The sequence below is a fragment of the Gossypium hirsutum genome, chromosome A03 (genome assembly GCF_007990345.1).
Source record: "Gossypium hirsutum isolate 1008001.06 chromosome A03, Gossypium_hirsutum_v2.1, whole genome shotgun sequence".
Lineage (NCBI taxonomy): Eukaryota > Viridiplantae > Streptophyta > Magnoliopsida > Malvales > Malvaceae > Gossypium > Gossypium hirsutum.
The window spans coordinates 107,904,096-107,976,184 of NC_053426.1; the positions used below are offsets into that span (position 1 = coordinate 107,904,096).

A 72,089-nucleotide genomic window follows, 5' to 3' on the forward strand; every position below is an offset into this window, starting at 1 on the left:
GGACTAAACAATAAATAACCCATTATCTCAAGGACCAAAAAAAAATTATCCCATGCCACTTTTTCAAAGTCAACTTTAGGGTGCTAAACTTGCACCACTTTGTATTGTTTGCCATTAATGTTGTCTCCCATTAATGTTAACAAGGTTCACATCAACCAGCACAAATTGCATATTAAGGGATACGATAACATGCATCTTGCACGATAATGCAGTGACATCCATGAGCATGTGAGATCAACTGTGATGCTGAACAGCATCTTTGTTTATTGGACATTTTAAAGAGCTCTGAGTAGTAGCTCTCTCCAAAGTTGTTGGGTATTATTTTAAGTTGGATTTCTTTGTTTAAGAAATGATATATGTTGGTATTTCATATTATTTTCACAATACGTTTTGTTGCTAACAATTTGGTGAGCAATGATTTATTTGCTTTGCACTTTGTAGCTTTCTATGTTTAGCACAGGTGAAGTATGGTAAAGTGCTGGATTTATAAATAGCTCAAAAATAGTTTAAAATTTCCAAATTCATTATGTACTTTCACATGGTGCAGGATTTATCCATACAATCTATTTTCCTTTTTCACAGTTAATCCCTTTAAGGACAGGAATTATGGCTACAATCTTCATTTTCCTCTGTCAGTCAAGGGATCTTTAAAACCTCGGGAGCTTCTATTCTATAAGTGATGAAAAGGGGAAGAAAGTGGGGCTTCTATAAAGAACTATGGACTCCAATGGTCAAACAAAAGAAGCAACCACACCAAGTTAGTGTTCATATGCTCATCTAGAATGCATTAATTCTTTTTAAACATTCTTTAATTTGTAATACTGAGGTGGAAATGAATGGGGAGTAGGCCATGTAATATAAAGATTTAGACTCACATCACCTGCTTTTTTCCAATGCCCAAATCAACAATCAAGACTATGATATTGTGAAGCATTTGCTTAACATAAAAGCAAGCAACACAAGAATGGAGGGAGTTCAAGGCTGGTCTTTAGTCAACCTTTTTCCAAGGAAAACATATCATAGGAGCATCCCATAATTGGCATGATGTAAGACTACCGCCTCAGGAGCATTCCCTAAATGAATTCGAAAAAGTTGATAATAGGGCCCGAATAAAGGAAGGGTTGGCTGGCTTTCACAAGTGCTGGCAACACGGAAAATTAATAGTTGTTAAGATTCATTATGGTTTTTCAGCCTCAGAACCAATTATAAGCAAAAAATAATTACCTGTTTTAGTAACTGCAATATTGTTGAAGTTGTTTACTGTCTCACCCTTAAATCGGGTCTCTAACTTGATAGAAATTAACTGTTGTAAAAGGTTCAATTCTACTATTAATTCATGTATTATATCTAGGTTTTTGATTCATTTGTGCACAATATATTTGATTAATTTTAGTGTCTATACTTATTTTTCTAAATAATGTGGGATATGGATTCTTATATAAACTCATAATCTCTTTGCCTTTTATACCCAAGTGATGTGAGATTCATTCCCTTGCTAACAAATTACTTTGTTCCTTCTCACAAAAATGAAACTTTTTACAACATAAACATTAACAAAATTTATTGTGTAGTAAATTGGTGTTGATATTTAAAAAATTATATATTCTAGATGCAATGCAAGATTCAACTTGCATCTAGTTTTTGTGTAACTTGTCATATATGTATAAATATTTTATATTGAAAAACTTTCAACTTTTTTAATGCATATCTCTAAGAATTTTAATTAGTAGTAATTTTATTCTTAGAAGACTTTCAATGGGATCAAGCTTCCTTAATTAAAGAGATTTGGTTCCTTAGAAGATTATTATTTGGTTCCTTAGAAGATTATTACTAGAAATTTCTATTCTTTTATTCCATATTAAAGACCTGATCTAATTAATTTCAAGGAGATTGAGAACACTAACATGTTCATTCTAAAGAATTTATTTTAGTGCGTAATTGTTTTGTACAAAATATTCTCATTGTCTAGTTTATAACTAATCTTTCAAGCGAAAAGATTTAGTTGTGAGAGTGATCTAGTTAATATATAGGGGTGGGATTGCAAGTTAATGAGTGAGTTGAACTTAAATCACATCATGTACTATAAATTGACAGTGGATTACTTTCTTGATAAGACTGCACAAATATAAGAAGTTTCTAAATTGTGTAACTAATTTCTATTGCCATCTCAATTTTTTCCTGATTTAGTTAGTAAATCCAATTGCAACTAAACATACAACTAGAAGACAAAATGACGAACTCTCACAATATTAATCAATTGTACATTCCTCAAACTACTATCGTAGTAAAATGAATTGTGACATTCATTGATTCAATCGAATGAATATATATATAATTAATCATACAATTATTAATAAAATTGAATCAATCTATTTACAAATGAAATGACTTGGTGGTGTACAAGTAATTTTACGAGAATTGATCAACGTACATGCTTCTAATTACTGCCATATCGAATGAATTATGAAAATAATCGTACTATCATTGATTCAATTGAATCCATCTAGAATGACATTGTGGTGTTTCCAAGCACAGTTCTTGATCAGTACATTGTATCAACACTCTTATCCTCATTCTTGTCTTCCATATCCCAATTTGGAGTGGAACTACGCATTGCCTTGTAAGTGCATTAACACATTTCTCCATTTATTTTTAAGGAGTTGAAGAATATCTGCAAATCATATTATCAGCTGCTACATGAAACCTTTCCCACAAATGCAGCAGAAATCGCACAAATCATATTATCTCCTTTTATTCTCAACTCTCAAACCCACCCACCTATGAAAAAACAGCACAAACTGCAGCAGAAATCTACCTTGAATTATACGCTGATCTTAATAGCAAAATATGTAAAGGGTTATTTTTACAGCTTTTGCCATACAATTTCTAAGCATTGACTAGTTCTAGTGATAAAGGTTGCAACAGAGAAGGCACGAAAAAATAGTTGCCAAAATGCTGTCCTATTCATAAATCTGCCACATTTACACTTGCCTACATAGATACATGTTAATTCTCTCCTATGGCTTATTAAATTTGTGCTTGCAAATAGGCATATCTTATTCATGCTACACTGGACAATTGTAGTATAAGCTAGACATGTTCCAAAACATATTCGTGCCAGATATAAAGAATCTCAGTAAAAAGAGAGTAAAAATCAACATAAAATTGAATTTAATTTTGATCCTTAATTAAGGATCGTATATTCAATCTACAACAACCATTTTTACAATTTTTACAATTTTAACAGTGATTTACTAATTACTGCTCCACTTTTCATCAACAAAACAATCTCATGAAACATGTGTTAAGCCACCCAGAAAGTGTCAACATCATCCAGTCTCTGTGAGATTGCCTGCTGCAGACATTTGAAAGCTTTCTGATAATTCAAGAACCCCATGAACCAGATATCGAAACCATCCACTGTCACAATTTCCATGTACTTTTGACATGGTTTCTTCATGTTCTCACTCTGGTTCACCCGCTTTATTTTCTCAACTGGAACCACAACCTTGTAATGGACTCTCACATATTCTCCATTTGGACAAGGGATTTTGATTGATCTCTCACTGCAAAAGGCAACCTTTTCAGATGAGATGAAAAGTAAGCCTGCAATAGGGCCTGCTGTTGTTGATAAATAACATTGGCAAGCCTTTAACAGCTTCTCTCCTTCTCTGAAACTAAACAACTGCTTGAAAACATTCTCCAACCCTCCTACTTGAAGAATCCTTGCCCCTAACCTCAGCTTTCCCTTCACTGTTTCACTAATCTTTGGCCCCAATCTCACTGCAGTTTCAATAATAAAAAAAGAAGAAGTAAACTTTAGCTTTCATTTCACTTTAATCTTAAAAGACATTAATTAATAGCTGATAGCATAATAGTGTTTCATACCATGCTCTCGGACACCGTGGGCGAAGGTAACAGCTTTCTTCCCTATCAAGTTCATCCTTTCGAGTACAAAGTTCCCTTTGCCTGCAGTTACAAACAGTTTCCCATTAGAAAACGAAACATCTTTAATTACCATGAAATTCCCATATCCATCATTAGTAAATATTGAAAGGGAGACCTACTTTTTGTAGCCCCTTGTGATGAAATGTGGTATTGGCCTGCAGCATCAGGTAAGTAGTGCCTTGATGTTCTTCTTTCAACTCCATATGTTGCTGCTATAATTGGTACTCCAGTAACTTGTTTAAGCATCTGATTCTTCATTTTCTTTCTTTCTTTTGATGAATGAAATGGAATTCAATGCCAAAGATCTGTTGAATGTTTCTTCAGGTTGTGATGAATATTGATTTTTGGGAAATGGGATGTATTTAAAGGGGGTATGGATGTGGAAGTTGAATCTAACTTTTTTGGTGCATGAGTCACCAATAGCTCATCACTTCCAAAAGTTAGAATTTAAAAGATAAAGAAAAAGAAAGATTATAAGAAGATTTGGGGCAAATTTAGTGAAAAATGTCTTTTTTTAATTAGCAATTGAGGCAATTTTTTTTATGGAATAGGTCGATTTCGGGTGTCAGAAGTTGATGTTGCAAAAAGTGTTTTTCATATAAAGTGTTTTTCGAAAATCACTTTATACCGAAAGGTTTTTTTTTTATATTTGAAATAATTATTTTTATAATATTAAAATTTACCATACTCACTATATAAGTGAAAATATAATGATATTTATAATAATTATTTGAAATATTTTACATATAAAAATAATAATATTTGAAATAATTATTTGATTTTATAATATTAAAATCTATTATACCCACAATGTAGGTGGAAAAAATAAATATTTTCACATTTGAAAATTCTATTTACAAAAAATAATGATATTTGAAATAATTAATTAATTTTTTATATTATAATTTACCATACCCACAATGTGAGTGAAAAAATAATTATATTTGTGATAATTTTATTTATAATATTAGAATTTACCATACTAGCAATATACATAAAAAAAATAAATATGTGACATATAAAAAATTATATATAAAGAGAAATATATATTAAAAAAATTGGTTGATATTTTTAAAAAATAAAATATATTTAAAAATTTTATTTTTATTATATAATTACATATTTATTATTTTTTCTATATAAATAAAGAAATTACTAAAGAAAAATAAAATAGAAAAACTTAAAAACATGTTTGTTAATAAAAAAATTGAATTTAACAAACTTATTAATAAAAAAATTTAATTAAAAAAACCTTAACATCATTCATAAAAAAAAATCCCAAATAAACATGGCAAGGAATCAAATTTCAAACAATTGAGTGAAAATGCAAGCATTTAACCATTTAATTAAAGTAGCTAAATTGTCAAAAGAAAACGGGTTTGGTATAAAACGTTGTAATACCTCAAAAATTATTATGCTATAAAAGTGATAGTAAATTGACATCATGCAAAATGGGTTTGTTCAATAAAGTAAAATAAAAAATATAATTGATAAAAGAGAAGGTTGATGGATGCAAAAGGAAGTTAAATTAAAAAGTATGTTGTGATATATTAATTTAAGACAATGATTAAATCGTAAAAATGTGAAAAGTTTTGAGACCGAAATATAATTATTTTGAAGGGTTAAAATGTAAATGTAGGAAAAGTTGAATGACCAAAAGTACAAATAACTCAAAAGTTTTTATGAGACAAAATTGACAAATAGGGACCGAATTAAATAAGTGGAGAAATATAAGGGATTAAATCACAATTTTATCAAAACTAAATGACGATTCAAGGATAGAATTGTAGAGAATTGTGAATGGCAAAACGGTCGTTTACCAATCAAGATAATTAACATGTAAATAGTTAAGGATATAATTGGTTGGATTATTTTAATATTAAATTATTTTAGATTATTTTATTAATTAAATAATTACATATTTTAAGTAGAAAGTGGTAGAAATTTCTTTCCTCCGTCACCATCTTCATGCCACCACTGTTCATGAAAGGAGAAAATTTTCATTTTCTTTCAATTTGGTCCTTTTTCATCATAACCATCAAACTCAATTTGGAAACCATCAAATTTTCATAGAAATTCTTAGTGAAATCAAGAATAGAACATTATTGCAAGGTGATTCTCAAGTGAAGAAGCTGTGTATTCATCTTTGAGGAGAGAGAAAATCAAGTTAAAGTTTGAAATCAAGAGAACAAGGTTGAATATCAAATTTTTATTATGTTTTCAAGTTTAATCTTGCTGGAAAAGTATAGAAATGATGTTGAAGTAAATATTTCTCATGGAAAGTTTTATGTATTTTACATTTTATTGAAGAAAGAAATTGAGAAAGTGAATCAAGTGAGAAGGGAAAGGAAAAAAAGCAAGTGATTTAAGGTTGGTGATAGGCAAGTACCCTTGAATTCTCTTGTTACCTAAGGACTAAAATGTAATTTTTATGAAATTTGTGGTAAACAATGTTAATGTGAAATTATAGTACATATTGAATTTTCATGATGTTAAGCACTAAATTGTGTGAAATTTATAATTGAAATAAGAGAAGTGAAGTATATAAAAATTTGATATGTGAAATAGATATTATGATGAGCTATTTGAGTAAAGTGTCATGTGATAGTGAATTTGAATCAAAGGTGAAATTAGAAGAATATTATAATAATTATTGAATTTTCATATGTTGAGAACTAAATTATAAGATATTTAGAAATGCCTATAAATATTAAAAATGTTGAAATGAATTATTTAAGTGAAGTGGAATTGATTTAAAGTGACTAAGTAGTGAATATTGAATTTCGTGGTAAAAAAGACTAAATTAAAACGTATGTGAAAGTTTTACGTATTATTATTTGGTAAGTGAAAATGATGTAGAGAGTAGGGAATATATGATATATAATGGACCAAGTTTAATGTGTTTTGAACATTAAATATAAGGTATTACATAGTTTTTGAGCTTGGATTATTGTTTGGAATGATCGTGGACAATTTTGATATGGTTTAAAGGTGTTTGAAAACAAAATTTTTGAGTTTCCTATCTCTAAGTCTCAAGACATACGAAATGTATCTCTGAGACACAAAAATTTTGAAGCTAAAAAAATACAGTATCAAGGTCATGTCTCGAGACATATACTCATTTGTCTCGAAATAGGATAACATCGAAACTAAAGTTCTACAGTAACATGACATTATCTCGAGAATTATAGGCCTAGAACTCAAAATTTTTAGTTGAGCTAAAAGAGACCCAGAACAAGTTAAGTTTAACATGGAATTAAAATTTATTGTTAGTCTAATTTCTAAAAAAGGTAATGTAACATTGATATAGGTCCAAATTATAAAGATTTGATATAGAATAGAATGTTTCTAAAAAAGGTAATGTAACATTACTTGAGTTTCTCGGGTAAGAGGTGTTACAAGCGCTTTCAGAAAAACACTTTTTACAGAGTACGCTTTTTGCCACATAACCTAAAAATGGTTTGTTTCCTTAAATAATTTTTAAAACGGCTTAAATCGCTAAATATTTTTTAAAAAGATATTTTTCCCTAATTTTGCCAAGATTTAGTTCCATTAAAGAAAAAGAATGTTGTGTTAAGGCTCAAAGTCCTACTTAATGAAAGCCTCCTACATAGTGAATAGTCCAAACTCTAATATGAATGACCAATGCAAATACGTCCAATACTATATTCAACTTTTTTAAAGTCGTTTCTTTCCATATTTTTGAGGGATCATCTTCATCTCTGCAACTTTCTGAGTTGGCATTGTAGCTTTCTGATGTCTGCCACTCCTTAAGAAAGAAAAACAAGGAAAGTTTCACATCAACCAACACAAATTGCATACTAAAACGTAGGATAACATGCAACTTGCAGGATAATGCAAATCTGAGGTTGAAACAGTTGGTACATGTAATTACTTTTAAAAAGTGACATCTAATAAATTTGATTTTTTAACCCCTTCATCTATCCACAAAGTGCGGTCTGTTTGCATGTATGTAAATACACATGATAACACAGAGAGTGACTTCGCTTTGGAATTGTTAAGATAATGGACATTTTAAAGAACTCTAACTCTCTCCAAAGTTGTTGGGTGTTATTTTAAGTTGGATTTCTTTGTTTAAGTAATGATAAATGTTGGTATTTCATACTATTTTCACAATACTTTTGATGATAACAGATTGGTAAGTGATGATTTATTTGCTGTGCACTTTGTAGTTCTATCTGCTTAGTACTGGTTAAGATCTATAAAAACTTTGTAGGCTCTGAAGATAAGTAAAAAGATTGTTTAAGTGCTGGATTTTTAAATAGCTCAAAAATGGTTTAAAATTCCCAAATTCATTATGTACTTTCACATGCTCCAGAATTTATCCATACAATCTCTTTTCCTTTTCACAGTTAATCCCTTTAAGGCACAGGAATAATAGCTTAAACTCAAGTGCTTCTAACTGTGATGAAGTGGGATTTCCATTAAGAAACCCTCATTTGAAAAGGGGTATGAACTATGGGCTCAAATGGTCAAAGAAAAGAAGCAACCACACCAAGCCAGATGTTATATGCTTATGGGGAATGGATTCTTTTAAACATTCTTTTAATTTGTAATCCTGAGGTAGGAATGAAAGGGCAGTAGGCCATGCAAAATTTAGACTCCCATCGCCTTCTTTGTCCAATGCCCAAATCAGCAATCAAGTCTATGACAATATGAAACTTTTGCTTACCATAAAAGCAACACAAGAATGAAGGGAATTCAAGCTAGGTTTTTGTCAACTTTTTTCAAGGAAAAGATAGCATAGAAGCATTCCCTGAATGGCATGATGTAAAACAACCACATCATGGCCACATCAGGAGCATTCCTCACATGGCATGATCGCATTAGGAGTCTAGATTCTCAATCGTTAAACAAAATCAATAAAGTTGTTAATAGGACGGTAAAGGGGTTGCCTGGCTTTCAAAGGTGCTTGCAACACGAAAATTGAAAAGTTGGTAAGATGACATTTATAAAACTTCATTATGGTATTTCAGTTTGAGAACAATGCGCCTATTGTGTGTATGTGAATTAAGGGCAAAACTTGATCCAGCCCTTGAAACATGGAGACAGGTAGTGGAGTAGAACAATTTTAGTAAATGCTTGTTTTGTCCATCCCTAATGGAAATTGTGTGCCTCTGACGACAAGCACTACATTTACTTGATGCAAATTAACCATTGTTAAAATCACAAACAGATGTTTATCGTTAGGTCGCATTTAGGTGATGCCTGCAATTTGTGACATAAATCCAATTTAATCCAATCCAATCATACTAATAACATGAGGTAAAAAAATTGATGGGTTAGATTGCAACATAAAATAGGATTTAATTTTGATACTTAATCAAGGATCATATATTCAATCTAGAACAACCTTTTTTACATTTGTTACAGTGGTTTACTGTTACTCCTCCACATTTTATCAACAAAAAATCTCATGAAACATTTGTTCAAGCCATCTAGAAAGTGTCTACATCATCCAGTCCCTGTGAGATTGTCTGCTGTAGACATTTGAAAGCTTTATGATAATTCAAGAACCCCATGAACCAGATATCGAAACCATCCACTGTCACAATTTCCATGTACTTCTGCGATGGTTTCTTCATGTTTTCACTCTGGCTCACTCCCTTTATTTTCTCAACTGGAACCACAACCTTGTAATGGACTTCTCAGATATTCCCCATTTGCACAAGGGACTTTGATTGATCTCTCACTGCAAAAGGCAACCTTCTCAGACGAAATGAAAAGTAGGCCTGCAATAGGGCCTGCTGATGTTGATAAATAACATTGGCAAGCCTTTAACAGCTTCTCTCCTTCGCTGGAACTAAACAATTGCTTGAAAATCTTCTCCAACCCTCCTACTTGAAGAATCCTTGCCCCTAAACTCAACTTTCCCTTCGCTGTTTCACTAATCTTTGGCCCCAATCTAACTGCAGTTTCAAAAAAAGTAAACTTTAGCTTTCATTGCACTTTAATCTTAAGAGACATTAATATATCTGATAGAGTGTTTCATACCATGCTCTCGGACGCCATGGGCGAATGTATCAGCTTTCTTCCCTAGTAAGTTCATCCTTTTAAGTACAAAGTTTCCTTTCCCTGCAATTACAAACAGTTTCCCATTAGAAAAAGAAACATCTTTTATTACCATGAAATTCCCATATCCACCATTACTAAAGATTGAAAGGGAGACCTACTTTTTGTAGACCCTTGTGATGAAATGTGGTATTGGCCAGCAGCATCAGGTAAGTATTGCCTTGATGTTCTTCTCTCAACTCCATATGTTGTTGCTTTGATTGGAACTCCAATAACTTGTTCAAGTAGCTGATTCTTCATTTTTTTTTTTGTTGAAAGAAATGGAATACAATGCCAACAAGCTGTTGAATGTTTCTTCAGGTACTGATGAATCTTGTTTTTTGGCAAATGGTATGTATTTAAAGGGCATATTGATGTGGAAGTTGAATCCAACTTTTTGGCTGCATGAGTCACCAATAGCTCATTACTTTCAAAAGTTAGAATTTAAAAGAAAAAAGATTATAAGAAGATTTGGTCTCTTTTAAGAAAAAGGATGTCGTGTAAAGGTTCAAAATCCTTCTTGATGAAGTCCTCGAATATGTTCAGTAGTCCAAACTCTAATATGAATATCCGATACAAATGTGCCCGATACCTTTTAGGATAATTTCTCTATATACATATCCCAAATCTGTAGATAAAACAAACACATATCAAACACAGGTAGATAAAAAACACCCGTAGGAAAGATCATAACTATAAAAGGAGGCAACCATAGTCTATACGAAGCGGCAGTGCAGTTCAAAAATATAAAACAATACCCTGTATAGTTGAGACAACCTTTTAAAATAACTTTATTCTCTTTCACTGACTCTAAAATGATGTGGCATTGAAACTTTCTGATGTCTGCCACTCCTTTACTACTAAGATATAAAGAAAGAGAAGCAAGGAAAGATTCACATCAGCCATCACAAATTGTATACTAAAAGATAGGATAACAATAATGTCATCCATGACCAGGTGAGCTCAACTGGGATGCTCAACAGCATCTTTCTTTTTTTAATAATGGACACTTTAAAGATCTCAAAGTAGTAGCTCTCTCCAAAGTTGGTGGGTATTATCTTAAGTTGGATTTCTTTGTTTAAGAAATCATAAATGTTGGTATTTCATATTATTTTCACAAAACTTTTGATGATAACCGATTGGTAAGTAATGATTTATTTGCTTTGCACTTTGTAGTTCTCTGTACTTAGCACTGGTAATCATTTATAAGTAAAAAGATTGTAAGTGATGGATATGTAAATAGCTCAAAATTTTCCAAATTTATTATGTACTTCTCATGCTCCCGGATTTATCCATACAATCGCTTTTGCCCTCTCTTTTCCTTTTTCACAGTTAATCCATTCAAGGCCAAGAATTATAGCTAAATCTTCAGGTTCTTTCCCTTTTATTTTCCTCTGTCAGTGAAGGGATCTTTAAAATCTAATGAGCTTCTATATGTAATGAAAAGGGTGATAAAGTGAGGTTTCCATAAAGCAACCATGTTTTGAAAAGGGTATGAACTATGGGCTCCAATGGTAAAACAAAAGAAGCAACCAAACCAAGCCAGATTTTATATGCTTATGTGGAATGCATTCTTTTAAACATTCTTTAATTTGTAATCGTGAGGTGGAAATGAATGGGGAGTAGGCCATGTGATATAAAGATTTAGACTCACATTACATGCTTTTTTTCATTGCCCAAATCAGCAATCAAAAGCAACACAAGAATGAAGGCAATTCGAGGCTGGTTTTTGTCAACATTTTTCAAGGAAAACATAGCATAGGATGATTTTGGACTTTAATGTTGTTTGCTGAAGTAAAACTGCCACATCAGGAGCATTCCCACATGGCATGATGGTATTAGGACTCTAGATTCTGAGTCTTTAAATGAAATCAGTAAAGTTGTTAATGTAACACCCCTTACTCATATCCGATGTCGGGATAAGGCACGAGACATTTGTAATACCCTAAAAATTTTTACAGTAAGATATTATCCTTGATATAGTAAAATAAGGAAATAAAGTGACATAAAAGGGAAATTTTGAGTTATGTCAATATTAAGAAGTATATTATGATATATTAATTCAAGAAAGGACTAAATTGTAAAAGTGAGAAAAGTTTTGTTGCACAAGAGTAAATACTCAAAATTTAAGGGGTTAAAGTGTAAATATGAAAAAGTTGAAGGACCAATAGTGTAAATATTTTAAGAGTGGAATGATCTAGAAACTAAGGAAAATGGATGAATTAGGACCAAATTGAATAGGTGAAGAATAATGAGGGACTAAATTGCAATTTTACCAAAATTAAATGATGACTCAAGGATGGAATTTTAAAAGATAATAAAGGGCAAAATGGTCAATTGGAAGAGGGAAATCTAGAAAGTAATGATGATGTTGATGATATTTTATGATTATTTAATTAGATATATATTATTTTAATGAGATATTTTATTATTATTTTTTTATTAATTATTTAGTATAAAAGGAAGGAAAGATGAAGAATTTTCATCATCTTTCCATGCATGCAGCCAACGTTAGAAGAGAAGGAAAAGAAAGAAATTTTCTTTTCTTTACAATTTGGTCCTTCCACCAAAAATTCACCATTTCCACCTAGAAACCAAAAGAATTTCCATTGCTACTAAGAGAGAGAAATGTTAAGGAGGCCATGGGGAGTTAGAATATAAATTTGGATTCAAGAAATAGAAGCTGGAGGAGAGAGAAAATCAAGTTAAAGATTAGTATCAATAGAACAAGGTAAGTATATCAAGATTTCAATATGTTTTTAAGTTTGTTATTATTGACAAAGCATGGAAATAATGTTATAGTAGAGTTTTCTTACATAAGGTCCTATGTTTTTGATATGTTAGTGAAGAGAAAATAAGAGAAAGTGATGAGAAATGGTGTAGAAAAAGAAAATAAGGGTGTTATAACATGGTAATTAATAGCTTGCACAAAAACAGTTTGGACAGCAGCAGTAGAATAACTTTGAAAAATCACCATAAATTTTAGAAATCAAATTAGAATATGAAAAAAATATGGAATTAAATCTTATTGAGTATAGTTTCTCATAGAAGAAATAGTGTAAGAAATGGATTTGTAAATTTTTAGATATAATGAATTTTGTGAGACAAGGTCAGAATGAATTCGGGTTCCCCTGTTCTGACTTTGAAAAATCATAAAAAATTGAATAAAAATAATTAGGGGCTTAAATTTATATTCCTAAAATCCTGAATGAGTCTATTTTTAATATAAGCAAACAAGAACATCATTTGAATCCTATATGACTAGATAATTAATTTTTGGTGAAGAGGGGTCAGAACTGTCAGACAGCAGAACAGGGGTAACTTTAAAGAATAAACTGTACTTATTGGCTAAACCAAAAATTCTGAAATTTTTATGGTAAGAATATATATGAGTCTAGATTCAGGAAAAATTATTGAATATTATTTTGGAGTTCTATAGATCCAGATATAAATAATTTAGTGACTATGATGCAGATAGACAGCTTGAATATTTATAAAAGTAAATAATAAAAATTATGGATAATGTTACTTACAAGTGTGTTATCTACATTAAGGATGTGGAATGGAGAGGAGGAGGAGGAAAAATATGTATGAATATTCATCTAGCATGGCTAATTTGCATATTTTAGGCTCGGGGACTAAATTGAATAAAAATAAAACTTTATGGGAAATTTTGTAAAAATGTCAGAAATGACCAAATTGCATGAAATGGATTATTTTATTATTTAAATTACAAAATTGAATGAAATTATTAATTTAGTTCAAAATCAGGGGAAAACATGTTTTAGGGATTAAATTGAAAAGTGTTGAAATTATGAAAAATTTTGATATTTTATAGAATTCATGGACTGTTATCAATATATATGAGAATAATAGCTGGAAATAAGGATTAAATTGCAAGAATTTTATTTTCCTGACCCTAAGGACGAAATCGTCATTAATTCAAAATTTAGCGGCAAAATAGAAATTTTGCCTAGAGCATTAATTAAATGCATTAGAATATGAAATGAATGAAAATGATGATCAAATTTATTTATAAAGATCCGGACGACTCAAATATGAGACTTAATCGTGGAAAAGAAAAGATATCGGATTAATGAAATTATAAACACAAACAAGTAATGAGGTAAGTTGATGTAACTTGAATTGTATTTTAAATACTTGAAATATGTGGTTATGTGATGAAAATATGATTTGAATGTTCAATTCATGATATTTGATGAAATATTGATAATACTCGATATAAATTGAAAATAAATCCCGGTTGAATGAAAGGAAAATTCGATGGATCTCTAAAAAGGAATTGACGGTAAAAAGGATCTAACCCGGATGGGTGATCCTATCCTGATATAGCACTCCCGAAAAATACGTGTAAATGGATTTAGCCCGGACGAGTAATCCGAATTAGGGTCTGAATTTAGCTTGGACTGGTAATTCAGATCCAAGCTCATTAGAGTAATTATCGTTGCAGGGGATTTAGCCTGGACTGGTAATCCCGACAATACTCTAAGAGTTTATATTATAGGGGATTTAGCCTGGACTGGTAATCCCACTGTAAGTATGAGGTTCGCGGGAGTGTGCTCTCTGATATGAAATGTGTAAGACCATGGTTGAAAGATACCATGGCAACCTGATATGAAATGTGTAAGACCATGGTTGAAAGATGCCATGGCAACATGACAGAAAATGAGTAAGATCATAGTTGAAAGACACTATGGCATCATGTCAAAGATAAATAAGATTGTGGATGGGAGACGCTATGACATTTGTTGAACAATTGATATTCAGGTAATATGTATCAGATGACGAATGGTTATATGAAATAATTATGAAGATAGATAAACGAAATAAGTATAAGTACATGGAATATAATTTATGTTAAGTTTGATATAAGCTATTACCGGAATAAACATACATAAAATATATGGAAATGATGGAGCATGAAATATTGATATAATGAAATGAATGATATATGCTTATGAAGAAACGGTAAGAGAATGATATGTTTCATGACATGTACATATATGATTATCTTTGATATATTGATACAAGGAAATTATGTAAGTAAAGACAATTATTAAACTCAAGTGTGACATGTCGAGAAAATAAGTATATCAATGTTGAATTTATATGAAATATGTGCAAGTATACTAACAATGATGTGGCTTGACGCTTAGACAAAGGTCAAACAATTGATTGAATGGTAACATGTTTAATTATAAGAAGCATTGAAATGGTAAGTACTTAGATGAAAATAAAATTTAAGATTTTGCGAAATTTTTATGATCCCGATTTAATTTCGGTTGGTTTTTAATGTATGTTTGGGGCTTCGAGGGCCCAATAAAGAGACGTTATGATTATTTTTAAAATATGAATAATAAATGACTCAGAATTATCTAAAAATGTTCAGTAAACTCCGGTAATGCCTCGTACCTATTCTGGCAATGGATACGGGTAGGGGTGTTACAGCATTACCGAACCTAAACATACACATACATGTAAATATCAGGCCATAAAATTTCTTTTAATTCAAACTTTCCAAACACATGCATGTCGTCCCTTAATTGGGTCTACAAAGCCCAAAACATACATAGGGATTAATTTGGGACTAAACTGAGAGCTCTGAGAAGATTCGGGAAAACTTAGGAAATTTTTCCAAGAACCAGGGTCACACGCCCGTGTGTCTTTGACACGCCCGTGTCCTCAGGACGTGTAACTTTCTGTTTATGACGTCAGCATGCAAATCGAACCACACTGCCGGGCCACACACCCGTGTCTCCAAGCCGTCTCCCTCGCACGATTGAGACACACGACCGTGTCTCAGCCCGTGTGGCTAACACTTAGGCTATTTTCCAAGCCATATTTCTCACCCATTTAATCATTTATCTTCACCAACATTTTAATACATTTATGAATTAATTTAAGGTATTCAACCAAGCCTTATAATTAGCACCGTTTGTTCATTTCGTAGCCATATCAATCATGATAAAATCATAATAATTTGTATCTCAAACTTACTAAATACAAGCCATACCAATGGCTAGTTACAGTTATATTATTCATAAGCCAACATTGACTTATCAGTTAATATATACATGCCATTATAATCATAATTCATTTACCATACTTACTAAAATAGGCCGATGGATAGTGTGAGTGATCTTCGCCGAGCTTCCCAACTATTGAGCTTCCGAAAAATCACTCATTTAAATTTCAATATAAACATAAAAAAAATGCAATCATATTGTTCACGAGCCCTAACACATAACCTCATCACCCTTGTCAATCATACATTTCATATAAATAACAAGAAACATGTATGGGCTCAATTCTCATTAAATTTCTCATATACACATATACACAATTTCACGTTATGTAATCATATAACATATATCAGCCATATCTCTGTAATTTAAATATATTTTTACAACAACTTATCTTGATTTCATACTATTTCATATTTAAGTTTTAATAACCAAAGTATTTGAAATATCATCTTTATACAAATAATACACATGAGATACATAAATTCTATAATTATGAATAAGCACATTTATCAAACATATTCCATATTCATATATCAATGTCTCATGTCTCCATATATTAATAACCGTCATTTTCATGAATTTCAAGTTTAATTTCATAATTATTTGTCTCGTGTTCAGTGTATTCCATGTCCGAACTTTATTCATTAAATCATTTGAAATATCAATACACATGGACAGTACACTCAAGATAAACAATTATATAATCACAAATGAATTCATTCATCAACCAAGTTCTATACTCATGTCATATTAACTCGTACTTCCTTATATCACATAGTTCCATGTAACACTTACCAAACTTTGTCAAATTAGTGAACGTCTTACAGAATTGAGTACTTCGTTTTCTAGATGCCATAGTTCAACTATGGTCTTACACATCTTCACATAATGATACCATAGCCCAGTTATAGTCTCACACATATTCACATATCGATGCCATAGCCCAACTATGGTCTTACACGTAATCACATATCACATATTGATACCATAGCCCAACTATGGTTTTACACGTAATCACATATCTCACTGATGTCATATCCCAGATATGGTCTTATACAGTAGCATATATCACATCGATGCCATATCCTAGAATGGTCTTATACAGAAGCACATAATCACATCTCTCCGATGCCATAGTCCAGCTATGATCTTATACGGAAATCACATATCACATGTTGCCATGGTCCAACCATGGTCTTTTCCGTCAATTCATCTTAGCCACTGAATAAAAGTACTCAACCCTGCATTCCACTCAATTTGAACATTTAGTTCAGTTTTCATACATTTTCAATATTTACAATTTAATAATGAACATATGAAATAAAACATTATATCATTACTAATTCAACGTTTATTGTTTATAATCGGGCATGTGATCAATTTATACACAAGCCATTCATATATTTTTCCTCCTCCTCCTCTCCATCCACATCCTTGGTATAAGTAACACACTTGTAAGTAACATTATCCATAATTTTCACTAATTACTTATGTGAATATTCAACCTGTCCACCAGTGTCATAGACACTAAATTATTTATATTTGGAGCTACGGAACTCCAAATTAAGATCCGCTAATTTTCCCTGAAACTAGACTCATATATCTTCTTACCATAAAATTTTCAGAATTTATAGATTAGCCAATAAATACAGTTTATTCTTCAAAATTACCCTTATTTTGCTGTTTGACAGCTTCGACCTTTCTTTACTAAAAATTAATTATCTCCTCATACGGAATTCGGATGATATTCTCATTTGTTTTTTTTTAAATAGACTCATTAATAATTTTAATCATATAAATTATAACCCATAATTATTTTTGTACAATTTTTAATGATTTTCCCAAATCAAAACAGGGGAACTCAAATTATTTTGACATTGTCTAACAAAATTTATTATATCTCATGATTTACAACTTAATTGCTTACATTGTTTCTTCTATAAGAAACTAGACTCAATAAGCTTCAATTTAATATTTTATTCATCCTCTAATTCGATTTCTATAATTTTTGGTGATTTTTCAAAGTTAGACTACTGCTGCTGTCCAAAACAGTTTTAGTGCAAAATATTGATTTCCATTTTGTCTCAAATTTCACAGTTCATACAATTCAGTCCTTGCTCAATTAACCCCTCAATTGAGCTAATTTTTCTCAATTAATATTTTATTAGATCATTTTGAACTACTTCATCACCCCTTGAAAATTAGAACTTTAGTACTAGACCCTATTTCCAAACTCTTTCACAAATTAGGTCCTAAAATTAATTTCCATCAATTTTACTTGATAAAATTATCATATATCAAAATTAAAGCTTCAATTCTATGTTTATTCATCATATTCTTCCAGCACTCATCCATAAAAACTTTAAAAATTAGCCATGGAATCGAAAACTAATGAAATAGTAAGTTTGGCCCAATTGTAAAAGTCCAAAAACATAGAAATTTCAAGGAGAAAGCAAGAATTAAACTTACATGAATTTAGAGTATGAAAACCAGCTTGAACACTCTTCCATGGCTGTTTTTTAGCTGATGAAAATGAAGAGAATTGAAGAGAATTCTAAATATTCCCATTTGGTCCCATTTTTGTTTAGTTAATTTTGGCAATTTTCCAATTTTTCCCTTATTTCACCCATTTCCTCATTTTTCTCGGCTATTGCCCCCAAAATATCTCTTTTAGGTTTATTTGCACTTTAGCTCTTTCCTCATTTGACAATTGAATTATTTAATCATTTTAGCAACTTTTACACCTTTTTCAATTTAGTTCTTTTTATTTAATTAACCACCCAAACGTTAAAATTTTTTGACAAAATTTTAATACTACATTATTGATACTCTGTAAATATTTATAAAAATATTTACGGCTTGATTTATAAAATCGAGATCTTGATATCTATTTTCTTCAATTTCTTAACTTAATAAATCTTTATAAAACACAAATTACTAATTTAAAAATCTCTCAAAAATCACATTTGACTCATAATTATTAAATAAATAAATTTACGAGCTTATTTATCGAATTTAGTGGTCTCGAACTACTATTCCCGACATCATTGAAAGTCGGCTATTACAGTTAATAGGGCAGCAAAGGGGTTGCCTGGCTTTCAAAGGTGCTTGCAACACAAAAAATGAAAAGTTGGTAAGATGACAATAGTATAATCTCCGGAACTTTAAAACTTCATTATCGTATTTCAGTCTGAGAACAAATTTTATGCAAAAGTCATTAGCAGAAATTGCTTAAATATGTTTAGTAAATGCTTGTTCCGTACATACCCTTTCATTACCATCCCTAACGGAAGTTGTTTGCCTCTGCTCACAAGCACTACTTTTACCTGATGCAAGTTAACCATTGTTAAAATGACATAGATGTTTATCCTTGGGTTGCATTTAGGTGATGCCTGCAGTTTCTCCAATATCTAATACTATAATACAATTAGTTGTATGAGAAATTTTCATGGAAACAAAGTAATAAAAAAAAAACAAATAGAAGAGGCGTTTGCGAGTCTAATATCTCAAACCCACCCACCTGTGAAAAACAGTACAAATCCCAACAGAAATCTACCTTGAATTAATCATGAAACATCATATACTTGACCCTATGCCAAGCAAGCCATAACAGAAAAAGCACCTTGAAATAGACATATTTGTTCTTGTGCTAATGGTTGCAATAGAGAAGGGAAGCAAAAATAGTTGCCAGAATGCTGTCCTACTCAAAAATCTGCCAGATTTGACTTGCCTATTCCACATTTGCCTACATAAATGCAAGTAAGTCCTCTCCCTGTGGCTTATTTAGAGATTAAACACATTACACACAATTTGTGGTTTCAAATAAGTTCATCTTATTCAGGCTACAATGGACAATTCTAGTATAAGTCAGACATGTTTGAGAACATATTCGCGCCAGATATAAAGAATCCCAGTAAAAAGAAAGTAAAAATCAACATAAAATAGATTTTGATTTTGATCCTTAATTAAGGATCGCATATTCAATCTACAAAAACCTTTTTTTACATTTGTAACAGTGATTTACTGATTACTCTTCCACATTTCATCGACAAAACAATCTCTTAAGCCACCTAGAAAGTGTCTACATCATCCAGTCTCTGTGAGATTGCCTGCTGCAGACATTTGAAAGCTTTCTGATAATTCAAGAACCCCATCAACCAGATATCGAAACCATCCACTGTCACAATTTCCATGTACTTTTGACATGGTTTCTTCATATTCTCACTCCGGTTCACGCCCTTTATTTTCTCAACTGGAACCACAGCCTTGTAATGGACTCTCACATATTCTCCATTTGGACAAGGGATTTTGATTGATCTCTCACTGCAAAAGGCAACCTTTTCAGATGAGATGAAAAGTAGGCCTGCAATAGGGCCTGCTGTTGTTGATAAATAACATTGGCAAGCCTTTAACAGCTTCTCTCCTTCTCTGAAACTAAACAACTGCTTGAAAACATTCTCCAACCCTCCTACTTGAAGAATCCTTGCCCCTAACCTCAGCTTTCCCTTCACTGTTTCACTAATCTTTGGCCCCAATCTCACTGCAGTTTCAATAATAAAAAAAGAAGAAGTAAACTTTAGCTTTCATTTCACTTTAATCTTAAAAGACATTAATTAATAGCTGATAGCATAATAGTGTTTCATACCATGCTCTCGGACACCGTGGGCGAAGGTACCAGCTTTCTTCCCTATCAAGTTCATTCTTTCGAGTACAAAGTTCCCTTTGCCTGCAGTTACTAACAGTTTCCCATTAGAAAACGAAACATCTTTAATTACCATGAAATTCCCATATCCACCATTAGTAAATATTGAAAGGGAGACCTACTTTTTGTAGCCCCTTGTGATGAAATGTGGTATTGGCCTGCAGCATCAGGTAAGTATTGCCTTGATGTTCTTCTTTCAACTCCATATGCTGCTGCTTTGATTGGTACTCCAGTAACTTGTTTAAGCATCTGATTGTTCATTTTCTTTCTTTCTTTTGATGAATGAAATGGAATTCAGTGCCAACGATCTGTTGAATGTTTCTTCAGGTTGTGATGAATATTGTTTTTGGGAAATGGTCTGTATTTAAAGGGGATGTAGATGTGGAAGTTGAATCTAGCTTTTTGCTGCATGAGTCACCAATAGCTCATCACTTCCAAAAGTTAGAATTTAAAAGAAAAAAGATTATAAGAAGATTTGGTTTCTTTTAAGAATAGGATTTTGTGTAAGGTTCAAAATCCTTCTTGATGAAGTTCTCCAAGTCCAACATGGTCAATAGTCCAATCCCTAATATGAATGTCGAATACAAGCATATTCAGCATACATTCGAATACGGGTAAATAGAAAACACCTAGAGGAAAGACATAACTATAAAGGGAGTCAAACTATTTAGAAACTGTCAAAAGCCACCTGAAAGCAAACTAATTTAATTTGAGTATATATAACCATCTTACACCACTTCGTTTGAGTATATAACCAATAAAATTATTTAAAATGATAAAATTAGTAATATAATGTATTTTATTGCTCTTACTTATGACTTAAAATCTTAGATTAAGTGGCTCAAACTTTAAAGAGAAGTTTAAAACAAACCAATATTTGAAAGATCATTTTGATGCCAACTTACCATATATACCAAAAATGAAAACTCATTGGTAAAAGTGAAATCAGCTATCAAACACCAAAGAAATTAAAATACACAAATATGTATCACCATTACAACCCTGATAAAAAAAAAATAACACCAGCACAAAATACGTCAATAATTCAAACACCGGAATCATAGAGTTCATCTCGGACGGTAATTGTAACAGAAACATACCACTCACAACCAAAAGAGCTGAAACATTCTGATTTCCTGTGAACTTTTTTCTTATTTGTCAGTCCCATTCAACATGTGTTGGGAAAAAAGCAAAATAGGCAAATAGTTTCGTCAGCAACAGATTATCAGCAAATTCCACTATAAAACCACTTTTCTTAGCCACGTTGAGGGTCGCTGCCCACTTCTTCAACATGTCCCACTTGCTATACTCAAGTGTCAACTCTTCCATCTCCTTTACCGCGGCACAAACCAGAAGTAGACTAACCTTATGAATATCAGCAGTAGGTTCCCCACGAGCCTTTTCAATCCGGGTTGCAACAGGTTCAAGGTAATCCGGAGGTCTCCCCCAGCCAGTGTCCTTCAATGCTAGTTGTAACCCATCGTAATCTGAAATACCCACTTCTTTGTTGTTTTCATCATAAAGTTGACTTATCAAGTTGCATAAATTAGACCGCAACACCTCGAAACTCACAAAACCTCCGTTGGCTTGATCAACAGGACTAACAAGACCATTGGTTTCAGTACTAAAATTAGACAGTAACGTCTCCCTAGTCGGTAAATTTCTGTGGTCTTGATCAACAGGAATAACATGACTATTAATTTCAGTACTTTCTCTTAACCATGGAAATGCTGAAAAAAACTGAAACAACAAATGTAGAAAACATGTTATAATTTCCTATTAATCATTAAATATATTACAAACAGATGATGGATGGATAGATGTGTGTGTATGTGTGTGTGTGTGCATGTGTGTGGTACCTTTGTTTTCAGAGTCTCCACGCTGAACTCCTGAAATTAAAGAGAAGGATAAACAAATCATCAAGATGGAGAGATTTAAACATGGGCAAGTTGAAGAAACACTCGACACATTGAGATCTGATGCACTGCAGAAAACGGAGAGGCACGAGAGATATGGTCTGATCATATTAGGGTTTCTAGTCTAATCGTAATGAAAATCTAAGTCCCATGTTTGATACGTATTCAAAAACAGGTATGATGTACAATCCTTCAAAAGTATTCCTAATACATAGAAAGCCTTGTGCAAAAAGTGAACATAGCTGATACAGACGATTGAATCTGAGCAATGTTCTAAGAACCAGACTGGTTCTCAGCTCAACCACTTCAACAATAATTAAATAGAAATAAAAAAATCCATAGCCGGTTGAATCATCACTTCTCTTTATTCCAATTTCAGGTTTTTTACATGTACATAGCTCTTTACTCTATTTCCGATTATACACCACCGATCGGACCATCAGTTCCCACTTCAACTGGCAAGTCCAATTTGGTTTTGACAATGCTAAATCTGAGTAAGATTGATGAAAAAGACTTTTTGTCCAGTGCAAGAGGAAGACACTACGAAAATGTACACATACCATACTTCCGGAGAAGATTGCGTTAAGGTTGTCTGTATTGGTTAAGTCCTGAAAAAAACCAAAGATCGAAAGTTAGGATTGAAAATTTAGAAGATAATTAAACTAGAAATTAGATTAGCGCGGAATGAAATCAAACTTTAATAAAATTTGTTAAGAGGATTTTAATATTAACGTTAACATACCTTTAGCCGTTGTTCATCTAGACCTTCAATTTTCATTCCTACAGCAAACAATTCATTCTTCGCTTCTTCCTCTGTTAAAACTTTGTCCTTGTAGCTTTTCTTGATTAGCTGGAGGTTTTGCTTTTCGGTTTGGATATCAGATCGGACTGGCCATTGCTTTTTGATTTGCTTGAGACTGCCGAGAACTTCTGGTAATAGATGAGAAGCATTATTGGCCATCATCGTTCGAACTACCAATATAACAGATTCCATGTCTGCCATCTTGTCCTTCATTTTACCAAGACAACGAGTTAAAAAACAACGCATGAAAAAAAATGCAAAAGCTCAATTAGGAGACTGACGTTCTTCATCTTTCTGTCAATTCGATCCTTCAGAACTTTCACGATTGTCTCCACAGGTTTCTCATCGATAAGCTCTTTCAGCTTATATTTTATTTTCGGTTTTGGATGTTTCTTGGAAGTCGATGCTACATCGGTATCAGAGGTTCCCTGATGCCGGCGCCGTTTTTCTTCCGGAGAGTTATCGGAAGCCAATTCCTTGTTTTTCTTCCTTCCACTCGACATTGAAGGTCCACTCTGGGTTCCGTTTGGAAAATGGAAACCACAATTGTTGCTTGGGGACCAATATACTGAAAATTTAACAAAAATCATATGAAATTTCTGAGTCTATTTAAAAAAAAAGATCTTTTTTTTCTGAAATAGAAAGAACTACCAAAACGAAACGAATAATTAAAGAAAATATGCAAATTCAAAGAAATTTCAGTAGTACTCAACTTGTAAATTAGAGGAGAAGGGCGGCCTTCCGAAAGTTACAGCGAAAGAAATGAAGGAATCTATTGTGGTGACTGAGGATTTGATTAAATAAAATGAAGCCATTGGAGAAAACTCGAGCTGTAAACTGAAGTGAGTAATTCCTTAAGCGAGTCAATAGAGACGACTCGCGCTGAGAAAACTGGTGTGGCGATAAACCTCAGCTTGCACAAAATTTTAGGCCCATTTTTGGGTCAGACTGGACGCAGGTCTAAAAGACAGGCCTAACTTTTTCCCTTTTACCGACTCTAAAATGATTGTGCATTGAAACTTTCTGATGTCTGCCACTCCTTTACTACTAAGATATAAAGAAAGAAAGGCAAGGAGAGATTCACATCAACCAACACAAACTGTATACTTAAAGATAGGATAACATGCAACTTGCACTTGCACTATAATGCGGATTGGAAGTTGAGTGTAATCGGTTCATGTAATTACTTTTATAAAGTGACATCTAATAAATCTGTGTTTCGAATCTCATGATTTTTAATCCCTTCCTCTTATCTGCAAAATGCTGTCCTTTGTATATTTATATCTGTGATAATGCAGTGAGAGTGACTTTCACAGTCATGATGCTGAGGAATTATTCAAAGAATGTCATCCATGACCATGTGAGATCAACTGTCATGCTCAACAGCATTTTTCTTTTTTTAACAAAGGACATTTTAAAGAGCTCTAAGTTGTAGGACTCTCCAAAGTTATTGGGTATTCTTTAAAGTTGTATTTCTTTGTTTAAAGAAATTATAAATGTTGGTATTTCATATTATTTTCACATTACTTTTGATGATAATAATGATTTATAAACTTCGTAGGCTCTGAAAATAAGTACAATGACAAGTGATGGATTTGTAAACAGCTGAAAATTTTCCAAATTTATTATGTACTTCACATGCTCCAGGATTTATCCATACTATCTTGTTTGCCCTCCCTTCTCTTTTTCACTGTTAATCCCTTTAAAGCCAAGATTTATAGCTAAAATCTTCATGTTCTTTCCCTTTTATATTCCTCTGTCAATGAAAGGATGTTTAAAATCTCGGGAATTTCTAAATGTGATGAAAGGGGTGATAAAGTGGGGTTTCGATAAAGAAACCCAGTTTTGAAAGGGTGTGAACTATGGGCTCCCGATGGTCAAACAAAAGAAGCAACCAAACCAAGCCAAATTGTATATGCTTATGTGGAATGCATTATTTTTAAACATTCTTTAATTTTGCAATCCTGACAGTTGATATATTTGGCAGCTCTGCTTTTTTCAATGCCCAAACCCAATATCACAAACCAGAAATAAAAAAGCAACACAAGAATGAAGGGAATGAAGGGCTGGTTTTGTCTACTTCTCAACCAAAAATTCCCTGCATAGCATGATGTAAAACTGCCATATCATGGCCACATCAGGAACATTCCCCACATGACATGGTGACATTAGGAGTCTAGATTCTCGGTCTTTACATGAATTCAATAAAGTTGTTAATAGGACGGCAAAAAGAAAAGTTGGTAAAATAACATTAGTGAAATCTCTATAATTTTAGAAGTTCATTATGGTATTTCAGCCTGAGACCATATTTTACGCAAAAATCATTAGCAGAAGTTGTTTAATTAAGTTTAGGAAGAATATACCTATTGTGTGAAAATGAATTATGGATAGCAAAACCCGATCTGTCCTTTGAAATGTGCGCCTGTGACAACAAGCACCACATATACCTGATGGAAACCAACCATTATTGAGAACAAATAGCAGTTTATTTTACCTTGAATTAGTCTTCAAATCATATAATAGACCACCTGCCAAGCAACTCGTAACAGAAAAAGCCCATTGACCAGACATGTTCTTAAATCATTAGATACAGGAGTATATATATTATAAGCTGCTCTTAATAGCAAAATATGTAAAAGGTTATTTTACAGCTTTTGCCATACAATTTCTAAGCATTGACTAGTTCTAATGCTAAAAAGGGGAAGGGAAGAAAAAGAAAGTTTTCAAAATGCTGTCCTACCCATAAATCTGTCACATTTAACATTAGCCTATTCCATAGTTGCCTACATAGATACATGTAAAATTCTCTTGCTATGGCTTATTTAGAGATTAAACAAATAACAGACACATCTTGTGCTTGCAAATATGCATATCTTATTCAGGCTAAAATTGAAAACCCTGTAACCCAATATCTGCACAAGTAGTCTTCTGTCCTTATATTTGGCACCTAAACTGTAAATTACCTATGACTATGAGCAGTTGAATGTGGCATTGGGTATGTTGCAGGACCCATGTTCATCGGTGCACCAGGAACTGTGACTCCATAACCCATATGTGCTGAGGCAGGAAGATTCACTGGCCTTCCAACTGCAGAGACAAGGGGACCTCCTATTGGTTGCCCTATAGTTGGAGCACCATACATGCCAATGCCAGGCGGTGACGCGGGATGTTGAGAGGTCTGTTTGGCTGATTTTGCAGAGGAACCTCCAGCTGCAGCACCATTTGATTGACCAGTTATTGGTCCTTGGGATGCTATGTCTCCATTGCCAACACTGGTAATATCATGGATGCTAGATCGCCTCCTGTCTTTGTTCATGGAGTTCAATCGAATGAAATATTTTTGAGCATGACTTGCCACTTGTGTTGGCGTTCTTGTGACCACGAAGTTCCTAGATATGCTTCGCCAGTCACCTTTCCCGTATTTTTCCAAACCAAGAAGAAATAACCTGTTTTTCAAGATAAGAATATAGAGTGACTAAACATACCTTTGAAAACATAATATGACAGGCCTAAAACAAACTATAGATTCCGGGTTACGGACATTTCCTCAGGACTAGGAGAAGGTATTATAGACCAAATAAAGCTAAAGAATACGCTCTCTGACTATCAAATTAAGCGATGCTAATTCATCAAGAGAAAGGATACAAAACATTAAAGAAAAGAAAGAAAAAAAAAAAAAGAAAAGTTAACAACGCCCTTAGCTCTTTTAGTCATGTGCCTTTTCCAATATTTCAATTACTTAAGTACGGTAAATTCTTGTGCAATGATGGTTCTTTATATAATTCAATATACTGTATATGTCAATGATCACCATGCACAAACTTTGACACACCAAGATATATTTTTAGTGCATACAAAATTCATCAACACTAAGTTAAAAGGAAGTTTAAGATAAAGCTTAAGCCTTAAGCATAGACAGAGAATCTACTTCACATCCGAATAGTCAAATGAAATCATCTACAGGTGTAACGTATCGCAAATGTTAAATTACACAAACTACTTCATAGACGCCACTAATAGAATTATCAACCCCCAGACTCTATATCAGCAAGTTACAGTTAAATTTGGAAATGGGAATTAATCAGATGACTAGCAAGGAAAGTCTTTATCAAGGAATAGAAAATTCAACCAAACAACTCGTTTTTATAGCTCAAATTCAACAATTATTTCTAGTCTCTATGATTTTCTTTTAGGGTTCCAAGCCATGACAATATGTTCTATTGCTTTCGCACATTTGCCTCCAGTTTGGGGCAGTTAACCTTTGATGGTTGACCTTCACCATTTTGTCACTGGTTTTATAACATGACCAAATACACCCCAACAAGAGTGCATCGGCAAGCCACTACAAAATATAAACCTTCTGATAAAATTTGCATAAAAACATGACTATGATGTTTCGTTCCATTTCCTTCTTAATTTAGATAGAATGCACCTTATTTACATTATAGATGGTGACCATTCATGCACAAGTTCAATGATAAAAGTGGGCAACTAGTTCAAGTATTAGGGTAGTTTGGAAAACCTGCATGGATGGTCACTACATTTACACATTCTTCACTTAGCTCACAAAACCTTCTAAATTATATATGATATGGACACCTTAATAAATTTTGTTCAAATAAATGAGGAAATGACAGCATAATTACTATTTAAGCAACCATGCCATTTTAAAAAATCGATGAAGATTTTTTCCTTCTCATTTTTTCTTTTTCTTTTCTTTAATGATGTTCATCATTCGTAGATTTCCCACTCTAATAAAACCAAAAACAACAAAGAGAAGAAAAGAAAAGAAATGGAAAACAAAAGTTGACGGAATTTTTATAAGTGGCTCTTCAAGCAGCTATAATATTTTGTCATTTATTTGGACGAATCACTTATGGTGAAGAACTCAGTTGAGATTAATAGAATTTCACTTAGCAAAATGGTAAAAGGGTAAAACTTTAGGGAGCATCTGTGAACTTTGCTCAGGTTGAACTGCTATAAATAGAACCAGGCATAGGTTAGTATTATTTTCACAAACTTTTTTCTTATACAGTGGTGTCACCCTCGTTAGTCAACTAAGAAGGCTAAAGTTAATCCACAGATAAAGGCCATGAGATCATCCAGGTGGCATTTAAAGATAGTATAGTTGTTCTCTTTTAGGGTATGATTTTTCAGGAAAAAAGAAAATGAACAACCAGCAACCACCGACAAGATCTCTCTTCCAATGGTAACACTGAAATTCCCTTTTCCCTTCAGTTATTTCACATCATTTCAGGATATATCATTCTATTGGCCTTCCACAGACATCAGGATCTTCACAGTAAAGCACAGCATTATAACCTTGAATAAGAAAGCTATGTAGAAGATCCGAGCTTCCTACCAACTAATTAACAATAATCATCAGAGGCACTTTTTATGGGTGAAAAGTAACTTTGGCAACCCTTTTGTCAAATAAAAATCAAAGATTCTAAACATGAACAGGATAGAAGATTCCAAGATAATCAAACCTTAACAAATGAAAGCAATTATTAAATATCAAGAGCGAAAAGAACACTATGTATTAAAGTTAGACGGTGCAAAATAAAACTTAATCAAGATACTTTTAAAGGTGCATAGTCAATCCAAATGAAAACAGAAAGTAAAAAGAAATTTAAACAACAACTAACTCACCTGTGTTCATCCTCTGTCCAAGCAATCCCCTTACGACGTTCCTGATCCGACCTTGAGTTCTTACTCCCGTGATTTGAATCATTGTTACAATGACTTAAATGGCCGCTTCCCTTCTTACCAGTTCCTTCATCACCGGCATGGCCAGTTGAACCCTCAAAAGAATTATACGGTGGGAGAGGCACACAACCTGATACAATCCGGTTAACATCATCCTCTAGAAGCTCATAGTGTTCTTTAATCTCTTTCAAATTTTTCCCAGGTACATCAGCTGCAATTTTCTCCCACCGATCCAAAGAGTCCTCTGGATAAGTTGCAAGGGCATTCTCAAATGCCTTATCTTGCTCCCTGCTCCACTCGGAGCTGTTGACTGCTTCCTCCAGAGTCATAAGCTTGTCTGAATCCACTATCCAGAATAACAGTAAGATAGAAATGAATTCCGCTAAACTTCCAAATTAAGATAGTTTGTAATCCATACCATGAATTTTCAAGAATACTTCCGAGGTAATTTCAAAAGTGTGCTTTCTCTAACAATAGATCTAATGGAATACTTAAATTACGGAGAAGCAGAGATGCCGTGCAAAAAAGAGAAAGTAGACCCAGAAAAGGCCAAGCAAGCAAAACCAGAGATGAAGTCCGATAAAATTCAGAAAGCTCCAGTGGAATATATGAAGAATTCAATAATGATTAGCTCCACGGTTCAAAAAATTGGACTCTAGTGAATTGCTGACCTATTGATGAATGAAAAGGCATAAAAATTTAGTTAGACATCAGAAATATCCTAAAGCTAATAAAATAGCATTTTGAATCATTAACGAATAGAAATTAACAAACAGTGAATTCAACAGTAAGATGTTTTTGATTATGAAATTTATGAAAGGGACAATGCAAAAAACGAATAAAGAAAACTCCAGAAAGTAATTCAAGTTGCAATGCCTAATTTGAACAAAAATTCTACTTGATAACAACAGTTTTAACAGCACAGCCCCACATAAAAGTTATCTTGCTACAACCTCACTCTTTTCAATTACAGCAAATGTTGTTTTTAATGTTAACTAGGGTTCTTATGTTAAATTTACAGCAAATCTAAATGATATTCTTTTTTGTTCACAATAGAACAAAAAAGAAATGAATAAAAAGCTCAAAACTACAATTTGCATTGAGGAGGGTACTTTAAGTTTCAGTGTTTTAGAAGTTTCATTGACAACGGTTTTTAAAGTTTGTGTTAACAATTTGGGATTTAGGGCAATTGATTCATAGGTCCATAAGAAATACATTCTGTGATTCAAAACTTAAACATTTGCAATCCTTTAAAAAAAGAGAGAGAGAGAAAAAAAATCAGTATTTTATGTGAATTAAGAAAAATAAAACTTAAAAACAATAAACAAAAGGAATTTGGATGGTTGCCATGATTAGCAAACAACCATCTTAATAAAAAAAAAGTTAAAACCCAGAAATCAAGGCTTCTTCATATAAAAATATCTGATTTCTAATATTTTAATTCTCCATTTTTCAATTACTGAATCTTCAGTTCCTTGGGCGAGAATTAAAAAAGAAAAATCACCTCAGATTACTAGCTGTCTCGCTAAGTCATTATTCAAAAACAAAATAGAATAACTGCAGAAAACGCCATAGAATGAAAGAGCATTTACTACTATGGAACTGGCAGTGACACTATCACCATTTCTGACAATTTAACCGACGCTCAGATAAAAACTTTTATTATCTTTTTTTCCTAATTATGCAAACAGCATCGAATCAAACAACGAAAAAAATATCAAAATCTTGCGTTTTTGTTTTTTTCTTTTAAAGGAAAATCTCTGTGATATAGTTTAAGTTTACTTATTATGAAGAGTGAAATTAGAGCCTAATAATAACAAATTGGTATTAATTGAAAAAAAGAAAGAAACAGATAAGGAAAAGGAAAAAACTGAAAAAGGCAAAAAGAAAAAAAAAAGAATGATGTCGATGGGTTCCTGAAAAATTCACAAGTTGCAGGATGGGTCATTTTGATACTCACTTCAACAGCTAATTTCTTTCAAATAAGACAGTTGGGTTTGAAAAGCGCCGAAACCCTCTTTCAAGTTGCTCACTCGAGAATCTGCGTTTTCCCATGAATTGCTGACAAGATAATAATGTGTGTATATATATACATACATACACAGAAAGAAAGAAAAGAAGAGGGAAAATTTTTCAAAGAGGAAAGAAAATTTTTTTTCCTTAATTATCGATGAAGAATATATAATTGGTTAAAATTTGCTACAATATCCTATACTCTTCATATATTTATAATTTAGTCCCCTTGTTTTATGTGTTGAATTTAAAAAAAAATTAACAACGTTAATAATTAAACCTGAATTTTGAAATATAAAAAGTAGAGAAACTAAAATTCTAAAAATAAAAGTACAAAAATTAATTTCTAATTTTATTAAGAGTACAAGGACTTATAGCATATTAACCTATTTTCTTTTATCTGTTTTTTTTCTTAACTGTTTTGTTATTTTTTAAAAATTGAGTGACTAAAATGAAATTTAGATAATTATTTTATTAACTAATTCAATATTAAGCGACTGTTGTGATTTACCTATTTATAATTCATTTTCTATTTGTTGTTCTGTTTATGAAATATAGCTATTTAGGCAATGATTGAACTGTACTATTTATGAAAATTAAAAAAAAATTACATTAACTTTTATATGTTTTAATTTTGTAAAACATTATATACTTGTATAACTTTTAATATTAACAATTGATACTGTATAAGTGTTTATATATTTTATATTTATAATATTTATATTAATTTTTATGATATCATATTTTATCATACTTTGATTTTTTTTTAAAATATTGGTCAAAATTAAATTTAGAGTGCGTTTGTTTTGTAAAAAATTATTTACAATAAAATATATGAAAGTATATTTTGTATTTGTTTCACTGAAAAAACTTAATTAATTAAAAATAATTTATATTATATCTGCCTTTTTTATAAAATATAATCCATTCACAACTCATAAATAAGAGGATAATGTGTTTCAATGCATTCAAATTAATGTTCTCCTACATTGACAACAATGCCATATCAATTGAGCTAAAACAAAATCGGCAAAAATAATTTTTTTTAAATTGTCTTTGACTTTTAAAAAGTATAAGACTATTTAAAAAGGAATAAAAAAACTCTCTTACAAGAAACATAAATTTTAAATAAAAATTAACTTGAATCCAATTAAATATTATTATAATAATATTTATAATTTTAATTTTCAAAAATATTTAACATTAAAATATTCATATCAATTGTTATAATTTTTATATTATTAAACATACATATTTATAATAAATTATTTAAATAATTAATTTTATTTGTTGTTTTGATAAAATTATTTAATTTTACAATATTATTTAATAATTAATTTCAACATAAATAATATTATTAATAATTTGTTGAAAATATATTGTTAATATTTTGATAATAAATGTATAGATTATAAATTTATAAATATTTTATAATATAAAATATGAATAATTTTAAGTTATTATTAAACAGTAATTATCGCTTTCAGCTCTAATGTACCGTTATCAATTTTAATACTTAATAATTAAATTTTAATTTAACATTAGTTATTATTAAATATATAAATAATATAATTATTATAAAATAAATTGCGTTCGTTAAATCACAATACTATAATATTTTGTAAAGAAATTTTTATTTATTTTTTTTACTTTTCTCTTTGCTTTTTAAATGAATAAAAGTGGGACTCATCAGCTGCTTCTTTTACTTCAACTTTCAACAGTGAAGTAGCGGCCAGTAGAGATTTGTTGCTAATACATAAAGTCCCATAACTCCTTCAGCCAAATGTCTCGTGACTAAAATTATATTTGATAATATCAAACAACAGGATTAAAATTTTCAATAAGAAGTGCCGATTTTGACATAAATGCTGATTTTAAAAATTAATTTTGATTTTGGGCCGATTTCTGGAATATTTTAGGGAATAGTTTGATTTTAGAGAAATTATGACACATTTTCTACTTATTTACCAATTTTCTCCATTTAGTATTCAAATTCAATTCTCTCAAGTTATTAGTTCTTGATTTTTTATTAAATTTCTCTAAAATTCTTCTTGTTTTAATAATTTATTTGGTATTTTATCCATTTTAATTTCTTTTTATAATGATAAATACTCTTATTTGTTTCGGTGACAATCATATTTTCTACATCCAATTGCAAATATTAAGAAAATATTTTTTATTTTTTTAATTTTAATTAAATTCATTATTAAGTTGTTAACATTACTAATTTTTAATTTTTTTTATATCTAGGCCGAATATCGAATTGTGGAGACGTACATACACAATCTATCATCGAGGGCACCGTGTCTAATTGAACCATACTTGCAAAAGGCAAAATTCTTGCACGTGTCTCGTATGCTAGTGGGTGTAGATTGAATCTCACACTTATCAACGCATTAGTGGAAAGATAGAGACCCACACATTCGAGGATGTACAATCACACTCGAGGATTTAGCTGTACAACTCGATTTACCAATGGATGGGGCAGTTGTCATGGGATCAATCATCATTCGCGGTCGAAGCAGCATTTGCAGGTAACTATTAGGCAAGGCGTTGAACAAATTTTTCTGTAGCTAGATAGAGATGAAATGGTTAGAAGATAATTTCGATTATCTCGACGACACCTCAAGTGCCTTTGAAAGAGAACAACACGCCTTAGCATTCACCCTAAGGTTAATCAGTGGTGTTCTAATGCCCGATAAATCTCGAAATCTGATACATCTAAGGTGGCTACTACAACTCATTGACTTGAAAGAAGCGGGCCGACTCAATTGGAGATCAGCCGTGTTGGCCACACTATACTGAGAGATGTGTCAGGCGACACAACCACAATAAATTAAAATCGATGGTTGTATACTCCTTCTGCAATATTAGGCATGGTACCAACTACCATTTTTATGTCATCGAGTTGACTCCCCTCCCACTTGTAATAAGGTAAAATTCATTTGATAATATTATTATCATAATATTTTTTAAAATAATTTATTATTTGAATAGGTGGAACAATCACGTGTCATGTAAGGACTATCGGATGAGCTCAAAGATATCTAGCTACTGTTAAATCAACAATCGGAAGATGAGGTTAGTTTTTAAAATTTTCAATTATATATCTAAGGATTTGGATTTTAATATCATGTAGATAATAAAATTTATTATTTTGTACTATAGTTTGAATGGATGTCGTACACCAATCTGAGAATTCGAGCATACATCTCGACCAAATTTTTGGCCAATCCCAATATTTGACACGTAAAGATGTCATTGATAGTTTACGCGACGGTGAAGATGCACAAATCCAATCGAGTGATGCGGCAGTTCAAGTTTATGCAAATTATTTTGTCATCACCCTAAGACATCATACCACTGCACAAGGTTGATTTGCAGAGGAAACTTAATGAAGATTGGCCCAAATTCCACAGGTAATTTATCAACATTTGGGAGCATAGGTACAATTTCTTACCTAGTCGCGAACCATTTCTCGTTCCGGAATTGGCGACCTCTCCGGATTACATGTCATGGTTCAGACATCATGGCAAGTCATATCTTTTGTCCAAAAAGGCAAGGACTAGGCAACATCGTACTATGAGGCCAAAACAACCCCAAAAAAAATCCTAAGTTGGGAGTGCATGCCTCGATGGAGTCATCATCAACTCCAACCCAACACGAGGCACCAAAAGCTGCACCACCTCCTGATCAGTATGATTCATATTATTTCGGTACTTTCACTAACCCCGTTATTTTTACACAAGCATCACACTATGCGCCATTGTACCCTGTTTCAACATCTTATGCAAGTATGTTTTTTGGACCAACTCCGTCTCCAACACCATATTTCATGCTAATATCGACAACACTAACTTATCCGCCACTTGCGTCCCCAGTACCATATTACACGCTAATGTCTATAACAACATCAACTTATCCACCACTTCCGACAATTCCAACATATTATCTGCAACCAAGTTATGCGACACCACGGAGGAATGAGATAAAGATGAAGTAGCTTGAGGTGAAGACGAAGACGAAAAAGATGAGGAGCCGAAACCCTAACTTGTATGAAGAAATCTGTTTCACAATCAACACCTATTGGGTTGTGGCACACATTTAACCCGACAACATTGATGATTTTGGAAATTAAAATATTTTTCATGTAAATAATCATTTACATTGTTAACTTTTAATTTGCACTGTATACAATTTTTTCAAAAAAATAATGTATTTTAATATCAATAATATATACTTTTTTTGACCTACGAAGAAATGGAAAAGTTATTTATATCTTTATGAATTTTACATAAATAATAATCAATATTTACAATTTACAAAAAAATAAATGAGAAGCAATGAAAAAATGAACAAATTGTCTATGAAAAGAATGAATAAATGTGTTAATGAGGTCCTGTCCTCAATGTTTCCCCCAAGTGTGAAACATGTTGGCCTCGTATGCCCTGAGTTCCTACAATAACTACATAGCCTCGGTTGGTCTGTCTTCTTCCAAATATCCATATTGCCACATATTCGAGTAGAATTCGATCGGCCTTTTAGCTTGCGATGCCACAAAATGTTTAGTACCATTTCAAATGAAGCTCCCAATACAAGCGACCACATTCTTTCATCTGGGATCGATAGGAATTCAGATTTCCATACGTTATACATGCGTTCTAGTTTGTACATTTCGTCAACATAGTTCATGCAATCCAGTCATGCCAAGGCACATGCAGCAATTGCATGTGTGCATGGAAAACAAAGTGCTTGAAATCTCTCACAACCGCAGGTCCATTGTCTTAAGTATACATGGTATGCTCCCCCGATAATACCTTGGTCGGGTCTATTGAACTCTATAACCCAAAATGCTAGGTTTGGGCACGAGTGACACACTACAAACATAGAGTTTGCTCTTTTGCATTTTCTCTAATTTCTTTTATCACATCCTCGCACCAAATGTGACTGCTCTAAATCTGTCCGACATATTTTTCCGCTTGCTTTGGAAATAAGGCTGTCAATCGAAAATATGTCTCTTTGACCACTGAGTTTATCGACAAATGGCGCGTCCCTTTCAGATGAAATTTATGCATTCCATTAGGTTAGTTCTCATGTGCATGTATCATAGACCTCCATTATACAATTGAGTCCACAGCTCGAAGGGTATGTTTTCAAGGTAATCTACACCGCGTTCATTGTTAACTGCAACGTCTCCAACATTTCATGAAAACGATGTTGGACAAGTTAGTACCCTGTCAAAGAAAAAACAGTATGTTCATGAATGCTATAACACCCCTAGCTTGTCCCGATCGTCAGGACTGAGCTACAAAATGCTACAGTATAAAACGAAACAATTACAAACCTATAACAAATAATTTGAGTCGAAAATCACTAACTTATATTATATAAATCATTCAGAGCAAATTTAAAACCTTTCCTGAGCTTAATACGAACTTACGTAAGCTTTAAAGTTACCTAAGATTAAACAATGACCAAATTGCAAAGTCTGAAAAGTACATGGCAAACGTTGTGACGAGATTTTCTCTACGTTATGATGTCGTCAAATAGTATGTCACGTCACGACGTCGAACTATTTGACGTCGAGATGTCACATACTATTGGTCGACGTTGCGACAAGGGAAGATCAACGTCGAGACGAAGAACTTGTTTTTGGTAAAATTTGGCCATTTTGTACTTGCCCCAAACCAATCATCCAAATAGGTCATAAGAATGCATTTGGCATCATTTAAACATGTTCAAAACATACCAATTCCATATCAAAACATAATATATAATCATCTAATCAATCTACAAAACCTATATGCCACATTTGGCACCAATTCATGACAAGGATACATGAATAAATGCAAGCCATTCCACCTATTTATACCATTTCATATCACTTATCCATTCCATACAATAAGTTGGTTCATATATACTTAACTCATTATAATTGCCCATCCATATATCCATAGCTATGAACATGAGTAAATTAACATTACCATAAGTGTTCATAATCAACTATGTCTTGAAACATGCTTAACATTACAAACAACTTGACACTCCTAAGTACATGCCACATATAATTGAGTTCAAGCGATCAAAAGTTTATCGAATCAGAAGATGGATAGTGTGAGCTCTTCGAGGATCTAATTGACACGTTCCACAAGTCAAAGTCAACAGGGAAAGATAAACAATGGGGTAAGCATTACGAAATGCTTAGTAAGCTCATATGTATATAAACGGTTAACTTACCTCATATAACAAGTACATAGGTTAAATTAATGTGTATAAACAAATTTACCTAATACATCAAAACATAATCACAACAAGGTGAGTTTGATTCAAATTCAACCATGTAACATATCAAGTATAAGCATAACATTTCATATAATCTAAATTTGATTTGATCTCAACTCAATCAATTGTGTATACTTGATTTGTCACTAAACCCTCCACTTTGCTATCTTTGATCATTTAGCACATTACATAGTGTTCAATTTCCACATTTCATATCTCGTAAGATACTCGATGAAAAATTGTAAAAAAAAAAAAACTTGAATACACTGGTATTAATCACATCTAATGCTCGTCCGAGCTACTCATATACATTTGTGTTAGGTTGCCCATTCGGGCTAAACCTTTTTAATGACACAAATAACTTACGTATATACACGCAAGGTTATCCATCCGACATAAACCTATAAAACATTGATTTTTTTTCATATTCTACTTTCATTTTATTTTAAAATTAAAATAAATTGATTTGCCATTAGTAACGAGATAATATCTCACAAAAGAAGAAATAATTAATACCAAAAATATATATTTATGCATTTGTAATAATATAATTACACTTGATACATTATACTATTTATTTGTACATGTGCTTTTTCAAATAATCAAAGGAAACAAAATCATACAGTAAAATATTTTTCTAAATTAAAAAAAAATTGCTTGATTAACAATGATATACGAAATCAGTGATAATTCAAGTTTATTATGAATATTAATAAATTTATCAAATAATTTTTACCTGAAAAGTCATTGTAAAAATTAAACATAAAAACGAAATTTAAATTATAAATATCATAATATTACCTCATTGTGTATTAAAATGATTTCATCTGTCCAGAGTGCACTTATCATTCAAATATGACTCAATAATTTATATACGAAAATTTATTACTTTATTTGATGAGTTGAATTTGTCTATTAATATATTTTTATATACCAAAAAAGAAATTGCTAAAACATTTTATATAGAATAACTTATGGGTAACTTTTGGGACATGAAAGAGCAACCTATTTTATTTTCGTAGGTTTAATGTGTATGTATTTTGAAATTATTTTAGCAATTATTACTATTTATTTTAACTTTTAATATTTTATTTTGATTCCATCTTGTCCAATCACTAAATATTTTTTGGGGATTTTTTAAGTGGAGCAAATTCAGTATAACTAAAATATAAATATAAATATAAATTTAGATAATCACAAGTATTAAATTATTACAAACAAATTATTAGAGTAATCATAAAGTAAAATCAAATAATTATAACACAAACAAACTAAGAACCGCTACTATCTAGATTAAAGTTAACATATTGAACTAAAACCCATATATGACAACCGAATATGATAGAACTCGAAAACTTACACATGATAAATATCATATCTGAATACTCAAAATTCAAAACCTCCTATTTTCGAATTAAACAAAGAAAAATAAAACCTTTATATTTATAATAAAAGCGGTAAGTAAAAGAAAAGAGTAATTAACTAATTATAGTAGATCTAACGAAACTTAGATGGATCACAAGCATCTTGTGACCTATACACTCTTCAAAGGTTAGCTTTTTGACCTATACACATGTTCTGGGTTCAAATAAATGTCATGAGTGCTCTGTTTATATAAAGTTGATGATTTTGTTTCTAAGATTTTATTTTATCATGATTTCAAAATATATTATTTTAATCACTATACTTTTCAAATATGATGTCAGGAATGAAAGAAGGGGATAGGCAACGCCCTTCGTCACCTAAAATGAAAAATTATACTTTTAAGTAATAAAAGTTTATAAAATTATAGTTTATCTTTAAAAAGAATTAAATTTTAATTTAATCTTTCACTCTTCAACAATCCCTTTACTGTGGCATTTATCCAAAAACAAAATACCTAATTTATGTAATGTTTCATATCAACGATTTTGTCTGCCAAATATTCATTCCTAATAGATATTTCAAGCCAATTTATGCATTATTATGATTTTATTGGACATATAATCAATGTCAGAAATATATAGAAATTTTTATTTATTTTACGGTGTCGTTTTTGCTTTTGCTCAGTCCCACATCGAGTTGCAAGAGGGATTACCAGATTAGGGCATGTCTTTGTCTTCTCTTTCAACTTTGACTGTGGATCAGATCACACCATGAAAACAGAATTTAAACAGGACAGACTCTTAGAGTATGTTTGAATTTATACATGAGCAAAATTCAATTCTATTTAAATAATAATAATTAAAAATTTAAAGTAAATAATTTAAATTAATTAAGTTATTTAAGAAAATTAATTAAAATTCTAAATTCTAAATTGAATAGTTTGAGCTTATTCAAGGTTTTTTAGTCAACTATTAATTGAGTTTTAACTCGATTAGCATTAGTATTATTACAAATGCAGGAGAATATAGGTTTGAGTGTGCTACAGCGTATTATCCTCCTATTTATGGGTTAAGGATGGATTATGAATAATTCTAAATATTGTATCAAAAGAGCAGATATGATCAAAACATAATTACTTACAATTCAACCTATTTCTTGTGCATAATTTTTTTATCAAATCAACTATCAAAACATCATATGTGGTTTTTTCGAGCTATTTTCTTTAATTTTTTCTCCTTCTTTTAAAAAATTTAACTTGCTCTCATTAATTTTTAGGGTAAATTCTAAAAATAGTCTTTGTACTTATCAATTTGTATGGATTTAGATCCTATACTTGCTCAACATTGATCTCTTTACTTTTGAATTACTCATTTGTAATCGCGTGAATAATTTTTTTTATTAACTCTATTTAAAAATTAGATACAATCACAAATTTAACTCTTAATCTTTACAGATTTTATCAATTTGGCCCGTACATTTTTTTTTACTTTAATTGGCTTTAAACCTTTTATTTTTTATTAAATATAAATTTCATTTACAATTCAATAAAAATGTTAGAAATTACACTAAATCTTACATTGAAGTCCCCATGATAGTCGCTTGTATTTTATAGTTGATATAATATTATTTTGTTCCAAATAATTTTAAAATTATAAAAAAATTTCAAAAGTTCAATATATATATATTTTTCCAAAAATTATAAAAAAAACTTCAATTTATTTTTAATTTTTAAATGTAAAAAATAGTATATAAAAATTGGTTTCTTCACTATTCAAAGTACTTATTTTGAGTCATTTAGATAACTTTTTCCATTCAACTCGTTTGAAAAATCTTCTACTGGAAAAAGAATATGAGCAAAGAAAAAACAACTTTGACTAAAACCAGTCGACTGAAAACGAAAAAGAAAGCATCCCCTAAACCCAAAGCCACTATTATTATTATTAGGGTAAATTACACCAAAAGTCACCAAACTTTGGGGTAAATGACAAAGCAGTCACCTAGATTTCATTTCAGTCACTTAACTTTCAAAAAGTAACAAAACGATCCTTTTTGCCATTTTTCGTCACAGACGTCACAGTAAATTGACGTGGCAGGTGACGGAGTCCTTGCTGTCAACCTTAAGTTTAGCTGGCCAGTTACAAACACTTTAATAATAGTACCAGCACCATTTTAGGGTTTGAAAAAAAGAAAAAGAAGAAGAAGAAGAAGAAGAAAAATAGATATGCCTGAAGTGATTCCGGTGTGCTATTGTGGAAACCCAGCCAAATTAAGCATGTCTTGGTCCAATGACAACCCAGGTAGGAGGTTTTTTGGGTGTAACAAATGCGGCAGTCGATTTTGAAAACCATGTCGATTTTTTAGTTGGTTTGATCCACCATTGACACCCCGTTCAAGAATGGTATTGTTGGATCTTCTGAAAAAACTGAGGACATTGGAGGATACAAGGAAGAGGGAGAGAAGAACCTGGTTTTTGGTGCTTGTAATTGTTACTGTTTTGCTGTTTTCAAAACTTTAAAAATCATTTTATGTTAATTGAAAACCAGCTTATGTTTTGTAATTTTGTTGCTGGTAAATTGTTGCTTATGTTGGTATAGATGGCTACTGTTATACATGGCTAACCATCTCATGTTGTTTACAAACACTTGAATGAAATGGAAAATTTCTGTTGATTACAAATTGTGTTGGAATATTTTTGTTGCTTAACATGTGTTAAAAATGGCTGCTGGTATACATAGCTAACCAACTCATGTTGTTGTTTACAAATTGCTTAACACTTGGTATACATGGCTGCTGGTTAGAAAAGATAACAATTGATATACAAATTGCTTAACACTTGGTATACATGGCTGCTAGTTAGAAAAAATAACAGTTGGTATATAAATTGCTTAACAGTTGGATAACAAATAGCATGATAAATTGCTCATATATTAAGGCCAATATGCCAAACTGTTTACAAAATGAATGAGGGGCAAAATATTGCCAAATTTTCCTACAATTCATTATAATTGAACAGATGTGAATTGTAGGGAAATTTACAAAAAAATTCAGTGACTATGCCTAAGTTTATCAACGGTAGCAATCATAGGCAAATTTCTCAAAAAATTATCTGCCTAAGTTAATAATCAGTAGCAGGCAAATTTACATAGTTTTAAAAGGTTAACAAAATGCAGTTTGTTCACATCATCATCAATGGTCTGTCATGGATGACTCTTAAGTAGAAGGCATGCATCTAACAGTGGTTGTGGTTGATTTTCTCTTTAATGGGAGCTTTTGTCTTGGGGCAGCTTCTTGATGAGTTGGGGCAATAGGTATCTGAGTTGGGGCAGTAGGTAATTGAGTTGGGGCACCTTGTTGAGTTGGGGTACCCTCTTGTTGACTTGGGGTAGCCTGTTGCTGGGTTCGGACACCAACTTGATGTCTTTTAACCTACAAGAATAAAAGAAATGTGAAAAACAAACAAATTCATAAGTAGAAGTATACTATAAGTTAAGGCAAATTACTTACTGGAATGTTTTGACCAACTTCCCCTTTGCAACTCCTCTTATTGTGGCCTATTATTTTGCATTTACTGCACCTCATCTCCACCCCTCTCTTACTCAACCTTTCTGTTGTTTGTTGTTCATCAGGTTCTTTCCTTCTCACTTTAGTAGGTCTGCCAGGTGGCTTTCTTAGTAGAGGAGGTAGTTTTGGTTGTATGTTTGACAAAGAGACCCATTGTTTAGGACCCCTTACTGGACTTACAAAGTTGGAGTAAATTTGAATCTGGGTTTGCTTGGTGTGCCAGGTTTGTACATAGGTCTCTGGGAACTTATATTTTACATGAATGACAGCTAATGCATGCATGCAAGGGATGCCAGTGAGATCCCAATTCTTACAGGAGCAGGAATTCTGAACTAAGTCCACCACATGCTTTTTGCCTGGACCACATTCAACCTGATACTTGTCCCCACCAGCATGAGATGGAACACACCTAAAAAACAGTGAGCATGCTTGGTTAAAACATACAATGACACACACACCCCCTAAAAAAGCAGTCACTACATGCATATTATAAAAAAAAACTCATTGCATGCATATTAAAAAATAGGCAACACACCAACAATCATTGCATGCATATTAAAAAATAGTCAACAGCTTTCCAACAATTATTGCATGCATATTAAAAAATAGTCAACAACTTTCCAATAATCATTGCATACATATTAAAAAAAGTCAATAACTTTCCAACAATCACTGCATGTGATCAGCAACATTAAGTCAGAATATAGGCATTAGAAAGAATATTTACCTTAATGAATCTTTTATATTTACATCCAGCTTTTTCTTGATCTTTGGACACAAAGTTCCTTTCCATTTGTCAGCTTCTTCTTTCTTCTTGACAATAAGTAACATAATCTTGGTCCTTACTGTTTTCATCATGGTCAGAATAAGTTTACCTCTTGCTTCCAATATCATCTGTCCATAAACCACATAAATGATTAGTGAATTGCTAATGATCAGTAAGAAACATAAAACATAGGGATTTACCTTGTTAAATGATTCAGATAGATTATTCACCAACATGTCAGAATGGCTCCTAATTGAGAAGTGAGACCTTGACCAGTGAGTAGGGTTTTTCTTCTTCAACCAGTCATATGCATGGTGATTGGTTTTTCTCAGTTCATCCATGGCATCATCGAACTCTCTTGTAGTGCTTGCTCTGGCAGCTTTCCAAAGAAAATCTTTCAACTCTTTTGTTCGGAAACCAACATTCTTGAAATTAGAATGTAGGTGTCTAACACAGTGTCTTGTTTCTACATTAAGAAACAACATACATATTGCTTCCAAAAGTCCCTGCAATTAGAAAAAAAATAATTTAATTCTTTAACAAACCTTAAATAGAAACAACATAAAAATATATATATAAGTAGAGTTTTACCTTTTGTTTGTCAGACATGAAAAATATGTGGTACGAGCTCACAATTTCTAAGTCCATTGCAAGCAACTCCAAGAACCAAAGCCATGATGCTTGGTTTTCACTTTCGACAGCAGCATATGCAAGTAGATAGATGCCATTATTTGCATCTATCCCAACAGCTGCAAGCAAGTAGCCACCATAGTAACCCTTCAAGAAACATCCATCTAAACCTACTATCCTCCAATAACCAGCCTTATAGCTATCTTTGCATGCTTGCAAATAGACATACATCCTTTAAAACAATTTGTTATCCAAATAACAAATTGTTGTTGTTCCCTCATTTTGGGTCCTATTCTCCAATAAGTACTCATAAATCTTCTCATATTGAGCCTGATGAGCTCCTTCAATTAATTTCAATGCCCTAAGTTTAGCCCTCCTACATTTAGTTAATGAGACTAAGCAACAAAAATCTCTTTTGACATCTTGCTGTAATGATTTCAAAGAATAATCAGAATCGGCAATGAATTTTTCTTTATACTGTTCACCTATCCAAGCTGAGGTTACATTCCTATTTTTATAGACTTTAGAACAAGTATGGTTAGGGTTTGAACTCCTAACTTGCCAAGTCTGGTCAGTAGGGTCATTAGGGTTTAGCCTAGAAGCCCATATGAACCAAGAACATTTTTCATTGCAGATTGCCTTTAACCTTCTTATATCATTTTTGGGAAACTTAATAAAATAACTATTCAACCTACCAAACTGCTTGGCAGCTTCTTTTAGACTGTGTTTAGACTTAAATAACATTCCAACCTTAAGTTTAGGATTACTCATGTCATTCTCTAAGTTGAACTCAGGCCAATTTTGGCCATCTGAGTCAGATCCATGTGCACTATCTAACCTCTCAGAATCATCACTATCACACAGTTCATCTACTTCTATACCATCCATGTTTAAACCATCTAAAGAAACTCTTTTAGATGTATCACTATCACTACCAGACACTTCACTACCAGATACATCACTACCAGACACGTTTTCTTCATTCTCATTAAAATTGTCATCAATTAAACCTGCCAAACAAAGTACTCATCAATAAAGGCAGACAACATAGGCAAACTCTTTAACCATTTTTGTCAGACAATAACCAATACAAAATACCCAATAATTTAATACAAACACTTCTGTCATGCACATGGCAGACAACAACCAATACAAATATTAATTTAATCAAACACAACCATTTTTCTCATGCACATGGCAGGTAATAATAGGCAATAACCAGTACAATAAAGAAGGTAAATAACAATAGGAGCTTGGATACAAACAATGACAGATATACACAATAAACATCAGTTTAATAATGTATAATTTAATTGCAGATACAAATAATGGCAGATATACACAATAAACATCAGTTTAATAATGTATAATTTAATGGCAAATACAAACAATTATAGATATACACAATAAACATTAATTTGATAATGACATTCATACAATGGCAGATACAAACAATGGCAGATATACACAATAAACATCAATTTGATAATGACATTCATACAATGGCAATTACAAACAATGGCAGATATATACAATAAAGATCAGTTTGATAATGGCATTCATACAATGATAGATACAAACAATGGCAGATATACACAATAAAGATCAGTTTGATAATGGCATTCATACAATGGCAGATACAAACAATAAACATCAAAATCAAAATTGAAATAACCCTAAACAATGGCAGACACAATACAGTACACATTATATGTGATAAACTTTAAAAACTAAACCCTAATCTGTCATGCACATTAATAACAAATAAAATTGAAACCGAAATAACCCTAAATCGAAATCTAAATCGAAATCAAAATCAAATTCTCATCCTAAATTAAGATCGAAATCAAAATTGAAATCAAAATCTAAATCAGAATCAGTGAGTGTTTCAAAATTGTAATCAAAATTGAAATAAAAATCAAAATCAAAATCGAAATTAAATTTGAAACCGAAATATCCCTAATTAACCCTAAATCGAAATAACAGCATTGAAATCCAAAAAATTTAAAACTAAATGCAAGAACTTACCCGTTAAAGTGGATGTAACAACACTGGTAGCTTCTCTTCTATTGCTCATTGTCTCTGACAATTAAAAACTTCTGGTTCATCTTCTTTTCTCCATAAACAAAATAAACCACCCTAAACTCTAAAACGTATACCCTGTTAATCGATTATTGAACCAATTTCTAACCCTAAACCCTTCTTAATCGATTCCCAATTCAGTTTAAAGCCTAAAAAACCCCAAATCACGATTGAAATTTCCCAAATCGATTTTCCTTTCCACCTCAAATCCTCCTAAAGCTAATATGTTTCTAACCCTAAAACATTAACCCATTAACCCTTCAATTTTTTCCCTAAACCAGTCCCAAACCCATCAACCGTCGCCAACGTGGCAAGTTAACTTGCCACATCAGCGATTAACTTGCCACTTCAACAATCCCGTTAATACCCTAACTGTAACTATTAGTTAGTGACTGTTTTGTCACTTTTTTATAACGTTAGTGACCGTTTTGTTACTTTTTGAAAGTTAAGTGACTGAAATAAAACCTAGGTGACTGTTTTGTCATTTACCCCAAAGTTTGGTGATTGTTGGTGTAATTTACCCTTATTATTATTACGCCAAAGCAACTATTATTAATCCTTCGAAGAAACCAAGTAAAACCCATATCCATTGAGTACAATTTTACATTTTTAATACATTTAACGTCGCATATGCATATACCAATGCGTACCAACAAATAACAATTAAAAAATGACATAAAAATAAAAACCCAAATCATTATTTATAAATGAAATTAACGAAAATAAATTACTCAAACACCAAACTTTTATGTCTTATTACATTTTTTTTAATAATCTCATTATAACGCCTATAACCGCCTGTAACTCTTCACTAACCTATAAGTAAGAGGATAATGCGTTTGAATGCACTTGAACTCACGTCCTCCTGCATTAACAATAACATCCATATTAATCAAATTATTACTCAATTTGTAATTGAGGAAATTAGAAGCGGTTATAAAAATTGCATTGTTAATATCTTATGGAACTGCCAAAGAAATTACTAATAGAACTTGACATTTGAGATATCAAACATTTATAAAACATCTATGCAAGTAATTTCATAATGTTATGTAATTGTTTTAATAACAATTTTAGAAAAAAAAATAACATTTCAAATTAAGTTCTATAAATTAATTAATGAAGATATATAATTTTTTTAAATAGAAAAATATTTATGTTTTGTTTGTTTTAAAAAATTAGTTTCGAATAAATTTTTCAAACAACAAAAAATGTTTTATAGACATCCAATCGATTTTTAAAAAAGTCAATCTATTTTCAGAAATTATTTTCAATGAATCAAAGAGATCCTAACTTTAAATAATAACTTGTCTTTTTTTTTTAGTCGAAACCTCGATGAACGAAACAATAGTCATAATAACTTCAACTAAATTTAAAATCGAATTAAACTAAACCTATACACTCTTTCAATATTATTCTCTTTAAAATTCAAATCTAAAATCATGCTTTAAACAAATAATTACATAAGTCGATTGAGTCTTAATTCGATTGGCATTAACATTATTGCTAGTGCAGGAGGACGTGAATTTGAGTGCGCTGAAGCACATTATCTTCCTATTTAAGGGTTGGGGAAGGGACATTGGTAGTTTTAGTATATAAAAAAGAGCAAATACAATAAGAACTCATAATAAAATTAATGTTCAAAACAAATAATTACATAAAAATAATCATCAAATAATTTATCACTCTAAACCAAAGCAATTTGTAATAGCTTATTTATTTATCACTTGTTAACTCCGACTAATTTACTAAAAATTGCTAGAAAAAATTGTCAGAATAGATCATTTTTTAGAAAATTTACGGGAATAAGCTGATTTTATGAAAATGCTTTGGAAGCATTTCCCCCTATTTTTTAGGGCTAGGATTTTATTTTTTAAAGTTGAGTTTTATTTTTTAGAGTTATGGTTTATGGTTTATAAAGTAGGATATTTTGGATTCAGGGTTTTGTTATTTTTGGTTTAAAATTTTAAAGTTTATTATATATTATTTATTTTTATAATTTTTTGAAAGGTTAAATAATAATATTATTGAATTCAAAATTTAAAAACATCATATTTACATCAATCATATATTTGAATTGCAAAATGCAATTTAATTCATAATCGAAACTCGAAGCACTCGGCTAGGATGAAATATTAGTTATTAATTTTTTTCTGCATTTTTAATCTTAGTTTGATTCGATTTTTCAATAAATTATTTATCCTAGTACATTATTATCGACAAGAAGAGTTCAGAAAATATATCCCGGGATATATGATGGATTTCTTGGAAAAAGGTTGGGGTTGAAACTTGTAGAGAAAAAATGCTCCAAGCATGCAAAAGCACTGGAAACACGTCTAACTGTAAGCGCTTTTAGCTGACATGGCACTAAAAATACTTCCAGCTGGATGTGCTTTCAGTGCTTTTGTTGGCAGTGCGTCCTATTTGGAATGTTTTCTCTCTACAAATTTCAACCCTTCACTAGGCCAGGAAAATTTTCAAAACGAACTGCAAGTCACCCCCTAATCTATAAAAGTAACCTATTTCAGCATCGAGTGACATAAGCCATTTACAAGCAAAGAAATTTTTTTAGGGTTATGATTTATGGTTTATAAAATAGGATATTTTAGATTTAAGGTTTTGTTATTTTTGGTTTAAAATTTTAAAGTTTATTATATATTATTTATTTTTATAATTTTTTGAAAGGTTAAATAATAATATTATTGAATTCAAAATTTAAAAACATCATATTTACACCAATCATATATTTGAATTGCAAAATGTAATTCAATTCATAATCGAAACTCGAAGCACTCGACTAGGATGAAATATTAGTTATTAATTTTTTCCGCATTTTTAATCTTAGTTTGATTCAATTTTTCAATAAATTATTTATCCTGGTACATTATTTTCGGCAAGAAGAGTTCAGAAAATATATCCCGGGGTATATGATGGGTTTCTTGGAAAAAGGTTGGGGTTGAAACTTGTAGAGAAAAAATGCTCCAAGCATGCAAAAGTACTGGAAACGCGTCCAACTTTAAGCGCTTTTAGCTGACATGGCACTGAAAATACTTCCAGCTGGATGTGCTTTCAGTGCTTTTGCTGACAGTGCGTCCTATTTGGAGTGTTTTCTCTCTACAAATTTCAACCCCTCACTAGGCCTAGAAAATTTTCAAAACGAACTGCAAGTCACCCCCTAATCTATAAAAGTAACCTATTTCAGCATCGAGTGACATAAGCCATTTACAAGCAAAGAAAATTGTAAGAAGATCAGAAGAAGAGAAGCTCTCATATAAGGCATAAGTTAGAGCAACCACGCTATTTGCATAAAGTAAGCATATATTTTTGTTGTTCATATTTAGTTACACCATTATTTTTCTGCATAATGTTTTTGTTTCGAACATGTAGAATAGGTTATTTGGTTGAAAATGAGTGGACAAATTAATGGTATTGTTTATTACGACAGTGAAGTGCATGACACTGATAACAGGGCAATTGTTTTATCAAAGAACACAACGTGGTTGACTTTTAAACAAAACATACAATTGTCAAAACTTCGAACAAGAATTAGGCAGAATATTATTAGATCCAACCAGATGAGAGTATCTTCCCTTAAATATTGATTTTGTGCTTCAGTCGACCTCGTCAAATATGATGCTTTTGATATTAGAAGGGCGAGATGGTTGGAGGTGATAGTGTAAACGCATATTGACAGTGGATCATCATTTCTCGAGTTATATGCAGAGTTTGCAAGGAAAGATGAAGGCTCTCGGACGTCAACATATGTTCTTGTTTAAGAGGCCAAAACAAAAGAACAAGTTGAGAGTCCAACGACATAGTTGTGTGGTGGATTCACCGCTTTGTTAAAAAGTTCTTATTATGATATCCCGGAATCATCAATGTGAAGGCACTCATCTATCTCAGCCTTTGATTTCAATCACGGCAGGTAGAACACCAAAATGCTAGCTTTTAGTGGTAGGATAGAATACATGACCCCTGCACGACACTCAGTTAGTGGTTTTGATTTGAACTTCGGTTAGCCGATGTTCAACAGTGGGAACACTTACAAGGGAATGGCATCAACTTCCAGCTGTTGGCAATCAAAATGTGATTTTGAACGTTTCGACAACTTTACAAGAAGGGATGATGTACATCCATCGGTGATGGGACATCTAACACGATAGATGTTGGTGGGTTTGAAAATGAAAAGGATACTGAATCCAATGTCAATCTAATCCAAGAGTTTAGTGCCAATAGTTCAGAAATTGGATTATTTTCTAAACTAAAGCCGGTTTTAAATGAATTAGAAGATGGAGGTTCATATAGTGAAGGTCTTGGCGAAGATGTCAATGAAGATTTATAGTTCAGGGAGTACTCACCTTCAGCCCACATACATAATGTGTACCTATCGGCAGAGGATGGGCTGGAGTTTGCAGAACTACAGAGGAGGTCGGGTCATGCGAGTTCTTCATTGGATTCGGGTGATTTAGAAGTGGGGAAGGAGTTTTCCACTAAAGATGGTTTTGTTGCTGCAGTTAAGTGATATAATATCAAGAACGGGGTAAACTTCTATGTGGTTAAATCCTAATCTGACAAGCTCAAGGCGAAGTGTGCAATGTGAGGCAATAGATGTGCATGGAATTATGGCTTTTGTTAAGAAGAAGACGTGGTTGTAGGGGCGAAGCCAAGAGGGCTGGCATGAGCCCTGACCCCCCTAAAATGTAAACTTGATATTTAGGCCCTTAAGTTTTTTTCAAAATTTTAAATTAGTAAAGGTAAAATTACACTTTGACCCACCTTAAAATTATAAAAATTCGATTTAATCCTTTACAAATTATAAAGATATAAACTATAAAAAATTAAAATTGTATCCGGCCCCCCTAAAAAATTGTTCTGGCTTTGCCCCTGCGTGGTTGTGATAAATAAGTTTACTGCTTCGCATATGCATGTTGCCACGGGTACTACATCAATACCGGTATATATTATGACACAATTGAATTGCTAATTTTAATGTACTCGTGTTATTACAGGTATTTCACGAGATTATCCAAAATTGGACTTAGAGATGATCACGAACATAATACTACTTATGGTCAAAGCGAGTCTCAGGCCATAGAGCGTGTAACGACCCGAATTTTACCGTTACCGAAAAAGTGTATTTTCGGGTCTCCATTTCTGAAAAACGGATTCGTAAATATTTATTAAAAATATTTACGAAGTAAAATGAATGGTTAATTAGAGTTTAATTAAGTGAATTTAATTTAATTAAGAGTAATTAAGAAAAAGGACTAAATTGAATAAAGGATGAAAGTTAAATTGTAGATTGAAAGAAAATGAAGAGGACCAAAATGGCAATTATGCCATTTGTCCTAAGTGAGGCGGCATAAACATAAAAATCTGAGATTTTTATGTGTTAAAATATATATTAAATTATTATTAAAGTAAAGTAAATAAAAAGGAAATAAAGGAAAGAAACAAAAGAATAAAAAAGAATGAAGGAAACAGAATAGCAGGAAACGAAACAGAGAAGAAACAGGGGAGAAAGAAAGAAAGAAAAGAAAAAGGGAAAATAAGGTTTTAAAGGTTCCAAGTTAATTTGGTAAGTCAATTTAGCCCATTTTCTTATGATTTTTGAGTTTTTTTGGAATCCTAGAGATAAATAGTACTTGTTTTAAGTAGAAATTTTGAAAGTCATTAGATTTCTAAGTTTGGTTCATGTTGAATAAAATGATGGAATTGGGGGTTTATTTGATAGAAATTTTGATTGGAATTGAATAAAGGATTGAATCGTAAACTAAGCTATAAGTTTTGAGTTTTAGGGATTAAATGGAAATAAATTCGAAATTATGAAAATATGCTGGAAATTTAATAGTTAAGTATGAGTTTGGACAAAATTTGAATAGAAATAAAGTATGAATTAAGATAGAAAAGTAAGAGAATTTAGTTAGGATTAAATTGAAATTAAAGTAAATCAACATTTTGCACTAAAACTGTTTTAGACAGCAGCAGTAGTTTAACTTTGAAAAATCATAAAAAATTATAGAAATCGAATTAGAAGATGAATAAAATATGAAATTAAATATTATTGAGTCTAGTTTCTTATAGAAGAAACGATATAAGCAATTGAATTGTAAATTATGAGATATAATGAATTTTGTGAGACAAGATCAGAATGGATTCGGGTTCCCCTGTTCTGACTTTGGAAAATCACCAAAAATTGAAGAAAAATAATTAGAGGCTTAAAGTTATATTTTTAGAATTCCTAATGAGTCTATTTTCAGGAGAAATCAACGGGAATATTATCCGAGTTTTGTACTGTGAGATAATTAATTTTTAGTGAAGAAGGGACGAAACTGTCAGACAGCAGAATAGGGGTGAATTTAAAGAATAAACTGTACTTAATGGCTAAACCAAAAATTCTGAAATTTTATTGTAAGAAGATTTGTGAGTCTAGTTTCAGGAAAAATTAGCGGATCTTAATTTAGAATTCTGTAACTCAAGATATGAATTAGTAATGTATTAATGATTATGAATTGTATTAATTTCATAGTCAATGTGGTACCGGAAATCTCGGCTAAGAAAGGACAAGACAAAGTCAACGGGAGTTAGCTCGAAAATTACGGTTTGTATTTCTATAATCCGAACTTAGTCATTATTTATTATATTTATATACATATGGCAATTGTTAGTGATTGAATTATGATGTTTTACAATTGAAATAAATTGATTTTAGTATGCGATGAATTTATTGAATTTATATTGATTGAAATTATTTTGATTGAAATTATATTGATTGAATTATATAATATATATGACTTATGTAGAAATTTGAATATTGAATGAATGTTATATTGAAAAATATATTGATTGGAAATATGAGGAAATTGATATGAATATATGAGATTGTGATATTTGAATATTTGGTATTGAAAAGTGAATTGAATTGTATTGAATTATGAATTAATGTGCATAATTGAAATATATTTGTTGAATTGAATGAAATTGTATGAATTGTGAAAATGGGTAAAAATGTGTAATTATTGGAATGAGATATTGATAAAAGAATTATTAAATTGAGAAAGTGAATGAAATACCCTATTAACTAGTCGAGCTGAGTCGGATATAATTGGCATGCCATAGGATCTGGAAGTGTACGGGATTTGCCGGCTTTATCGATCAGGCACTTTATGTGTCGTATTTCAGGCACCTCGTGTGTCGTATCAGGCACCTCGTGTGTCGTATCAGGCATCTCGTGTGTCGTTTTAGGCACTTTATGTGTCGTATACTGATCAGGTACTATGTACCGTTTTAGGCACAATGTGCCGTACTGGTGTGTTTGGGTTGAAATCCGTGTATCCGTCAAAGTCCGGGTTTATTAATAGGGGTAAATAAGTGAAAGATAAATGGAATAAATTTCATTGATCAAGCCATTGAAATGAAACGAGAAATTGAATTGAGAATTGAAAATTTAGATATGAAATTGAAAATATGAACCAAAGGTTCATGAAATTATTGGAGTTCGAATTGATGATATATGATGCCACTTGATGAATTGAAATGTGATTTGAGATATATGAATCGTATGTATATACTGAAAGCTATCAGGGATAGTAAGTTGATACGATATAAATGAAATTGACTGTTATTGAAATGAATTAAAATGGAATATGATTGATAAGTATATAGTTGAATATAGTTTAATGATATTGAATTGTGAGTAAATTAAGGAAAGCTATACCGAATAGTAAGTGAAAGAACGGAGTAAATAGTAATGGATTTATTTAAGAATTGAACAATTATGTTATTGTGTTTATTATATGAACTGTATAAAATTTATATGGTAAGTAGTTGAAATTTATCTATGAATAAATAATTGAATAATTTTAATTATTATTATGATCTTAAGTATTTGTTATATTATTAATTGTTCGGATTATAGAAATACCACTGAGTATACCATACTCAGCGTACGGTTTGTTTCCGTGCGCAGGTTAAGTAAAGATAGTACGTTGAATCAGCATCCCAAGACGATCCCGAATTCATTAAGGTAAAGTATGTTGAGTATTGATAATGACATGTACCTAGGACGTTTTATGAGAGTCATTTAGGTTATAGAAGTATTGATGAAATGAGTAAATTATGGTTGGCAACGGTATGTAGTATGAATTTTGAAATTTACTAAGAATTCGTAGTGATTCTAAATTAGTCCCGAATTGAATTTACTGTTTATATTGGACCGCGAGGGCCCATTAAAGGGACGACATCTTAAAACTAGGATGTGTGTGAATATTTATTTTAATTAATGACCGGAATTGGACTATACTGACTGGTAATGTCTCGTAACCCTGTTCTGGTGACGGTATAGGGTTAGGGGACGTTACAGAACGTGTGGAGAAACATATTCCTACCGATCCCAGATAAACGTAGGTAGTCGCATGTATCGAACATTCCATTTAAGTTGTTACTCGATAGATCATTGCGTTACAAACTAAAAGGTCGACCAACGTCGACTCAGATATGCGACAACATGGATATTCGGGAGAAGTCAAACCAACTAAGGTTATACAGGTGGTGTAGGAATCTAGGCCATATAATGCGTCATGTCCACATCGAAAGGATGGTATAAGTACAACACATCATTAACATCAATTTTGTTGTAAACTGTAAACATGCGTTTTCTCCATACAATACAAATCAATAAATTATAAAACTTTCTTCAATTGTTCACGTAGAGTCTTGATTCAATATTATGAAATGATAAGAAAGACCAACTTTAATAAAAAAACGATATTTATTTAAAAACATAATGATGTACAACATCGATACAATAAAAGCATTTGATATTTATTGGAATGTTAACATGAGAAGTACAATAATAAAGTACATCAATCAAACCCCCGATCAGAATATGTGCCACATTGAGGTGGTCGACGATTGTGAGCTGGATTCCTCATTGGTTCAACCTCTAATGTAACACCCCTTACCCGAGACCGTTTCCGGAGTTGAGCACGAGGCATTACTTAGCTTATCTTACCAGTTCGGAGCATAAAAACTAGGTTTGAAAATTTATTTCATTATTCGCAGCAAATCTGTCTAATCGCGCAGCAGTTACTAAATTAATTATAACTTGAGCTACAGAACTCGAAATTTAATCCCGTAAAATTTCCCTGAAACTAGGCTCATATATCTACTCACCATAAAATTTTTAGAATTTTTGGTTCAGCAAATTAGTACAGTTTATTAGTTAAAGTCTCCCCTGTGTCACCACCAGACTGCCCTGACCTCTAGTCACTAAAAATAAGTTTTCTCACTATAGGATTTTCATATGAAGTTCTTACTTGTTTCTATAGAAAATAGACTCATTAAGGAATCTAAGCATGTAAATTTCAACTCATAACCATTTTTGTACAATTTGTAATTATTTTCTAAACTCAGAACAGGGGACTCCAAAAACAGTTCTGACCCTATCTTACTAAAATTCACATATCTTAAAATATAAATTTCTTTTTTTCTACACCGTTATTTTTCCATGAAAATAGACTCAACAAGCTTTAATTCCATATATCATTCACCCTCTAATTCATTTTATACTATCTTGGGTGATTTTTCAAATTCACGTCACTGTGCTGCCTGAATTCTGTTTCTTTGCAAAATTTTATCCTTTCATGATTTCCATGCATAATTTATCACCTAATCTTTCATAACAACAAACACCTTCATCCTTAATCATTTTAATAACCATACATCATCAACTACTTACACATCACTCATTAGCAAAATCATCACTACAAACATACAAAATAACTAAATCCCTATACATGCCATACACAAAACAAAACGTCTATTTATACCGAGTTATTTCTTTGATAGTGTGATCGGCCTCCGACGTTTCCTTCGATCCCCGAGTGGCTAGATAAGTACTATAAGAAGAAGAAAATAAAGAGATTAAGCACTAGGCTTAGTAAGCTTACAAGCAAATAAATCACAACATTCAACATAATGGATAATTATGCATAATATCATCTAACATCATAAATTTCTTTACTTCTCAATTTCTATCTTCTTCTTTATTCCCTTACCTTCTTTCTTACCTGACCTTTCCGTTTTCATAAATATAATCTACTTTTCCTATGCTGTTAATTCACTGTAATTTAACTCGTATTCTGACCCGTTGAACCACTCGGAATACTAAGGATACTAGGGTCATTCTTGTCTATCAATACCCTGCCAATGCCATGTCTTTGACATGGACTTACATGAATTATTCCTGTCTCCAATGCCATATATAATATGGACTTACATGGCTCAATCCTGTCTCCAAAGTCATATTTCTAATATGGACTTACATGGCTCATTTCTGTTCTGTCATGTCAACCCTAATATCCTAACATTCCTAAGGTTCAACCGGGGCTTTCTAACACTTTTCCTCTGTCACTTCACCTTAAATTCGACTTTAAATATTTTCATAACATAAATATATAAATGCTGGAAATTGACAATAATAATGTAAAATAAAAGAATATTGCATTTATTTACTGTAAACTTACCTCGGTACCAATTATAGCCAAATTTACCAACTTAGTCTTCAATTTTATTCTTCCCTTTGTCTAACCTCGAGTTTCGTACTTCTTGATCTAAAATAGTAAATTTAACTTATTTAATAATCACATTCATCAAAATAGCCCTCGACTCTAACTTTTTCAAAATTACAATTTTGCCCCTAAACTTTTACATAATTACATTTTTGCCCCAAGGCTCGGAAATTAAACTTCATCTCTTATTCTTATGTTTTATAACATTCTGAACATTTTTCCCTTCTATGGCAACATCAAATTCTAATTTAATCCCTTATCAATACTAATTTTATTTTTGCATTCTAACTCTATATTCTCTCTTAATTCTTACTATAAACTCAGTTTAATTCTTCAATTTCCCCATAAATCCCTAATTTCGGGATTCTTTCAATTTAATCCCTATCAATTCAAAACTTATATTTTATTTTACAAATCAATCTTTTACTAACTTCTAACTTAAAATTCAATCATTTTAACCTCTAGTTCATCAATTAATTCAACATAACTCATGTCTAACAATCTACTAACTTTCAAAATATCAACATAAATCAAGTAGTATTTATCTCTAGGATTCCAAAAACTCAAAAATTATAAGAAAAAGACTTAATTTGACTTACCAATTGAGCTTGGATCCTTAAAACCTTAAATTTCCCTTTTTCTTTTTCTTTCTTTCTTTCTTTCTTTCTTTCTTTCCTTCCTTCTCTGCCCGTTTTGCTCTCTGTTTCTTTCTCTGTTTCGTCTCTTCTATTCTGTTTCTTTTCTTTCTTTTTTCTATTCTTTCTTTTGTTTTATGTATATATATAATATAATATAATATATTAATGATAATATAATATAAAAACATAATCATTACTATAATATAATAATATTTTTTTAACACATAAAAATCTCAGATTTTTATACTTATGCCGCCTCAACTTTAGAAAAAGGCATAATTGCCTATTTGGTCCTTTTAACTTTTCTTTAATCTATAATTAAACTTTTATCCCTATTGCAATTTAATCCTTTTTCATAATTAACTATCGAAACATTAAAATTTCTTAAAGAAACTTTAATATTATCCTATTGACACTCCGTAAATATTTATAAAAATATTTACGGCTCAGTTTATAATATCGAGGTCTCGATACCTCGTTTTCGACCCAATTTACCTAATAATTTCTTTTAAATCACAAAATTCACTAATTCAAAAATATTTCTAACTTCTTCATCGAATTTAGTGATCTCAAATCACTGTTCTGACACTACTGAAAATTGGGCTGTTACATCTAATATAGGTTGTGGTCTCAGCCTCTCATCTTTTTTGCCTTCGTTTGTGGTAGATTACGATTGATTACTCCTCGATTGCCATCGTGTATCCTTCGATCTCAGAATAGGTGGTTGGGAAGATGATCTATCTTGGTAGAAACAAACACCAATTGGCATAGGAGTATAACTATATTGTACCCGAAACATAGACAGCCTATATGTCGTCATCACATCATCGTCATCATCAGAAATGACAAAATATATACATCAACTTCCGATCGTTTACATAACAGAAGTCGTATATCTCGAAGCTCATTCAGTAGTCCCACGTAATTCGACCCATGATTCCAGTTATTGAAATAATTTGTTAGTAGAATAATTTAAATTTTAATTAATTTTATTATGGTAAATATATTATCTAATAAATTTTTCCTTATTACAAGTAGGAATGTATGAGGGTAGTTCACTCGAGGACATAAAAATGACAGCCGATATCTTGCCCTATGATTATCGTAGTAGCATGTAACCACCAATTTTAATTTTCTATGGTTGTGTCGCCTGACACATCTCCCAGTACAAAGTTGCCAACGCGACAGACCCCCAACTGAGTTCGCTCGTTTATCTAAAGTTGACGAGTTTCATTAGCCACCTTAGATGAACAAGATTTCGTGACTTATTCGGCATTAGGATACCCCCGATAATTAGAAAGATGTACGCTCGAGTGTGTTGTTTTGTTTGGACTTCAGTCGAATCCTCATTGAGCCCACCGAAACTCTCCTTAACTAACCTGTTTCGATCTAGCCTTCAAAAATTATCTTCGAAACCCTCCCCAAAAGTTCAGCACATACCCTTCTCCAATAGGCTGCGTGAACTAATTCAGTCACTACCAGCCTATTCATCAGTAACTCGAGTTGTAATTACACGTCCTTCAGAGTGATAATGCACTCGTTGCATGGAAGATAGAATGTGTGTGTCTTGGGTCTCCGCCTTTCCACCAACATGTTTATGAGAGTTGGGACCAACTTACACCCCCTACCTATAAGGGCCACGTGTGAAAAACTAGCATCTCTCAAGTAGGGTTTGATCAAAGGTGATGGAAGAGCGGATGGATTACGAATATAGGTCTCCAAAATTTGATCTTTCGTCTATTTAGGAAAAAAATATACAAAATATTAAATTCAAATATAACAAGAAAATAGAAAAATTAAACAACATTAAAATATAATAAAAAGCATTCTTACAATTTGTAATTGATTGATGAAAATGTGGTTATCATCCAAATGGATTAGAGATCTTGCCATTGCTAATTTCAAAAAACCACCGAATAATTTCTAATAGAAAATATAATTTACGAAAATGTTAAGATAATTTTAATAAAAAATAAATTTTAGAGAGAAATAAAATTTGAGAATTTAAGAAGAAATTAGGAGAAATTTAAGAGAGATTTGAGAATCTGAAAGATAATTAAGATTGAATTGGAAGAAAAATGAAATCGAGGGTTTATATATGAAAAAGATAAGACCATTGGGATGGGTCCAACGGCTAATTAAATAGTTATAGAAGAAAGTAACCCTTAAATGTTACTGTTGAGAAAAAACACTTCCAAATGATTTGACAGAAGTATATCCAACTAGAAGCATTTCTTGATAACACTCTCAAAACACTTACATTTGGAAGGTTTTTTTTAAAAAAAAAACAGCCTATTTTGGTTTTTTTTTTTGGCATTTTTGAGTAAATTAGTATAACTCCCCCAAAAAATATTTATAATAAGCCATCACCTTATTTAATAAATAAATTATCTTCTTAGCAGATCCAAATGTAAAAGAGACTCCCATCAAAGCATCCCTTCTTTGTTTGTCAATTCCCAGTCCAAATATTTCGACATCTCACGACCTCTTCGCTTTGCTTCATTATTAGTAGATCCCTATCTCTTGTTTCTCTTCTCTTAAACTCTAATTTTTTTTCCGTCCATATTGTTCTAGAATTTTAGATCTTTGTTTCTTTTTTTTTTCAGAACAATTTTCCATCAAATTTTGGGTACTTTCCAGATATGGGAAAAGTTTCAGCCATTATATACATTGCTGTGGCTCTTCTAATCCTCTTCCTCATCTCGCATTCCCCTAAGAAACACCCCAACCACAGCCGCCATCGCCGCCTAAAGCTCCGCTCTTCTTTCAGCTTCAGCAACCCCACCCACCACGAGCCCGTGGCTTTTGATCCTCTCGTCGCCGACATCGAGCGCCGCCGTGAAGATCGACAATGGGAGAAGCAGTACTTGGAGCACACCCATCCTGAGCTTGTAAATGACCACGCTCCGGGTCACGAGTCGCAGCCCGAGTGGGAGGATTTCATGAACGCTGAGGATTACTTGAATGATGAGGATAAGTTCAACGTTACCAATAGGTTGGTGGTGGTATTACATTTTCATTTACTTTTAAATTCATGTTGATACTATTTTTGGGTATTAAGTGTTCGAAAGTTTAAAGCTTTAATTAATAATCTTTAGCTGCCAATTTTAGTTAAAAATGTGTGCTTCATCATGTAATTTGCTTAAATAGTATAAATTACTGCTACTATTTATGAGCTAGTAACATTTAGTTATTCACATTGATTCTTCTTTTATCCGTTTCAATTACATGTAGGTGCGAATTTGTGGACTGATATTTGATCATTGTTGGCTATATTTTATATGCTTTATAGAAAGAACGCTAGGTATCTTTATTATTGTGTACGCTAATTGTATCTGTGTATATACTCACATCGTGATGATTTTGTAGGTAATATAAACTGATAGTATCTTTGTATATACTCACATCGTGATGCAGTTTATGTAATCCTTGCACCTGTGTTTATATGCTTGTGGATGGCCATTGACTGTAGCATTTTGATAGATGTTGATCAAGTGGAGTTTTAATCTAATGAACAGGTTGGTAATGCTGTTCCCCAAGATTGATGCGGACCCTGCAGATGGTTTTGTGACGGAGAATGAATTGACCGAGTGGCATCTACAACAAGCAGCAAAGGAAGTCTTGCACAGGTCTATGAGGGAGATGGAAGTTCATGACAAGAACCATGATGGATTTGTTTCATTTGCAGAGTATGAGCCTCCCAGTTGGGTGAAGAATGGTTAGTGATCTATGCTATTATATTACCAAATTTAATTCATCTAATGAAACTAATCCTCTGAGTGCTTCTACTATATTTTTTTTTTATGTGATTTTGCTTTGTTTGTATGGCTAAATTGTTATTTGGCTTGAAGTACTTGATTGATGGATTTTATACCTTTTATGGATTTCAGCTACTAGTTGTGTTATATTGTTTAAGAATTGATCTTTCTACTCCTTTTTGCAAATTCAAATACCCATCAGTTTTCAGATCTTTTTGTGAGATAATAGTGGCATGAAGCCAAAACATTTTAAACATCCTCTTTCCTTTTGTTCTTAGTGATAGTAACATTGAGTAAACCTTTATAACAATTCTAGTCTATTTATGGATCTTATCTTGCTTTAGATTGTTATAGTCTTCGAGGACGAAACACCAACATGATAATTGAGTTCTGTTTAATTTGCCAATAATTATCTTTAAAGATGGTAACTTGTTTGTGTTTCTTTTTTCCAGACAACAATTCTTTTGGCTATGACATGGGCTGGTGGAAAGAGGAACATTTTAACGCATCAGATGTCAACGGTGATGGTTTGTTGAACATAACCGAGTTCAATGAGTAAGTACCAAATTCTAAAGCAAGTTCTGACTCATCTACTCCTAGCGAAAGGGGTTACTTTTAGTTGCTGCCATTGTTCTCCCCTAATTTTTCTGCTTGGTTTTTTCCTAGCTTTCTGCATCCATCTGACAGCAAAAGCCCAAAGCTGCTACACTGGCTGTGCAAGGAGGAAGTAAGGTAACCTGAGTTTTATTTCTTTCTCTTTTCTCTCATGTAAATTGTATATATCCGTTCTAGTTAAGAAACCAACTCGTGCTTAAATTTTATGTTTTGAGTTCTAGAAATAATAATAAAAAACAACCCCATTTTGGGGCATGTTATCCTGTTTGCATTTGATCCGCCTTTTCTACTAGTGCCTTCAAATTGCTATTTGACTTTGCTTCTACTTTTATCTTTTCAGAGAAAGAGATACAGACAGGGATGGGAAGGTTAACTTTGATGAGTTCTTTCATGGGCTCTTTGATTTGGTGAGAAACTATGATGAAGAAGATCATAACTCTTCCCATCTATCTCACGACTCATTGGAGTCCCCGGCTAGAAGTTTGTTTAGCCAGCTTGATAAAGATGGTGACAGGTACTTGTATACATCTTTATGTCTAGTATCATGGTTGTACTGAAAAGTTAGTTGTTGGGACTGTTAAATAAATCTATGGTGCTTTGTATTAACAGACTGTTGTCTGAAGAAGAACTACTACCAATAATTGGGAAAATTCATCCATCAGAGCGGTACTATGCGAAACAACAAGCAGATTACATCATATCACAGGTACTTACGACTCCAAAGAATTGAGCAGTATTACACATGAATGCATGTATGCATTTTCTAATATTTTGTTTTAGTTCTTTTTATTTGATAGTAGGAGTTGCCTTTTATTAGAAATATTTTGCTGAACCCATGTTTAGTTGTGCATTTCTACTTGGAATGTAATGTAATGCGGAAATTGATGGTTTAGGAAGAGAAAGTGTTTGGGGTGCTTTTTTTGTCTGTCACCTATCTTACATGGACAGCACTTTAGGATGTCATACATGACAAGGGCATTGACACATTATGTCAGACTTGTGTATTCAGCATGGCAGCCAATGACATCAGAATGGTGTTTCATGGTTGCAATGGATGTTTTGGGTTTTCAAAATGGTGAGAAAGAAGAGCAAGTTTTTTGAGGTAAAACATTCTAAAACCAAATTGTTTGAAGTGGCAGAACAGGGTGTTTTCTGGGGCTGTTGTCACGGGTTTTGATACTAGAATTAGGGTATTTGGAGGTTCTTTTTTTTTTTTTTTGGGGGGGGGGGGTGGGGGAGTGGTGGTTTCAAACATTTAGTTGAACAAACAAAAAATTTAGTGAAAATCTGATGGCAGGTGCTGCAAATCAACATTGGAATCTGGGTTTGATGTTGGGTTCTGGATTTTTTGGGGTCTATTTGTTGAATTTGTGGAGAGAAAGTCTATAGATGTGTGGAATGGTGTGATAAGGGATGGAAGAAGAAAAAGATAAGAAACAATAAAAGCAAAAGCGGAAAAGAAAAAAAGAATCTTAGTCTGGTCCAAGAAGAAAACAAAGGTAGTTCAACAAAATGAAATGAAAATTGTAGTGCAAGATAACTCTAAACCAATATGCTTTGGCTAGTGGTTATTGCCTCTTCTTAAAAGGAGTAAAGTTTAGTGTTCATATCCTTTGCCCCTCTTAGACTTCCTCATTTGTACTAAAAGGGACGTTTTCTTTATATGTAATTTCAGGCAGATTCAGATAAAGATGGTCGCTTAAGCTTACTCGAGATGATTGAGAACCCATACGTATTCTATAGTGCCATCTTCAGTGAGGATGAGGATGATGATGACTACGAATATCACGATGAGTTCCGCTAAATGCTAATTTCATGATAGGTAAGATTCCATTTTGTAATTTGATTATAAGCTAACCAACTAAAAAGAACCTAAACTTTACTACTTCCTAAGTTTCTATATTTTTATTACATTCAAAGAAATCCTTTTTTATAATATCTATTTTAATAATGGATATCTTTTTACTATCAACTTTGCAGGACACAAAGACAGCAATAGGATTCAATTTCTTTTCTTGCAAGAATTGTATGCTTTATAGAATTAGTAATTATGGAACCTTTTTTTCCATTAATTTTTTAAGAGCTTCGAGTTTTTCAGGATTGAAAACCCCTTACAAAATGCGAATACATTAGTTATTTATTTATTAACTAATGAATGAATTGCCTTTGCCCCCCGATATAGTTCATGATTTGGTTAATCTCTTGTACTTTCCTTCTTGCATCACTTTGTTTGGAGATATAATCTGTCTGAACATCTACATATCCAATATATATTTTTTACTTAACAGTTTGCATTGTAATACTAAAATCCAATAAATTGTTTGATATAAACGAAGTAAAATAAAGCATTATTTATTACAACAAAGCATTCATTTTGCCTAGAAAACATTAAACATTTGACGTCAGAAAAGATCAGAACTTAGAGGAAATCTAGAACTAGAAGAAAACGAGCACCTCATCATACTTGAAAATTTTCATTCCATTACAATTATTTGGTTTTTAAGCCACAAGATGGCAATCTCAGATCCCAACCCATATTTATTATGGTTTTCATCATTTGGCATTACAACAGACAATTTTCAAACTTGGTGATCAAAGTTACCATGAAAATAGTTTTTAAAGACAGTAAATGATCAAAGGGAAGAAGACAAAGAGCCCCAGCCGCCACCACCTGGTGTTAAAATCTGAAGTATTTCCCCAGCCTGCACCTCTACTGTGTTTTTGCCTCCAAGGTAGATTCGTCTTTTATCTTTTGTTATAAGATAGTTGGCTCCACGAGCTCCATTTGCTCCTCCTTTTAGCCCTCTAGGTGCATGTACTCGCCTCTCAGAAAGAATGCTAACCACAACTGGGCGCCTGAACTCAATTTCCCTCACAAGTCCATTACCCCCTTTGCGATGTCCTGCTCCTCCACTATTTTCTCTCAGTCCAAATTTGTGCAAGAATACTGGATACCTCTGCTCGAAAATTTCAGGATCGGTCATTCGAGTGTTTGTCATATGACACTGAACTCCACTTGTTCCATCCCAGGTCGGACCAGCCCCACTCCCACCTCCGATTGTTTCATAATAACCGAAAGTATTGTCCCCAAAGGTAAGATTATTCATACATCCCTGAGAACAAGCACAGGCCTGAAATGCAGTCAATACTACATCAGTTATTCTCTGAGATGTGAGAACATTGCCTCCTACTACAGCAGCTTTATCACTTGGAGAAAGAAATGAGCCTGCCGGTACATGGATTATAACTGGAGCCAAACAACCTTGATTAAGAGGAATATCAACATCGACCAAACAACGAAGGCAGTATATGACTGCAGCAGCAGTGACAGCTTCTGGAGCATTCCAGTTACCGTAGACTTCGGGGCTAGTTCCACTAAAATCAAAACTTGCTTCCCCTTTGTTAGAATCAATAGAGAGTTTTAAATGAATGACAGACCCGTCATCCATGCAATCCTCTTCTTCTATCGTTATAGAGTTTCTCTCGCCAAGCCTAGTTGATTCCGAGGAAATTCTTGCAGCAACTGCCTTGAGCATCTCTCTTACTGCTTCTTCTGCATTAAGCTGCACATAAGTCATATAAGCCTGAACAGTTTCCAAACCATACTGCTCAATAAGTTCTTTGATTAGAGTAATTCCTCTCTGGTTAGCAGCCACTTGTGCTCTAAGGTCTGATAGGTTATCTTGAAGCCGTCGTGTTCCTGGGATATTTTGCGAATGTTCATCAGCACCTGGAAACTTAAGTAGTTTTATTATTCCTTCTTCTTGGAAAATCCCCTTTTCCACTAGTTTAAATGCTTTTATGGCAGCTCCTTCTTCCCATATGGACTTCGAAAAAGGTGGCATGCTTCCAGGTGTAACACCCCCAATCTCAGCATGATGCCCTCTACTTGCCACAAAAAACACTAGTTTCCCATTATCGAAAACTGGGGTTATCACAGTTATATCGGGAAGATGACTACCTCCAGCACAAGGATGATTAGTGACAAGGACATCTCCTTCATTCAAATTGTCACCCCAGTATTCAAGCTGCCAACGAACAGTACTGGACATAGCTCCGAGATGCACTGGTACATGAGGAGCATTGGCAACTAGTCCTCCATCTGGACCAAAAAGAGCACAAGAAAAGTCTAGCCTTTCCTTGATATTTGTCGAGATAGAAATCCGCTGCAACGTCCGTCCCATCTGTTCAGCTATTCCCATAAATCTGTGATTGAAGATAGAAAGTTGCACAACATCTGCAACTTTTTCAGCAACTTTCACTGTGTTTACACTAGACTCAATTTCAATCTTAATGTTTCTATATTTGGTTATAATAGCTTTACATTTTGGTTCTACTATCACTGTACTACTCCCATTCATGATGATCGCAGGGCCAGGTATAACATGCCCATATCCCAGATTCTCAAGCTTGAACAATGGTGTATCGTGCCTCCCATTCCCAAAAAAGACCTTGTAGTGGCCTTCGATTTTGGGAGAACCAGAAGCAGGTTCTAGGGTCTGTGGTTTCAATATATTAGCAACTCCTATCCCACGAACCCTGACATCGCAAACAAGGATATTTCTATTCTGTAGCTTAAATCCGTATTCTTGCTGGAAAAGCTTCTCAAATTCCTCAGCATAGTCAGATCCAGATCCATCTTCAGCAATACGTCGCTTTACCATGATTGCCGTATCTGTACCTTCATACCTCAAATTTAGATATGTCTCAGCCTTTATATTTTCCTCTCTGAACCCTTGCTCTTGCAGCTTCTGCTTTACCTGGTTCAACAATATAGCTTCTCGACGAGAGGCCTCTACAACAGATTCAGAACCATAAACTGCAGCATAAGGAACTTGTGCCTCTTCTATGACATCGGCCAATCCCATTCCATACGCACTTAAGATTCCACAAAACCGGTGAATAAGTACTTCTGTCATACCTAGTGATCTAGCAATGGCACAGGCATGTTGTGGCCCAGCACCTCCGAAGCAAGCTAGTGCATGGTTCCTTGTTTCATGGCCTTTCATCTCAGTTAACTGACGTATGGGACGGCACATGGTCTCATTGGCAACATTCACAAACCCCAGTGCAATCTCCTCCACTGTCATATCCTTTGCAGATGAATCTTGGCTCTTCCTATAAGAATTTATTTGCTCTGCTAGCTTCTTGTATTCTTCCCTGGTTGCTTCGACATCTAAAGGTTGATCTTCCTTCGGACCAAAGATTGCTGGGAAATAATCAGGAACAACATACCCAAGAATCAGATTTGCATCAGTGACTGCCAATTCTCCACCTTTCCTATAACACACAGGACCAGGATGAGCACCCACAGACTCTGGTCCAACCCGGAAAGCTCCAAATTGGAACTTTAACTTCGATCCACCACCAGCAGCAACAGTGTTTATGTCAAGCTGAGGTGCTTGTATTATAGCACCAGCAATTTTAGTTTCTAGGACTTGTTCATAACTCCCAGCATAACGGCTCACATCGGTCGATGTACCACCCATGTCAAATCCAATCAAAGGCTTCTCCGTTTCAAGCCTGAAAAGAGTCTGTGAATAGCCAACAACTCCCCCAGCAGGGCCAGACAAAACAGCCTTGTGCCCCGAAAATCGACTTTCCGGTGCAAGCCCTCCATCCGACTGCATAAACAGAACATTCACCCTCGCAAGACCTTCATCGAATCTAGATATGAACCCTGATAAGTACTCTTTCACAACAGGGGTTAGATAAGCATCCACACTAGCTGTTAAACCTCGAGGAACAGCACGAACCATGGGAGTCAAAGCTGAAGACAACGAAACATGTCGAAAACCCAAGCTCATAGCCAACTTCTCAACAGCCATTTCATGATAAGGGTAAGTGTAGGAATGCATCAACACAACAGCCAAACAACTAATCCCTTTCTCCAATAAACCTTTCAATAAAGGCTTCAAAGATTCTTCATCTAAACACTTAACAACCCTAACAAGCTCACCAGAAACCCCTTTAACAAAGGACCCAGATTTCTCTCCATTCCCTTTTTCCTCGTCAAGAACTAACTCAACCCTCTCATCAACTTCAATAACTTGTTCATAAAGATTAGATGGTTTAGCAGCAGAAAGGTCAAAGATATGCGGACGAGATTGATCACCAATCTGTAACAAGTCCTTAAAACCACGAGTAACACACAAAGCAATCCTTTCCCCTTTTCTTTCCAAAAGGGCATTTGTTGCCACAGTCGTCCCCATCCTTATCCACTCGATTTTATCAGTTGGGATTTTGACAGTTCGAGGGATTTTCTGCCCCGTATATTCCTCGAGAATCCTCCTGATTCCTTCAATCGGAGCATCGTCGTAATTGGAAGGGTCAACGGATAAAAGTTTAAGGACCCGGCCATCGGAGTGACCGGGAATCTCGGCGTAAACATCGGTGAAAGTACCCCCTCTGTCAATACAAAACCTAAGCTTTTCTCCACTGACACTTCCCATTTTTTACACACACCCCTAAAAAAGAATAGTAACCCAGAAATAAAACAAGTAAACTGAAGCAGAAGACGATAGGAAATTAGCAAAGAATATGAATAAGAAGAGAAGAGAGCGAAAGAGAAAAGGGACGTAGGAGAGGGAGATTGATTACCAGGTGAGGAGGGATTGAGAATTAGAGATTGATTCGTCTATAAGATTACGTGATGGAGACAGACGGGTGTCGTTTCGATACCCACCTTCGTATAGAAACTGACTACTGGTAGGTGGTTGTTCCACAGATGCCCGTTTTGCTGTTAGTGCAGCGGTGGAAATTTATTATTTACTTCTCATAAATTTATGGGTAAATTCACAGATAGTCCTTCAACTATTAATTTTTTATTTTAAATAGTTAAAATAAATATTTTATAATTTTAATTTTAGTCACTCCCCTTAAAGTCACAAACACTCAAAATTTACAAATGTTTAACTTGTTTCTTTCTCGATTATCCTACTCTCAATTTCCACCAGCTTCTTTCCCGATTATTTCGAATGCGGCTAAGGGTTCATCGTCAGTGGTCCATTCCGCCACATCTCTTTGCCCAAGGTTTATTTCATTTATTGAATGTCTTGATAAGACTTATATAAAGGATACACCCATTAGGGTTTGGAACTGTGCGGTGATTGTTTTCAAGAAAGCCAAGTTTGAGTCGTTTTCAATGTCGTCGTATTTTTTGGTGCCTGGCTCCGGCATGAACCGATGGCTGACTGTTGGTCTGTTTGAGAGGTATCCGACGTATGGGTATTGTCCGAAATTGACAGCTGCGTCGAAAGCGGAAGCTATCCATATTATGACGGTGCATGCTTGGGTGAGATCGATTAATGTGTTCATCTCCAGCCACCATGTATCGTTTCTTAAATCGTCGTGGTCTTCGTTTTTTACCTCCGACCACCATGATTGGATTTTATTGTTGTTTTTAACTGTTTCATCTGATGGGTAGTAGAAAGAACAGTACTCGGTGACCCAGGTTTCAATGGTTGACCAGATTTCTAACCCATCAACAGCGTACGGGTAATCGTTTATTCTGCCCATGGAGACAACTCAAGTCCAGCACTGTAATTCCTCTGAGAAAAGAACAAACGGTTTAATGGTGTTTGCTTGAAATTTTAATGATAGATATCATTATATAGCTTGGTTTTACCTCAATACGGAGAGCCTGGTCGGTGAAATCCCAGTTCCTGTAAATAGCAGACGACGACATTTCAAGTGCATATTTTCTTGGAAAGACGGTTAAGAAAATATTTATTTCTTTATATATTTTTAAATTTTATATATTATTATTTATTGTCAATAATATTTTTTATTTATATATATTAATTTATTATGTTTTTTGAAAATATCAAATATATAAATAAATAATTTTTTTTATTTAAAAGAATAAACTTATTATTAAATTGGTTCGCTTAGTTCTTTTTTATTACTATTTTTTTCTCTGCTTCACCTCATGTAAAAGTCTAAAGATATCATACAATTTAAAAATATATTTTTCAAAAAATAAATAAAAATTCAAATTTATTATAAAATAAATAATAAAGGAAGTAAAAGAAAAAAAAATTGGACAACAGAATAGAACATATTTTTTATTGACCAATAGTAATATTTATAATGTTTATCTAAAATTTATATTTATAGACATAATAAATATAAATAAAATAAATATTTACCTTTAATTTTTATATTAGAGTCCTAAAGTAGATTAAACTTGTTTCGATCTTAATAGACATCTACTTAATAATAAAATATTTATAACATTAAATGTCTATTAATAGATAACGTGTCTTTTTAAAATCTTAATAAGATAAAACTCCGTGAAAAAAAATTCTTAGTGAAGGAAAAAAATGCACATATAATATGTTGTCTCATTAAAAATCTTATTAAGAAAAATCGATAGGATAAAACATCGATTAAAAGAAAAAGAGTACAACGTGTATTTACTCAATTTTCATGACAACATCACATGATATCTTAAATTCTATATATTCAATCTTGAATGCTAGGTTTTCAAATAATCACTAAAATGTATTTTGCTAAATATTTATATCAACATCCTTTTGAAAGTCATGAGTGAGGAAAAATTTTGAGGAAATATATTTTGATCTTTTCAGAAGTTTCAACAATAATTATAGTAAAGTTTGATCATGATCCTTCTATAAAAATACATATATGTACTTCGGATGATTTTATAATCTTCCTTCAACTATTATTCACTGAATCAAATTTACCACGTATGTTCAAATCATTGCAATTCATATAAATGTTTACGCAAACATATTGAACAATTTCCTGGGAATTTTTATATGCTTTTATCATTCTAAATCCTTTAAAGATTTTAATATAAACTTACACTATATGACGATTTATATAAAGATTGTAACAACAATTATAAGATACATGTTAAATCTTTCATAAACCGCTACACTAATAAAATAGCTAAAGATTATTGCATCTACCATAAGAGAATATATTTTTATAATCATTGCTAGGATTTAGCGAAAACTTCATATTTCTTATTTCGTTTTCGCAAGACTACTCATTGGAACTTCAATGACTTTTTACCTTTAAATGTATGGACTATTAGTTTAGAAACTTCATGTATTTAATTCTACTTGAATTGTGTCTTTTCATTTTGATCAGGGGCGAAGCCAGAGGGCTGGCATGGGCCCGGCCCCCCTAAAATATAAAATTACTCTTTTAGCCTTTAAAATTTTTTAAAAATTTTAAATTAGTAAATATAAAATTGCACTTTGGACCCCTTAAAATTATAAAAATTCGATTCGATTCAATCCTTTACAAATTATAAAGATATAAACCATAAAAAATTAAAATTTTATCCGGCCCCCCAAAATTTTGTTCTGGCTTCGCCCCTGATTTTGATCAATCTATTTCGCGTTTATATTTTTCAAAAAATTTCTTCAAGACCCACATTTTCTTTCGTTATCTCAATAATAAAATTGCATTCAAAATCGTTGTCGACAAATTTTCATTCTTACGATTCCGTATTTTATCGTATTGACATAACTTATCGAAAACTCTTTATTTTGTCTATTGTGGTGGAGCAACTTAAACATATATCGCATATTCAAAACTTTTAAAATAGGTTGTATTTAGCTTCTAACAAAAAATAAATTATAATGAGATATATGTATCAGGACTTATAGCATGATATGAATTAATGTTGATTCATGTAAAATATCATATCTTATATATATATATATATATATATAAAAATTATTCTCAAAAATATATAATTTAACTAAAGCATTTAATCATTAATTATGCTAAACCATTTAATAACTCATCGCATTAGTTCAAGATAAATATCTTTAACTTGAAACCAAAAAAAAATTAAAACTCGAAAGTCCCGAACACAAAAATAACCCTATTAGCACCTTCACTTGTTAGCATAGATTTATCAAGATTGACAGTGTACTTAAAATATATTTTTAAACTTAATTGTACCAATTAGAACAGAGAAGGAAAATATGAACTCTGATACATACAAGAATCAAATGACAGCAGCTTTTTTCCGTCACAAATTTGGTTTATCTCTCTCTTCTCTCACTCTTATCTTCATCTTCCCTAATTTTTCTACCTCTAAAATTATCCTACCACAAATGTAACTACAATCCGAATACAAAAGGATGTTGAACAAACTCACAAGCTTGTTACTAAAATAATTACAATTCTTTACATGTAGAGTCTTAATTTATATCCCTATATCACTCCGTTAAAATATGACGACATGACAGCATAACACAATGACTTAAAAAAATTAACTCTACATCCCTTCGACATGACATTATAACACAATAGCTCAAAAAAAATTAACCTTCAATTAATGTTCTAGTATCAATGTTTCAAGTTTGATTAAAATATATTATTAGTCCCATAGTTTGACAAGATTTTAAATTTAATAAAAATTTAAAATTAAATCATGTCATTAAGCATTTTCTATCAGAACTTCTCAACTCGAAATTTTGATGAACCTGTCCTCATATGACAACAAACAGTTGACAAAAAATAAATATATTAAATTGACAAATTTTAACCAAAATAAATGCCAATGACGATAATGAATAGACTAGAATTTTTAAATTGAAAAAAGTAAAAAGATTATTATTTTTTA

At 32.4% G+C, this 72,089-nt stretch overlaps 7 protein-coding genes and 1 pseudogene across 9 annotated transcripts; 1 reads left to right on the forward strand and 7 right to left on the reverse strand.

The window, feature by feature from the left end:
- Positions 1-3,148: 3,148 nt before the first annotated feature.
- LOC107886875 (GEM-like protein 4) lies at positions 3,149-4,356 on the reverse strand. The gene is made up of 3 exons (XM_016810970.2): positions 4,068-4,356; positions 3,889-3,969; positions 3,149-3,783 (listed from the first exon to the last, which is right to left on the reverse strand). Exons 1-3 carry the CDS (start codon positions 4,204-4,206, stop codon positions 3,305-3,307), a joined length of 699 nt encoding a protein of 232 aa, XP_016666459.2. The 5' UTR covers positions 4,207-4,356; the 3' UTR covers positions 3,149-3,304.
- Positions 4,357-9,256: 4,900 nt separating this feature from the next.
- On the reverse strand, positions 9,257-10,343 carry LOC107886874 (GEM-like protein 4; annotated as a pseudogene).
- Positions 10,344-19,987: 9,644 nt separating this feature from the next.
- LOC107886873 (putative GEM-like protein 8) lies at positions 19,988-21,693 on the reverse strand. The gene is made up of 3 exons (XM_041101429.1): positions 20,892-21,693; positions 20,713-20,802; positions 19,988-20,607 (listed from the first exon to the last, which is right to left on the reverse strand). Exons 1-3 carry the CDS (start codon positions 21,028-21,030, stop codon positions 20,138-20,140), a joined length of 699 nt encoding a protein of 232 aa, XP_040957363.1. The 5' UTR covers positions 21,031-21,693; the 3' UTR covers positions 19,988-20,137.
- Positions 21,694-21,703: 10 nt separating this feature from the next.
- On the reverse strand, positions 21,704-24,570 carry LOC107886872 (uncharacterized). Its single transcript, XM_016810968.2, has 6 exons — positions 24,200-24,570; positions 23,769-24,055; positions 23,428-23,694; positions 23,246-23,293; positions 22,629-22,658; positions 21,704-22,509 (listed from the first exon to the last, which is right to left on the reverse strand). Exons 1-6 carry the CDS (start codon positions 24,300-24,302, stop codon positions 21,928-21,930), a joined length of 1,317 nt encoding a protein of 438 aa, XP_016666457.1. The 5' UTR covers positions 24,303-24,570; the 3' UTR covers positions 21,704-21,927.
- A 1,519-nt stretch (positions 24,571-26,089) lies between these two features.
- On the reverse strand, positions 26,090-31,301 carry LOC107886871 (transcription factor SRM1). Of its 2 annotated transcripts, none has more exons than XM_016810967.2 (4): positions 31,157-31,301; positions 29,615-29,867; positions 29,140-29,533; positions 26,090-26,933 (listed from the first exon to the last, which is right to left on the reverse strand). In XM_016810967.2, exons 3-4 carry the CDS (start codon positions 29,523-29,525, stop codon positions 26,447-26,449), a joined length of 873 nt encoding a protein of 290 aa, XP_016666456.1. In that variant the 5' UTR covers positions 29,526-29,533; positions 29,615-29,867; positions 31,157-31,301; the 3' UTR covers positions 26,090-26,446. The 2 variants fall into 2 exon arrangements, with proteins under 2 accessions (XP_016666456.1, XP_016666455.1); XM_016810966.2 differs by having other exon boundaries at positions 29,140-29,542.
- A 27,985-nt stretch (positions 31,302-59,286) lies between these two features.
- On the forward strand, positions 59,287-63,654 carry LOC107886870 (calumenin-A). Of its 2 annotated transcripts, XM_016810964.2 has the most exons (9): positions 59,306-59,612; positions 59,711-60,099; positions 60,623-60,822; positions 61,315-61,417; positions 61,529-61,594; positions 61,818-61,991; positions 62,087-62,183; positions 63,153-63,299; positions 63,458-63,654. In XM_016810964.2, exons 2-8 carry the CDS (start codon positions 59,747-59,749, stop codon positions 63,279-63,281), a joined length of 1,122 nt encoding a protein of 373 aa, XP_016666453.1. In that variant the 5' UTR covers positions 59,306-59,612; positions 59,711-59,746; the 3' UTR covers positions 63,282-63,299; positions 63,458-63,654. The 2 variants fall into 2 exon arrangements, with proteins under 2 accessions (XP_040957368.1, XP_016666453.1); XM_041101434.1 differs by lacking the exons at positions 63,153-63,299; positions 63,458-63,654 and adding an exon at positions 62,473-62,639 and having other exon boundaries at positions 59,287-60,099.
- A 284-nt stretch (positions 63,655-63,938) lies between these two features.
- On the reverse strand, positions 63,939-68,218 carry LOC107886869 (5-oxoprolinase). The gene is made up of 2 exons (XM_016810963.2): positions 68,078-68,218; positions 63,939-67,944 (listed from the first exon to the last, which is right to left on the reverse strand). The coding sequence occupies exon 2, from the start codon at positions 67,927-67,929 to the stop codon at positions 64,111-64,113; it is 3,819 nt and encodes a 1,272-aa protein (XP_016666452.1). The 5' UTR covers positions 67,930-67,944; positions 68,078-68,218; the 3' UTR covers positions 63,939-64,110.
- A 324-nt stretch (positions 68,219-68,542) lies between these two features.
- On the reverse strand, positions 68,543-68,995 carry LOC107887769 (linoleate 9S-lipoxygenase 5-like). Its single transcript, XM_016811998.2, has one exon. It carries the CDS (start codon positions 68,993-68,995, stop codon positions 68,543-68,545), a length of 453 nt encoding a protein of 150 aa, XP_016667487.2.
- Between the last annotated feature and the right edge of the window lie 3,094 nt (positions 68,996-72,089).

Excerpts from the sequence above, each read along its gene's own strand:
- LOC107886872 (XM_016810968.2), bottom strand. The coding sequence starts at position 24,302 with ATGGCTTCATTTTATTTAATCAAATCCTCAGTCACCACAATAGATTCC. Across the intron at positions 22,659-23,245 it reads CAATCTTCTCCGGAAGTATG|GAGTTCAGCGTGGAGACTCT; the intron begins GTATGTGTACAT and ends CTTTAATTTCAG. Across the intron at positions 22,510-22,628 it reads TGGAGACTCTGAAAACAAAG|TTTTTTTCAGCATTTCCATG; the intron begins GTACCACACACA and ends TTGTTGTTTCAG.
- LOC107886869 (XM_016810963.2), bottom strand. The coding sequence starts at position 67,929 with ATGGGAAGTGTCAGTGGAGAAAAGCTTAGGTTTTGTATTGACAGAGGG.
- LOC107886875 (XM_016810970.2), bottom strand. The coding sequence starts at position 4,206 with ATGAAGAATCAGATGCTTAAACAAGTTACTGGAGTACCAATTATAGCA. Across the intron at positions 3,970-4,067 it reads ATCACAAGGGGCTACAAAAA|GCAAAGGGAACTTTGTACTC; the intron begins GTAGGTCTCCCT and ends TTGTAACTGCAG. Across the intron at positions 3,784-3,888 it reads CCACGGTGTCCGAGAGCATG|TGAGATTGGGGCCAAAGATT; the intron begins GTATGAAACACT and ends TTGAAACTGCAG.
- LOC107886870 (XM_016810964.2), top strand. The coding sequence starts at position 59,747 with ATGGGAAAAGTTTCAGCCATTATATACATTGCTGTGGCTCTTCTAATC. Across the intron at positions 61,418-61,528 it reads AACATAACCGAGTTCAATGA|CTTTCTGCATCCATCTGACA; the intron begins GTAAGTACCAAA and ends GTTTTTTCCTAG. Across the intron at positions 61,595-61,817 it reads CTGTGCAAGGAGGAAGTAAG|AGAAAGAGATACAGACAGGG; the intron begins GTAACCTGAGTT and ends TTATCTTTTCAG.
- LOC107887769 (XM_016811998.2), bottom strand. The coding sequence starts at position 68,995 with ATGGGCAGAATAAACGATTACCCGTACGCTGTTGATGGGTTAGAAATC.
- LOC107886873 (XM_041101429.1), bottom strand. The coding sequence starts at position 21,030 with ATGAACAATCAGATGCTTAAACAAGTTACTGGAGTACCAATCAAAGCA. Across the intron at positions 20,803-20,891 it reads ATCACAAGGGGCTACAAAAA|TAACTGCAGGCAAAGGGAAC; the intron begins GTAGGTCTCCCT and ends GGAAACTGTTAG. Across the intron at positions 20,608-20,712 it reads CCACGGTGTCCGAGAGCATG|TGAGATTGGGGCCAAAGATT; the intron begins GTATGAAACACT and ends TTGAAACTGCAG.
- LOC107886871 (XM_016810967.2), bottom strand. The coding sequence starts at position 29,525 with ATGACTCTGGAGGAAGCAGTCAACAGCTCCGAGTGGAGCAGGGAGCAA. Across the intron at positions 26,934-29,139 it reads TGGACAGAGGATGAACACAG|GTTATTTCTTCTTGGTTTGG; the intron begins GTGAGTTAGTTG and ends CTTGAAAAACAG.